Genomic DNA, 72089 nt, shown 5'->3' on the forward strand with positions numbered 1-72089 from the left:
GCCTCAACCCACAGAGCTAGTGTGATTGGCATTCAACAGTGTCTCAGAGGAGTGGCAAGTATTTGTCCAAAGTATCTTGGGTAGAGATACCTTGTCAAGGTGGGACACGATGTGGGTAGATTTGCAGCAGGAGGAGTTGAGACGATCTCTATTAAAGAGCTTCATCAGTGGCAACAACAACATATAGAAGTAGGTGAGCGAGGAGGAGAATGTGGCCCTCGCACCTAAGGGTCCTAGTCAGGGACAGGGGCAGCAAAGGGAGAAGAAAAAGGACTTGTTAAAGGCCAAGTGCTTTAGATGTGGTAAGCTTGATCACTACAATACTCGTGTGTCCTCTCAGGAAGAAGAATAAGGAGGAGAAGCAAACAGCTTCAACAGAGATCGATAGGCTTTCCTCCAGGCTAGAGGAAGACTTCGCCATGTTTACTGACATACCTCCAGGAGTGAGGTGGGGTGACTTGATGTTGTAGCCCCAGAGAAATACAAATGGGCAAGGTCCTTGAGGATTCCACCTCACAGATCATTACTTGGATACAAGGGGCCCACAATATTCAATAACAGGATGGACCAATGATAGTTGATACAGTCAGATGCCAAAATGACAATTGTAGAGACTAGTAACAGTCAGAGGCTAGGGAGCGCAATACAGTGTTGGCAGCAGTGCAATTGACACAGTGCAGAGTCAACAATAGAGAAAATTCTTCAATGGGAGTGCAGATACTAGCAACAATCAGAGACTCGAGTGACAGATGCATTATACTGATCACAATTGATTGAACATTTTGGATGTTTTTCAGTTGCAACAACAACAGATGAGAGGGAGTTGCAGTGCAGGTGTAGTGTTGGCTACAATATGGCATTTTCAATAGCAACATATATACAAGGTATATCAGAGTTGTGCAGTGGTTGGTGGGCAGTATGGCCATACATCAACAACGTGACAGGAGATGATGCAGAGATAGGGTGCTGTTGTAGTGGGTACAGTAGCATTAGAACACATTCCTCTCTAAGAGGGAGTATTAGTTTTTGTAGCATCAGATGTCTTCTGGCCTTGAAATTTTGGGGAGAGGCTAGAATACATGAGATATCCCAAACCCAGAAATCGTTTCACTAAATTCCGCCTAAAAGTGACTTAATTATATTATTACCTATTTTTTTTTAATGTTTCCTAAGTCTAAACTTAGGAAAACTTGTTAATTAATCAATGTTAATTAAGTCAAGGCGAGAATCATCTAGAAACTCACACGGATTGACTCCAAGATGATCCTAGACATCGGTTATGTTTTAATATTGGTTGTTGGTGCTCCAACAGAGGATGATAAGAGGAGATTAATGTGGTAATGGAGAAGACATTTTGAACAGTTCGATTTCATGAGCAGATCTATTTCCATAGTGGCAATAGTTAGCTGCCAGAGAGAGAGCTAGTGAGATTGAAGCAATGAGGGAGGGGCAAAGACAATGAAATTGGAGGAAGGTTTCCAGATCCGGTGAGTGCATTTGCAAAGAGGCAAGAGAGCCACAGAGAGGTTGACATTAGGGCAACACAATAGCCTCTAGAGATAAAGTTGATTTGCTGGGAGAGATTGAATTTTTCAGTTCTAGAGGTCAGGAAGGAGTCCCAAAGTGTCGGAGAAGCATCTTTCTAGTCAACAGAAGGCATAACGATTTCATCAGAGTCCAGTCCAAGGCTAGACGTCCATCCAACTACGCAGAGCAACGCAGAGGCTTAGAGGGCTGAAATTCTGAAGGCAAGTTGTGTCGGGAGATTGCCTGTGGGGTGAGGAAAATTCCTCTCTAGATTTTTGTCAATATTTCTTTGTAGAATTACTAGTTTTGGCATTCAATTGTACTCATATTATTTCACTGCTTCATAATAGTAAAACCCTCAGCTGTTGCACCGGTTTTCCTAGGTTGGGTTTTTCTGGGGACTTTTGTGCAAAAATAATTGTGTTATTTTTATGTGTGTGCTAGCATTTCTTCCAACGTTTATTCTTCTATAGTTTTATTTGTGTAGATTGCAGTGTGATTTATTTAGTATTTGCTGTAGCAAACAATAAATAAATTATTAAAATAAATTAACAACTAGGAGAATAATTTCAAGTTGTTGCAATAGTATTCCAGTTTGGAATTTTCACAAAAGATGTCATGATTTGATTACAACATGTAAATAAAAAAACAACTTAAAAAAATAATATTGGTTTGATTATAAGCACAAAAGCATGAATATAATAAAATAAAATAGATTAAAATATACACAAAGCAATTTAGAATGTAACTATGTTTATGTTACCATGTAATGTTCTATAAGATTTTATGTGAAAGAGGATAAGGGAAAGAAAAATGCCATGTTTTTGATGGCATGCTTAATATTGCGCACATCATACAAAGGATTACATTTAGTTGCAAGAATCCCTATTTTTTTGGTAGAGTTGATTTAGTTTTCTCATTGTTGGCAATCGTTCATCCCCTAGCATAACATGTGTTATAATTGGCATGTACTTGTTGATGTATTGGTCGGTTATTTTAAATGATATTGAATACATACAATATATTGAAGCATATTGAAAGGTGCAAGGACACATATTTGAGTTATGCACATAAGTTGAAGTATGTTGAATGTTGTGTAGGTAGGTTATCAAGGCACACACATGCACAATGTTGAAATGTGTACACATATGATAGAAGTTGACATACATAGCTTTAATTTAACACTCTAAATATTGTGGAATGAAGTATTCACCCTTAATGACCTTTTAGTGTCATGCTAAAAGTGTTTATTCCTAAATACTTAATAGTGCCTTTCAAAGGTACCCATGACAATGTTTCAATTCCTTATTGGTAGGAATATAATGAGCATGAGAAGGGGTACAACGATGGATATATACTATCAATGATGGAGGTTACGAGGGAGATTGTGCCTTGGACCTTATGATAGGCACTGCATGCATTAGTGTTGGGTGTAAGAGTTGCCTTGTTTTGAGAAAATTGACATGAAAATTATTGTTTTTTGAAAATTAGAAAACTACATATTATATACCCATTATTATATTGAAATTGATATGAAAATTATTACTTTTCGAAAATTAAAAAACTACATATCATATACCCATTATTATATTGAGCCATCTAATATTATAACAAATTTTCCTTTAATTATCAATTTAATAACACAAAATTAAAGTTCCATTAATAATAACTATAGAATTAAAATTCCATCCATCCATAAATATACTCAAAATTTTAAATATTAATAATTTAAATTAATTCAAAATTTAATAACACCCTTATTCCATCATTATAAAAAAAATTAAATCATTAATTAAACTTTCATTATAGTTAATATTTATACCCACCAAATTTATAACAAGACAACTTCTATTGCTAAAACATTAACTTACTCACCTTACTCTCACCCTTCCCCATAAGAAGAAGGCAATCCCTCAAACCCTCAGTCAATAAGTCATCCACCAATCAATCAAGAGAGGCTGCCCCATCGGCAATTCAAACTCATTTACAACCAACAGAAAGAAGAACGTTGGCACGAGGAATTTGAGTGAGTACCTCTACCACCACAAACATTTGATGTTAACATCAACTTTTAAACACCGGTCACATGGCAAGATGCACAATGGGAAAGGGAGACCTTTTAATGTGTGGAAAGCCTATTTAAAAGGGTCGTCGTCGAAGAAAATGATTTGCGACAAAGTTGCGGCATATTTCTCTAACAAAGGCTTAGAGGGCAGGGTTTTTATAGCTTGTATTCCGATTCAATTCAAACCTCAGATTCGCATCCAAGCTTTTGTATTTTCAACGATCATGGCGAGCGGGTGGGACGATTCGGGTGCTTTCATCAACAGCAACAACGTTTCGAGTCCCGTGGGGGTCGAACTGGACGGAGCATTATTGGAAACCGCGCAGCAGATCGGGAGCGCCTCGGGCAGCTTGCAGAACGATGCTCTGTTGCTCGGTGACACGAGTGGCCACAACAGCGATGCCGAGCACGGCTTCGCTCGGCCAGAGATGTACTCGAAGTCGCTTGTGGGAACCGTCCAGTTCTACGCGAGGCACGTCTTTCTCTGCTACAAGAATCCCGAGAGCTGGCCGCCTCAGGTGGAGGCCGCTGAGTTTGATCGCTTGCCCAGGCTCCTCGCTGCCGCGCTCAAAGCTCGCAAGAATGAGACTCCAAGAAAGGTTTGCTTCCTTTAATATTTCTTGTATGGATTTATGGAATCTGTTAATAATTTGATTAGCTAGGGTTCTGGTGGCTGGCTGCTGGAACTAAATCAGAGGATTCGTGCTTAGCTTTGATATTTTCCATGACACGGCATACAATCTAAATTTTAGCTAACTGTGTGAAAGAAGATATATATTAGGGCACGCGAGCTAAAATTTTAGTGGAATCTTCATAAGAAGATATTGTTAGCACACGGATGCTAAATTTTCAGTTAAATATATAGAATAAGATGCTTATTAGGGCAATTTTTTCTATAAATGTGTAAAATAAAAGGCTATAGGGGTATGCAACCCGACATTTTAGCATCTTCAAAATAAGATATTACACGAGTATGCAAGATAAATTTTAGCTAAACTTTCAAAGTAAAACGACAATTTTTTTTCAATACACTGGAAAGGTCTTTTAAGCAAAAACTTATTATATTAACTTCTTTTTCTTTATAGATACAGCAGTAAACATGGATGGTGAGAGATTTCTTCCATTCATCAGTTTCTAGGGATACAGTATAAAATTAGGGAAACATACGTAGCATGCTCCCAGGTACTGCAATCACCTTCAAGCTTTAAAAAATAGAACAGTTTCCTTACAATCCATTAAAACCCAAACAAAACAATACAACAAGTTTACATATGTTCATGATGGCAGATTATCATCTCGTTGGAGGTCAACGCTGGTGTTCTGGCTGTCTTACAAATGATCCTCTTTGACTTTTTTTGTTCTTAATGGGGAGATTCTTCGAAAATAAAACTTCGGGGTTAGCTGCACGTAGGTTAACCGTGTTGACATTACAAACTACACTTTGGTTCATCATTAGGTGTGGGGAGATTCTTTATTCATTGGAGCTGTTTGTATAGGAGGAGCATGAATTTTGCCAATAATGCATTCCAGATGACTGGTGTGTATTTTTATTTTCTCCCTATCAAGTGAGCCGAGCCTTAACCTACATGTAGTCTTGGCATTGAGAGCTCAAACTTCCTCCCTGTTCTCATTTAGTTGGAGATTAACTGCATTAATCTAGTTGAAGGCATAGTTGTTAAAATTGGCAACTAGGGCCAAATTCCACCGTGGGACAACTCATTTGATGGAGATGATGATTGCATTGGATTCCTCTTTTGAGAGTTCCAAGATTGATATAAAGATCATCTCATTCAGATAAGCAAAAGTGCAAATTGTTTAGGTCGGCCTCAGCTAAATGTAGGCTCAAGAAGCCCAATGGATGTGTCTCTTCACCCACAACGAAGTGTATAAATAGAAGAGACCTCACACCTCATTTAGACATCATTCACTCACACATTTCTTGTCTCTTCATTAGATTGGTTCATACATCACCCCTCTCTCACACATGTGGTAAGGAGGACGATTTTATGGGCAAAAAATTACAGGCTGAATTTCAGAATTCAGGTGCAGGTTTGACCAGTGTTGATCAAGGGGCATTTCATTGAATTTGACTTTGGTTTTTTGGGTCAAAGGTTTGATTTTCTCAAGCCGCATTGCTGGGCACAAAAATTGAGGAATTTTGCGTTGGTTGACTTGTGTTAACTGCTGTTTGACCACATAAAATTACAAAAGTCTTTTCTCGTTTGACTGAGTTTGATCGAGTTGTTTTGGGCTGAATTTATACTCCTGATCATGCTGAGGTTGACCAAGGAAGATCGAGCTTCTTCAAGGAAGGATTGTTGTTGTTTTGACCAGCGTTGACTTTCTGGTTAGGGTTGAAGTTTGACTGCAGTTGACTGTAGAATTTGACAGGGCTGATTTGACTTTGTATCGGGCTAGTCTAGTTGACTTTTGTACTCTCTCTCTACTGACTATTGAATAATAATAAGAAGATTTGATCATAGGGTTTGCCCCCATTGGGGTTTTCCTTGGCGTCCACCAAATCTAGTGTTCTCCTGTCTTGGCTTGTCTTCTACATTTTTTTTTATGTTCTATCTACATTTATTTTCAAAGTGATTAATGGTTGATGTGATTGCTACTTGAAATAATTAGATATTGTTATTGGGTTGCTAAAGAACATTGAAGTATATTGTGCGAAGCATAGAACATACCATTGTTATCTAAAAATAAGATGGTTTCAGAGCTCAGGTGAAGACAAAGGCCAAGCAAGAGTAAGAAAAAAAGTCATTAAGGGAAAACTGTTGGACAAGAATTTGGAGCTAGCCTCAGTGACTGCTACATCATACTTCAAGTCCGAGGACAAGCTTAAGGACAAATCCGACTATGATGCATGGAAGATGTCTCTGGATTTGACTTTGGAAGAGAATGATGCTATGGACTATGTCAAAGGAAGAGTGGTGCCTCCTTCAAATGCACCCGCTGCTGCAAAAATAAAGTATAAGAAAGGTGAGGTCAAAGAAACGAGAATATTGTTGATTCTATTCACAAGCCTTTGATTGCCTATAATTTTGATTGGGAAACATCGAAGGAGATGTATGACAAGTTGGTTGAGATGTTCAAAGTAAACAATGCAAATCAAGTCCTCTTTCTCAAGAACAAGTTGAAAGACATCAAGATGCATAGGGAGAGTCCATTCAATCCTACTTCATGAGGATTACCGAAATCAAGAATGATCTCCTATCTATTGGAGAAGTTGCCGGCGACAGGCAGCTCACTCTTATTGCACTTGGAGGTCTTACAAGAGAATGGGATGTGTTTAACACCACCATCCTGGACAATGACATGATTCTGGGCTTTGATGAATTATTGGCTAGATGCACTCAAGAAATAAGGATGATGGAAAGAGATAAGCCCTCAAATGGAAATAATCCTACTACTTTCTCTATCCATGCTAAAAGGAAGATGTCCAAAAAGACAAGGTCAAGGGTTTAAGCCGAGATTCAAAGAAGGAAGAAAAGGAAGATGCTTCAATTGCAACAGGTTTGACCACTATGCTAAAGAGTGTCCTCACAAGAAGGATACTCCAATGGATGATGACAACAACAACCACAACAACTACAAAGGTAATGGCAATCAAAGGAACAACAATTTCAACAACAAAGGAAAGAGGAATGCTCCTGTTGCTCGATATGGAAATGGTCGTCTTCCCAAAAGATCAAGAAACTCCAGGCATGAGGAAACTAATGTTGTAGAGAAGCAGAAATAATTTTATCTTATTTCTGCCCTCACAACTGCCTCTCCTCCATATAAATTGGATCATTGGTTCATTTATAGTGGTGCCTCAAGGCCCTCTCAAACTTGGATGTCATGATGATGACAGATGGATTGGCAGGTGGAATTCTCCCTAGTTGAGAGGGAGTGTTAAAATTGGCAACTAGGGTCAAATTCCACCTTGGGACAACTCATTTGATGGAGATGATCACTGCATTGGATTCTTCTTTTCGAGAGGTCCAAGATTGATATAAAGATCATTTCATTCAGATAAGCAAAAGTGTGATTTTGAATTTATGACCTCACATGTGCAAATTGTTCGGGTCGACCTAAGCTAAATGTAGGCTCAAGAAGCCCAATTGATGTGTCTCTTCACCCACAACGAAGTGTATAAATAGAAAAGACCTCACACCTCATTTGGACATCATTCACTTACACATTTCTACAACGCCACACACTCCTGAGCAGAATGGTGTGGCTGAAAGGAAGAATCACTCTATTGTAGAAGCAGTTCGTGCCATGCTTCATGATCAAGGCCTTCCGAAGTTCCTATGGGCTGAAGCTGCAAATACTGTCGTGTATGTTCAAAACTAATGCCCTCATCAAGCATTGCACTCCAAGACTCCTGAAGAAATGTTCACTGGTAAGAAACCCGATGTCTCTCATTTTAGAATTTTTGCAAGTCCTGTATATTTTTATGTGCTGAAAGAGAAAAGAAGCAAATTGGGTGCATCTGGAAAGAAAGGAATCTTTGTGGGCTATAGTGAAAATTCTAAGGAATATAGAATTTATGTGGTTGGTCAAAAGGAAGTTGAGATAAGTCATGATGTCACCTTCAACGAAGATACGTGTTAAAATTGGCAACTAGGGCCAAACTCCATGCGGGTCACCTCATTTATGGCAGCTGATATTTTTCCAAGATTCCTCATGTCCAGAGGTGTAGGATTGATCTAAAGATCATCCGATTCCGACAAGTATTTATGGAGATATGAATTTATTTGTATTTACTTGACAAATTGTCAAGGTCGGCCAACAGTTAAATGTGTGGCACACATGCCCAATGAATCATATAAATGCAAGAGAGGTTGATTCATTTTCTCATCGTCTCATCTCACTCATTCTTCTCTCTCTCCTAAGCTTTGAGTTATACAAGGAGAAACTCACATGTGGGAAGAAGGAGGATGTATTAGGGCAAGGAGGACGCTGAAAGGAGGATGCAGAAGCTACTAAAGGTCTCTTTGACCTGTGTTGACCAGCCGTTGACTCATCAAGGGTGTGGTTTTGGTGTGGTTGCCTCTCCTAGGAAAGCCACAGATTTTGGCACAAAAATCGAGGCAATGTGTCCATAGGTTTGACCAACGTTGATTGCCCTACTTTTGGTCAGCGGGTTGACTTCGGTCAACAACATTTTGATTGTGTTTTTGGGGCTGTTCAAGCGCTGTTTATCTAGGTTGTTCGAGGGCTAATTGACCAAGCATATTGGAGGTCAATTTCAACTCGTTTGACCAAGTTTGACTTTGTTGATCTAGGGTTTGCTGTTGCTGATATAAAATTACAGAATTATGATTATGTACTATTTCTCTCTTCTGAACTATTGAAGATAAAAAAAGATTTGATCAAAGGGTTTCCTCGCATTGGGGTTTGTCCCTGGCTAGCCGCCACATCCTGTGTCTCTTGTCTTGGCTTGTTTTCTGTTGATCGTTTAATGTTCTATCTGCACTTTACTTAATGTATATGTGATTGCTAATCTGTGGCTAATAAGAAAAAAAGAAGTAAACTGCTCTAAGCATAGAACATACCATAATTTAGTAATATGACCCTGGGAAGATCAACAACCTTCCTATTCTAAGGAAGGACAAAGAAGTTGACACCGGAAATCAGGGTGCAAAAGAAGACGAAACGATGCCTGATGTTGATGAATCTATGGATCCTATTGATCCTACTCCTCATGAGCCCTCCTCCAAAAGGAGACCCTCACGGCTTAGGGAGACTCTTGAAGATGCCGAGAGACACATTGCACCAAGGGGGACTTTCTGTGAAAGCAAGAAGCTGAACATGTATGAAGGATATTTGACCGCCATGAACACTATCATTCAAAACGAGCCTTCATCATTCGAAGAAGCCATGAAACATCAAGTATGGAAGGATGCTATGAATGAAGAATACGAGTCAATTATGAAGAACGATGTCTAGGATGTGGTCCCTAGACCCCGGGACAAATCGGTTGTCACCTCTAAGTGGCTCTACCAAATCAAACATGGAGTTGATGGAAGTGCAAACCCTCTCATTCACAAATGTAAGAGGGAGTTGGCTTCTGAATTTGAGATGGACCTGGGATCGATGCACTATTTCCTAGGGTTGGAGGTCTGGCCAAAGCCAAGTGAAATTTTCTTCTCTCAAGGAAAATACGTTGTGAAGATATTGGAAAGATTTGGGATGGTGGACTGCAAGCCTGTGACTGTTGGAAATAATACTGAGAGGGGGGGGGTGAATCAGTATTATCAAGTCAAATGTTTTCTTTTTCAAACCCAGATCATATACGCTACTTCAATTAGATAAAACTGCGTATATACGCAACTACAAAGAAGGAGACCCGCGTATGCAATGCAAACTTATAATTTATTTTATCTTACTGATGTTGATCATCAATCTGTGTATTAGGATCAAATAAACAGTAACCAGAAACAGTAAAACAGATCTGAAGACAATCACACACACAAGAACACAAGATATAAGGTGGAAACTCAATGTGGGTGAAAACTACCTGCTGCAATTCGTCTCTCTCTTCTTTTAATTAGAAACTTTTTTTTACAATGTACTGGTGCAGTCCTTTACTAGTACGCAGGCTGCAACTTGCAGAGAGCTACAACCCTCTCTCATTCTCCAGCTTCTCCTGGAAGGGAGCTACAACCCCCTTAGCTCTTGCACTAGCCAAGATACTAGTACGTAGGTGCTGGTCTACAGAAGGCTACAACCTTCTATTTCTTCCAGGGATCACGTTTCATAAATTTTCAGACTGGATCCACATCAATCAAACATCAAGAATTTCTGCATCAATCAATCACCTCTTCACCAATCAAAGCTGAATCAAAATAAGAACTTCTCTGACAGTTGTACCTAAAACACAGTAACTGTAACCACACACCAATTCTGAACCCAGAACACTGCAGAAATAAACAGAAGCAGCTAGATCACAACTCAAAACATATACGCTACTTCAATAACCTGAAACCTGCGTGCATACGCTCCTGCGTTTGGAGAAACCTGCATATACGTTGTTTTCATTCACTGAACCAGTGTGTATACGCACCTTCGCTTCACTGAACCTGCATACAGATCTATAAAAGATAATTCACTCTTTCAAATATTCAGACACTGATTAACCCAGATTATCAGATTTATAGATCAAGCATGCGCCACATATAATAGATCAAAATCATGCAAAGATATTATCATTCAAGCCAAAAGATTATGACCCATCAATAGAACTTCGCGCTAAGGTTCCTCCTTATTTAGATCCAGATCTGCTCCATAACCCCAATCACCAATATTTCAGATCTAGCACTTATATTCAATTAATTCAGATTGTCCTTTGCCAAATGATCTCCTTCCTCTTTTATAGTCTTAGGCCTTTCACAATACCACGGTCCAAGACCACAATACCTTGGACCCAATACTTGGGGTCAACACTTCTGACGAGATACCATGGTCCAAAACCATAGTTTCAAATACCAAGGACTAACTACCACGGACCAAAAGTAAGTTCTCCAACATATACACGCTTTTCCTTGCATGAAAGTGCATGTATACGCATACGCGCTTTTGTAATGCCTAACCCGCGTGTATGCGCGCATTTGTCTAGGTGAACCTGCGTATATATCTTTTTATTCATTATGAAAGCCTGAACTGGGATCTGGACTTGAGATCTGTCACCAAAGAGAGTTGCCATCAAGGACAACACCTGTGCCATAGCTCCAAACTTGTGCCATAATGCCAACAGTGACTACTCCGATGGAACTTAACTTTAAGAAGTTATGTGGTAGTTCTGTTGGACCTGAATTGGGAAATGCTTTTGAGTATCGTCAACTCATAGGAGCATTGATGTTCTTGGTGAACTCTTGTCTGGACATATGTTTTGCAGTTAACACATTGAACCAATATATGGTTGAGCCTCATCATATACATTGAATTGGTGACCTTCCCCCTGATTCCTAGGAGAAGAAACCCTATTGTCAGACTCGACCAATGAAGCAATAGTTCCCCCCACCCCCCAATGAAGGAGTCCATATCCACAAAGAGAGTTAACACATAATCATCTTCCTTCCCAACTCCAAAACCCAAGATCAAATAGTAGGAATATCATTTATGGGTCCCAATTGAACATAGCCAAAGGATATGGAATCTTCTCATTCTTGTAACTCATCCTATGATCCTTTATTCAAAAGAGGTGGAGAATTCATAGACGACTTGGAGTAGACGTGCTCTTTCTCCACAAGAGATAAATCCTTTGTAGTAGCGATCACAAAAGTTGAAAAACACAGGTGTTGTGATAACATCTTGCTAAATTTGTATCCATATATGGAGACTCGAGCATAGGTGGAATAGAGATATGCCCAAGCAAAATATCATTGTTCTCACAACAAGACCTAATGACCTTATCTGAAATCCTCGAGTGTTCAACAAGCTCCCTAAGATCACCACCCTCCACTTCTCTAGGAGGAGAAATAGTTTTAGGATGTACCATCAAAGCACCTCGACCCAATAGATGCTCTCCAATTTTTTTGCCAAACTCTATTTTGGTATGATTTTTCACATTCTCTGAGAATGTGTCCATAATGGTGGCATGTATTCCAGAATTTGGGTATGACTTGAGTTTCCCATTACAAGTTCAATATACTAAAAAACCTAGACTAATGTCAATTTCAACAAGGAAGATAGAGTTCAAGTGGTCATTATGACCTCTTTGCGAGGATGAATTTACCTAGATTATCCTTGATCTCCTTAACTAAGTTGTCCGACCAATATTTTGCTGGCAAAGTAGGAAGTTTATCCTGTAACAAAGAGGTAGACTTAAATTATTCCATATCATTGAAACAAGGGTATCTTGAGTGATAGATAGTTTTGATATAATAGATAATTTCTCTTCACCTCAAGTGTGTCATCGTTTGACCAAAATATAAACCCTTTCCAGTGTTTAGCAAACATGTAAAAATTGGCCCTTAACCCAACAACGACACACACTCCACTTGAAGGTAGTCATTAAGTCAACCCATGGCAACCCTATGGTAGAGAAAGCTTTCCATTAAAGAAACCCTATCTGTTGCACCTTAACATCTTCTCACACTACATCTTCAAACATCCACCTCGAGACTTAATCACCTTCCTCTTGCGTTTCCTCCAACCCTTGCCAAATTGAAGACTCTCATATTTGCTAAAGTTGTCCTCTAACAGTCTTGACCCAACAAGATTGACCCCACCTTCACCATCTCTCGGCTCCAAATCATGGTAGAAGGTGCTAGAATCTGAATTATAGAATATAGAAATGAACCCCATGGAGTTTAACATATACAATAGTTTATTCCACAATTAGTAAAGGTGTTGCTTGAACGCTCATTAATCCTTTGGTGTACAAATCGTCCACATAAACATCAACAAGAGCTCTTGCTTGAGAAATTGCTGCATACGAATGTACCTTGCTTGAAAGGGCCTCAAATTTGATATCAACATGCAATGTGCCCACTTTATCCAAGTTTTTTTGATAAGTTAAAACCTTAGGGATCATGGCCCGATGGACCTCGAGTGTGGTTATCTTAGGGACATACAAAATGAACGAGAACCAAATATGTCAACGACAAACGAGGAATCATCATAGTCCACGAGTTACAAATCTTGTTCCATGCTTATGCCCTTAACCAAATCCTAGCAAAACACTCGTCGTCGACAATATGTTTCCAACGTTGGTTCCTTTTGTTTTTAACAATAATAGCACATAAGAGTAATTGTCAAGCATTTATGCGTCTGTGAAAATATCTCATATATGGGGAAAAAGCTACTGTAGATTTAGTTGCATTTGAACCAATTTATTTTGTTTACATAAATATTTGTGGCTAAGGTAAAGGTAGATCCATTTCCGGATTAAGTTGGTTTGGTTCCATCACCATCAATAGGAAGTGAATCGAGTAATGTATCTAGTTCCATAACCATGACCATATCGATATTGGGACTCAATTGATTTTGTTCTAGGGCTATTATCATATATTTGAGATATCTTATTATGTATAGTAAAATTGAGGTGTGGGCATGCGATTTCTCCATTCATGGTGGTGGTTTGGGCAACTTATAGAAGGGATTTTGTCAATTATCTGATTCCATTGTGCATTTGCATTATGATTATTGTTTTGGTGAGTTGGGCATAGTGTACCATGTACCTTGTGACCATTTTCATAACTCTTCAAACAATGTGTTTCAACAAATTTGAAGGAATGTAGTTGTGGGAGTGGACCTTAGAGATGCACAAAATTTTCGAGAGTACAAGGTAAACTGTAAAAAATAAATAGTTTTTCAACAAACTCCCTTTAAAAAAATGAATTTACATGTAAATTTGGTTGTGATATTATGTGGAAATGAGATGTTCACTATTCAATAGAATTTGGTGGATGAATTTGTTCACCTCTAAATCAAATTTACCGAATTTTGAACTTCATCATGCAAAGTAACTGAACTTAATGACTTAAGATGCAGCTTGGATTCTAGTGGTTGCTTTTGCTCATCAAAAGGGATACTTTGAAAACTATCAATACTTAAAATCTTCTCATGTGGCTTTGTTTCAAGTACATTGTAGAACCCTAATTGAACATTTTACCGAGAGAACTCCCTTCCTTTTACCATTTAATGCCAGATTGGGTCTAAATCCCTAAATTTATCAATTGATTAGATGGCAGAGTTTAATGAGTATAATTTTGACAATTAACCAGATAGAAGAACTCGAATTGGAATTTAAAAATTTAAATGTAGAAGAATACCTGGAAATCTGTTTGGAGACGTTTCTTGTTACTATAGCTCTCGCTCCTGCTACCAAACCGACTTTTTTTCCTCCCAGCCTATCTAGGATCAACCTATGCACTTCCTAGATCCATAAGACTTCTCTGCGGTGGGCTCTAGTTTGGTCCTCTTCTCCTTGGGTATATAGGAGTATGTAATGCATCCAAAGATATGAAGATGGCCAATATCAGGCTTCTTCCCAAAGAAAGCCTCCTCCGGAGTCATGTGCCCCAAGGCACGTGCAGACTCCTGGCCTGCAACATAGCTGTTTACTTGCAGAACAGGAGTCCGCATCGTGCCTTGGGGCACATGACTCTGGAGGAGGCTTTCTCTGGGAAGAAGCCTGATATTGGTCATCTTCATATCTTTGGATGCATTACATACTCCTATATACCCAAGGAGAAGAGGACCAAACTAGAGCCCACCGCAGAGAAGGGTATCTTTGTGGGCTACAGTGAGACCTCAAAGGCCTTTCAGATTTACATTCCTGCACAGAGGAGAGTTGTTGTCAGATGGGATGTGAAGTTCGAGGAGGACAAGGCCTTTAGGAGGTCACGGGAGTTAGAGTATCTGGATCAGCCAAACCCTCAGCAGCAGTTGAGTCAGTCACAGCGATCCAGTGGGCAGGGATCAGGAGGATCCGGAGGTACATCTATGAGGATGTTAGGTCCGTCAATGAGCAGTGGCTCATCGAGCCAGAGGGGTGGTGCTCCAGGTAGCATGCAGAGCAGTTCACTAGGGAGTCCACTGATGGACAGTTCACGCGGTACCTCAGCTTCTACAGGTTCAGGTGCAGGCAGGAGGACAACAGACATACAGTCAGGAGTTCAGGCTACTGATGATGATGAGGAGGAGGAGTTTCATTCCCCGGTGGGAGAAGTGCGCTCAGGAAAGAGGAAGCCCAAGTGGCTTTAGGACACCTTGAGAGATGCCACATCTGTTGCTGAGCTGAAGAGGCCGGTCAGAGAGAGTAGACCACTTGAGAGGTTTTGTAGCTATATGGCGATGGTTACCAACATCCTTGACTCTGAGCCTTCTAGCTATGAGGAGGCAGCTAGCCAGCAGGTCTGGAGAGAGGCCATGCAGGAGGAGTATTCTTCTATCATGAAGAATGATGTTTGGGAGGTGGTGCCGAGGCCTGAGGGCAAATCCGTGGTTACTTCCAGATGGCTTTACAAGGTAAAGCATGTTGCAGATGGCAGCATTGAGAAATTCAAAGCGAGGTTTGTGGCTAGAGGGTTCTCCCAGGTAGAGGGAGTTGATTATGAGGAGACCTTCGCTCTCGTGGCTCGATATACTTCGATCTGCTCCATTATATCGATAGCAGCAGAGATGGGTTGGAAGATCCACCAGATGGATGTGAAGACCGCATTTCTGAATGGCTTCATACAGGAGGAGGTGTACATTGAGCAGCCACAAGGCTTTGAGGTGCATGGGAAGGAGTCCCATGTGTGCAGACTGAAGAAGGCCCTTTATGGCCTAAAGCAAGCTCCCAGAGCTTGGTACTCCAGTATAGATACATATTTGCAGGAGATGGGTTTCACAAAGAGTGAGGCAGATCCGAACCTTTACTTTATTGTGATTGGTGAGGAGCCTCTCATTCTGGTGTTGTATGTGGATGACTTGATCATTACAGGTGCAGAGAGACTCATAGAGCATTGCAAGAGAGATCTTGCGGCGGAGTTTGAGATGAAGGACATCGGTTTGATGCATTACTTTTTGGGTTTGGAGGTGTGGCAGGAGGAGCGACATTTCTTCCTGGGGCAGGGGAAGTATATTGTGGACATCCTTAGCAGATTCCACATGGAGGATTGTAGACCCATGTCGACACCGATGATCACCAACTGGAAGAAGCGTCATGCTTCGGATTCCAAGTTGGTGGATCCCACATTGTACAGGCAGCTGATTGGTTCCTTGATGTATTTGGTCAACACTAGACCAGATATCTGTTTTGCAGTCAACACGATGAGTCAGTTTATGTGTGAGCCTAGGAAGGTTCACTGGGTGGCTGCAAAACACATTTTGCGGTACTTGCAGGGGACAGTGGATTATGGTCTGGACTACAGGCAGGGAGATGGAGTGAGATTGACAGGATACACTGATTCTGATTGGGCAGGTTGTGCTTCTGATAGGAAGAGCACTTCAGGGTGCTGTTTTGGGTTGGGTTCAGCAGTAGTGTCATGGTTCAGCCGAAAGCAGCAGTCAGTAGCACTGAGTTTAGCGGAAGCAGAGTATATGACAGCCAGTCTAGCTAGTTGTGAGGCTATCTGGCTACGCAAGATGTTGTTTGGCTTATTTGGTCAGCCGTTGAGACCTTCAGTGATTTACTGTGATAATCAGAGTTGCATTAAACTCACGGAGAATCCAGTATTTCATGACAGGTCAAAGCATATCGGGATCAGATATTGTAAAGTTTTGTAGATGTTCTATGCTAAGAGCAATTTCACTTTTCTCACAGCAATCATACAAGTAGATAAGCAAAATGCAGATAGAACATATAAGCAGATCTTACAGAAGACAAATCAGAAACAAGAAAAATGTATGTGTTTGTTTCGGCGGTCAACAGGATGCTTCAACCAGCAAAGTCTCCTTTGGACAGCCAGCCCAGCATGTGTCACAACAACCCTCCAACCAGTAGATGAGTCAACCCAAGTCAGTTCTGCAAAAGTCAACGCTGTCCTGAAAAGTCAACACAGGGGCAGCAAGCTAAAAGTCAACGCAGCAGCAAAACGGTCAACCCTTTGACCTCAATTTTTGTGCCAGGTAGTATGGCCTTCAAAAATCGAACCTCCCACAAGTTTTCAGCTTGTTTGGACCAAGCGTTGACCAAAGTCAGCGCTGGTCAAACTTTTGTGAAACCCTAGCAGCAGAAAAATCCTCTTCGTCCTTCCCACGTGTGGCTGAAATTCGTCCTCCAGGTAGCTCATACTTTTTAGGATGAGAGAGGAAGATGTGAGTTGTGTTGTGTTCAAATTCTCTCCAACTTTTCCTGTATATATATATCCATCAATGAGGGTGTGTGACACATTTGTTGGGCATGTGAGCCTACATTACAAAACTGGCTGACCTTTGCACATATAATTTATTAAGAATAATAAATTCAAAATATAAGTTCTGCTCATCGGATTAAGACTATTTTTATATGGATTTTACACCTCTCAGAAAGAGGAATCCAACAAAAATAATAGCCTCTTAATCTGAGCATCAGAACATGGAGTTTGGACCTAGTTGTCCAAATTTAACATTCCCTCTCAACTAGGGAGAACTCCATCTATTAGTGCAATTAACATCGTGAGTCATCCCGCCGAAACTTGCTTTGCTAGCTTCTTTATTTCAGAACAGAAGTGGGTCAGTCACAAAGACATCATTCCCCGACTGACATAATTAGTCCAGAGGTCCCAGACCTCACAAATCTTGATCCCAGATCAAGTGGTTGGACCATGCCATCCTAGATAGAGAGTACGGCAATCTCTGATGCGTCCATCAGTCTTTGCTAATAGTCTCTAGCTTTTCCACACCTCATTGGCCAAATGAGAGGTACTTCCCATGAGCCCTGAACTCAATGGGTAGGATGCATACGGGGCACAGATTAAATGAGTGGCGAACCAGCTCAATAATCACAAGGGTGGGGCAGAAGCATTATGAGTGCTTATAGCTCCGAGAAGCTATCCCCAAAGCCCCCCAGAGCTCCTAGAGCTCATCGTCCAACAGGACCCACATCATATGGTCTTTCCACGACACCAAGACTCTCACGGAAGGTTAGGAACTTGACCTTCCCCAGGGGCTTAGTGAGAATATCCACGACCTGCTCATCAGTTCCTATATGATCGAGCCTTACGGCGCCTCGCTGTACCATATCCCGGATAAAGTGGTACGTGATATCAATATGCTTGGATCGGTCATGGAACACAGGATTCTCAGTCATACGAATCCAACTCTGATTATCACAGAGTATTACAGTGGTATCTAGCACATGTTGGAACAGCTCACTAAAGAGCTTCCTCAACCAAACTGCTTCACAACAGGCCATACTAGTAGCAATGTATTCGGCCTCCGCGGTGCTCAAAGCCACCGACTTCTGCTTCCTGCTCATCCATGAGATCGAAGCAGAACCAAGATTGAAACAGCATCCAGATGTGCTCTTACGATCCACCACACTGCCAGCCCAATCGACATCAGTATATCCCCGGAGTATCACACTCCCGGCAGTGTATCTCAGCCCATGGTTTATCGTGCCCCGAAGATATCTAAAAGATTCTTGGCACCAACCCAGTGAAAATGATGAGGCTCAACCATCTGTTGACTCAAAGTATTCACTGCAAAACATATGTCCGGACGGGTGTTCACTAAGAACATCAAAGCTCCTATGAGTTGACGATACTCAGTAGGATTGGCCAAGATAGGCCCTGCAGCGCTGCCACTCAACTTCTTAAAGTTGAGTTCCATTGGTGTCGACACGGACTTATCGTCCACCATCCCAAATCTTTCCAGAAGCTTCATAATATACTTTCCTTGAGAAAGGAAAATCTCTCCAGGTCTCTGCCAGACCTCCAAGCCTAGGAAATAGTGCATCAGTCCTAGGTCTTTCATCTCGAACTCAGTAGCAAGCTCCCTCTTACATTGATGAATGAGAGGGTCATCACCTGTCAGGAAGAGGTCGTCCACATACAACACTAGAATGAGAGGCTTTCCTTCAGATCTAGGAAGATCTACTACTTTCTTCAGAGAAGCATCTTCGTCAAAAGTGACATCATGGCTTATCTCTACTTCCCTTTGACCAGGTACATAGACTCTATATGCATTAGAAGTCTCACTGTAGCCCACAAACATTCCTTTCTTCCCAGTAGCATCCAGCTTACTTCTCTTTTCTTTCGGCACATGAAAATAGACAGGACATCCAAAAATTCTAAAATGTGAGACATCAAGTTTCTTACCAGAGAAAACCTCTTCGGGAGTTTTGGAGTCCAAAGCGGAATGAGGGCATCGGTTTTGAATGTACACAACAGTATTTGCAGCTTCTCCCCACAGAAACTTTGGAAGACCCTGGTCACATAGCATGGCACGGGCAGCTTCCACAATAGTCCTATTCTTGCATTCAGCAACACCATTCTGCTCAGGAGTATATGCAGTGGTAGTCTCCCTCTTAATGCCAGCTTCTCTGCAAAAGTCTTTGAACTCATTTGACTCATATCCAGTGCCATTGTGAGTCCTCAAAATCTTGATCTTCTTTCCGGCCATATTTTCCACCAAGGCTTTGAAGGTACGGAACCACATGAAAGCCTCATCCTTCTTCTTCAAGAAGTATATCCAGGTTTTGCGAGAGAAGTCATCAGTAAATGTCATATAGTAAGAACATCCCCCCAGGGATGTTACAGGCAACATACCGGAAAGATCAGAATGGACCAGTTGCAATATCTCAGATGTCTTTGTGACACTTGAGGGGAAAGGTCCCCTTGTATGTTTTCCTTCAGCACAGCCCTTACATACACCTTTATGATTATTTCCAAAATCAGGCATCCCTGTCACCACCTTCCTTGCTTCGGGAAGAGCCTTGTAATGAAGGTGTCCAAATCTTTGGTGCCATAGTTCGGTTTGACGGATAGTATCACAAGTCATAGCTCCCAACGGACTCCCTCCAACCTGGTAGAGTGTACCAACTCTAAAACCAATTGAGATAGCTTCCTTGAAGCTCTTCTTCCACATGAGTACCTTTCCATCAGAGAAAGTTACATTGAATCCTTTGTCTTCCATGGCAGATACAGACACAAGGTTCTTCTTCAATTTGGGTACATAGAGTACATCTTGTAGATGGAGGACTTGTCCTTGAGACAAGTGGAGGGTCACAGTCCGGGTCCCTTTCACAGGATAAGTGGCATTATCCCAAGGATAATTTCTAGATTAGTATCCCTTTCAACCATGTCAGAAAGTGCTTCCTTGAATCCGATGATGTGTCTTGAGGCACCACTATCGATTAGCCAGACATCCATAGTGTCGGGCGGAGATGCAACTGAGAGAGCAGATATTAGAATATGCTCATTTCTTTTATCAACAACATTAGACTCCTCATACCTGGTATTTCTGGTCCTTTTAGAATGTGGATGGTTTCCTTCAAAGTGAGCCTTCCTCTTTCCTTTGGATTTGTCATTTCTTTGATTCCCATTCCTTCGGTTGTTGTTGTTGTCGTCACTATCGGGAGAATTCTTCTGGAAGGGGCATTCTCTAGCATAGTGTCCAGTCCTATGGCAGGTGAAACATTTACCCTTCTTCTTTTGAGTCTTAGTCCTTCCTTTGTCCTTGGAACCACCAGAGTTCTTCTTTCGGGAATGAGCAACATAGGCAGCATTTCTTTCATTATCAAATTCCTTCATCCTTGTTTCTTCTTGCATACATCTAGACAGAAGCTCATCAAAGTTAGGGATGGTATTATTGTTGAGAATGGTTGCCCTTAGGATCTCTGCACTATAAAGACCACGACAACACTTCACTGTACTGCTTCTTTCATTATACTTAAACTGTAATAATCATGTTACTACTGCTTCTGAGATCATATTCATGTCGAGATCACTAGATCTGAATACAATGGAGACTATTGATATGATATATCTCCTTTTTCAGGGATGCCGAGAATCAATGTCATCACCTAAACATACTTCATTAATCTGGTTATGCTGAGACAGTAATATATATGAAATAGATATAATATTCAAGATGACCTTCATTGATCCGAGAGAGTTGATCCGTCACTGCTCCGTTTGAGTATACCGAGACTGTAGCTCTTGATTTGATTGTCACTGCTTAGATTGCAGTAGACACAGTCATCATTGAAATTCTCTTCAACGAGATTATATGCCGAGACTGAGACAGTATCTTCAGGATCACTGTGATCTCTATTAGGCCGTGAATATGATTAGCCCAGATTTCATGCCAAAACTGCATCCTCATCTGAGATCTTCTCTGGTCCATCTATCCGAGATTTGCACCTGCAATTTGAGAATGTATTTAGCCCAGAACTTGCCTCACTGTTGTGTCCTCATCGAAGTCATTACTGTTCCATACAGCGGAGATCATAACTGTATCTAAAACCAAAACAAAGTGCAGTCAAACCCTATTGCGACTCCTTCATTTCTTGCGGATTCATTATTCCTCAACTGCGGCTATAATTGTCACACTTGTATGGCGTATATATATATCCCAAGTTCACGTAGAATGGCAGAGAGGAATGCAAAGTTCTGTTGCGTGAACAGGTCTCGTTGACTATGTTTTATTGAACCATTGACTGCGTTTATATTTCTTCATAAGCTTGTTGCTTACTGCGGCTAGGGCATCACTGCATCTAGGGTATCACCTGTGGCTAGGTATCTACAGCTGGGGCAACGTACATCAATGAGGGCATTACTTTAGTGACCAGCCTATCATTCATGATATCTCTCACCTTCACCAAAATCCCAGACGTGGAGAGGAGGAGACTACTCAAGAATGTGTTTAACAGCAGCAGAGGCATTTGATGGAGGTTCTTGAATCTTCCCTGTCACATGATCTAGGAGATCATGATCTTCTAATTTGAGATCTAATAACATCTTCCAGGCATGGAAGTCATCACTTCCAGTCAGCTTGTCATTCTCCCTGAATTCAAGCTTAGAGGAATCCATTTCCTTCGATGATGATTGCTATAGATAGAGTTTGTCTTCACCTCAGCTCTGATACCATGTAAAGTTTTGTAGATGTTCTATGCTAAGAGCAATTTCACTTTTCTCACAGCAATCATACAAGTAGATAAGCAAAATGCAGATAGAACATATAAGCAGATCTTACAGAAGACAAATCAGAAACAAGAAAAATGTATGTGTTTGTTTCGGCAGTCAATAGGATGCTTCAACCAGCAAAGTCTCCTTTGGACAGCCAGCCCAGCATGTGTCACAACAACCCTCCAAGCAGTAGATGAGTCAACCCAAGTCAGTTCTACAAAAGTCAACGCTGTCCTGAAAAGTCAACACAGGGGCAGCAAGCTAAAAGTCAACGCAACAGCAAAAAGGTCAACCCTTTGACCTCGATTTTTGTGCTAGGTAGTATGGCCTTCAAAAATCGAACCTCCCACAAGTTTTCAGCTTGTTTGGACCAAGCATTGACCAAAGTCAACGCTGGTCAAACTTCTGCGAAACCCCAGCAACAGAAAAATCCTCTTCGTCCTTCCCACGTGTGGCTGAAATTCGTCCTCCAGGTAGGTCGTACTTTTTAGGATGAGAGAGGAAGATGTGAGTTGTGTTGTGTTCAAATTCTCTCCAACTTTTCCTGTATATATATATTCATCAATGAGGGTGTGTGACACATCTGTTGGGCATGTGAGCCTACATTACAAAACTGGCTGACCTTTGCACATATAATTTATTAAGAATAATAAATTCAAAATATAAGTTCTGCTCATCGGATTAAGACTATTTTTATATGGATTTTACACCTCTCAAAAAGAGGAATCCCAAAAAAATATTAGCCTCTTAATCTGAGCATCAGAACATGGAGTTTGGACCTAGTTATCCAAATTTAACAGATATCATTTCATCAGAGACTATGTTCAGAAGGGAGTTGTGAAGCTTGAGTATATTTCCACTGATGAGCAGGTTGGAGATATCCTTACCAAAGCCTTACCACGGGGCAAGCATGTCTACTTCAGGGACAAGATGGGTGTGGCGAGGAACACCTTCCTCGGTAAGAGGGAGTGTTCAAATTTGGTACCGGAGGACAGGTGGTTCCCTTAGGCATGATCTTTGGCCTAGGGAAAAGTGTCCAAAAGAATTTAATTTTTCTCCTAAAGTGACTTTATAATTTTATAAAGTTAAATCTAATTTAAAAGTGACTTTAAGTGATAAAGTTACTAAGTCTAATTTTAAGTAACTTTTATAAAGTCAATGAAAAATTAGAAAGGAAAAGTGACTTTGGAAATAAATGACTAAGTGGGTCTTTATTAAAGTGGGGTGAATTAAAAAATAGAAAGTAAGATTTAAATGAGCATTTAATCTCAGCCATTGATCTAAATCTATTTTAGCCATTGGATTTAGAGATCACCCAAAAGTCACTTGGATCACCCAAAAGTCACTTGGAGTTATATTAAAGGAGGAAAAGGAGGAAAAGGTCATTCATTCTTTCATGAGCAGATTGGGAGAAGGAGAGCAAGAGAGCAAGAGATATTTCTAAGCAGGGAGGAGAAGGAGACAACAACTTAGCACACATTCCAAGGCAGCAGTTGAGCAGATTTGTACAGTTGATTCAGCACATAGTGAAAGGCAGATTTTTGCACAAAAATCGAGGAGCAGTTTGCTGATTTTTCTGCACACAAAACGGAGGCCGTACAACATTTATTGCTGTCCTGTTTTCTGTAATTTCCAGATTGTTGTGAGGCACGGGAAAGGAGATAAGTTGTAAATTTTCTTGCTGATTTTTTGCTGAATAATTCTCACTGTAAAAAGGCAATTTTCAGAATTAAAGAAGAGCTCTCAAACTGGTTTTCCCCAAGAGTTGTAGGGGGTTTTTCCAGGGTCAAGTTGACCAAAAATATTAGTGTTTTAATGTGTTTTAATGGCTGTTTTTGATTGCTGATTTTTAATTCTGCAATTTCCAGCATTCTGAAAAATTTCCAGAATTTGTGTTTTCAGCAATATTTTTTTTTTTTTTTCAGTCTGTTAAATGTATGGTTATGGGAATGGGCATTTAACTACATGGGAGAAATAAAGAGAAACTAAAAACCGGGGTGGGAAAACAGAAATTTCTACAAGGTCTTTTGGCCCCCATCCCCAAAACCCCAAGAACAATTACTTAGGTATCAAATTTCTTTGCACAAATTCGCTCTCTCCTCCTATTTATTGCTCCCCTCTATAACCTCCTTTGTCTTTGCTTCCGTGGCTTCGAATTCCCCCCCACCCTTTAAATGCCTAGACGCCCTCCTTATTTTCCCAAAATCTCACCGCCCTTCCATATAATATTATCAAGACTTTCAAACGGTTGCCACCCTCGCTATAATTTGTAATAGAGTACTGACCCTTTGTTAAGGTTCTTTGAGCTTTTACATCATGCTCACCTTTGATTGTTTAATATATATATATATATATATATATATATATATATTATAGGTTCTTTTAGTTTGCAAAATATATATGTATGTTATAATGTCTTATTCTTAGTTTGTATGTTATGGTTAATATATATATTATAATTTCTTACTTTTGGTTTGTATAACAATTAATATATTATAATCCTTTTGTATATTATATATTGTACTTCCCTTGCTATTTTGTATGATACATTGACTTTACCCTTTTATTTTGTATAATTATATATATTACGATGGTAGTACATATTTTAAGTTTCCCATATATATATATATATATATATATATATATATATATATATATATATATATATTGAGAGTTAGGTATCCACTTAGGACTTTCAATAATTAATTCATTTGACCTTTACATGGAAATTTTCATAATAAGTTAGTATATATACTAGCGCAGTGCATGCGATGCATGCATATGTAGCTATCATATGCATGCTAATAGTCATATTCTATCCATAATCTAAGATGGGGCATTACATATGTAGAATGGTTGCAATCTATGACCCATATCCTGCGAGAAAGCAACAATATGTGCCATAACATCTCTTCCCTCTAGGTAACCTACTCATAATCCTTATGGGGTTTAGGTAGAGGCTTTTAGACTTCTCTGATACATGTCACACAAGGATTGCTTTGAAGATGAGAAGCATTCATGGCAAAATGCATTTTGTGCACATGCAATTTTTGGGCACATAAGAATGACAAAGGTAGACATTGGTTGCACTTGCTTAGGATCCCTTTCAGACAACTCTGGGTTAGCTCCCATTGACTTCAGATAGAGATAGAGCATCATAAACTTTAAAGCATGATTTGGTAGGATTTGCTAGGTGTGCCACTTTCGAGAGTTGGAGACAGAGATGCACCTCTTTTTTTGATGTCCCCTATGCTAGGAGATTAGAGGACGCTATAACTACCTCTATAGGGACTCAGGAGGCTCCCTCTCCACTTTCTTTTGGTACCACGGTTAGATTTGCTTAGACCTCTTCATTAGGGACGTTTTTATTTTGAGCCACAAATCTCAACCCCTGCATGCAATGGCATGCCCTGATGACCAGACTGATTACTTCATACTTTCTTGTGGATCCATTAGATCAAAGCAACAAATGATAGGCAAAGTTCTAGGGTGCACCTGATAGTAGGATGATGAGACCTAGGGTTTCTCCTTAGTCTCCCTCTTTAGGAGACCACTCAATATTATTGAGATCGGTTCTCAGATGTCAGAACATACATTAAGCCAAATGTTGGAGCATTGGAGATATTAGCTCTAGATGGATTTAGAGTAGAGCACAACTTGCTCTTCAGACTACCTCCTAGTTCCAGAGGAGCAACCAAAGATCTATTTAGAATTTCCTTCTTTCAACCTCGGTTGTTAGGAGTAGGCAACCATGCTCCTTGATGGTTCCAGAAGGCTCGAACAGTGAGCTAGTGCCTAGTTCTCCCCCCTTGCGCTCAACCTTCATGCTCAAGACACCTTGACATCATGACCCCCATTGTTCAATCTCTCTCTATCTCTCTCTTGACGGGTTCTTGTGTTGGGTTTTCCACCTTTCCAGTCTTGGACAAGCTTAATGTTTTATATCTTTGTACCTTCGTCATAGTTTTATACATATATATAGGTTTCTTTCCTTGTATTATTTTGGCAATTTGTAGGAGTTTCCATGGCACTCCTACATTGTTTTCATACTAGTTGTACTCTTCAGCCCCCATTGATCTACTTTTGTGTTCATTTGTTGGACATTAATACAATTATCTTATCTTTTCTTATTGATGATATGTTCTCTGCTAGGTTCACTCAAACTCCAAATGTTCAATGCGTCAACTTTACTTGGGAGTCAAATGACTTGCATCTCTTCTTCATTATAATTGAGGACATCTAGAGCATCAAGGGAGTTCCAACTTACAATAGGTTTGTATAATAGAAACCATGCATCTGAATTGATTGGTTGTGGTCAAGCAACAACTATGGATAAAACGCTCCACAATTTCCATCACCTTGTTGAGATGGTCCAAAAACCCATTGAATCATTGGCTTCCTCGCCAAAGCAATGTGAGGTCTAGAAGGGTTGGCTAACCTCACATTCTTTTTAGCTGGTGTCTTTTGTGTCCTCCCTAGTTGTTTGTGGCATAAACATTAGTAATTTGAAATCAGATCCCCTTGTCTCGAACTAGAAAGGCTAAGGGTACTTGATGATCAACCTTCCATAATTGCTATCTTTCTAGGGAATTTAGGTCACACCATGTTGCGTGGCCATCTAAGAAGCTCTTGGGGTTTTCTTCTTCACGTCTTGTTTGTTTCTAAAGAGCTATTGCTTGTTTTATTGTATAATTAATGTACTTAAATTTCTTTTCTTTTCCTTAGAGCCTAACTTTCTACAGTTCATGATAGGGCCTTCATACTTGGGGTTTGTTTTTGGTGGCTTCTTCCAAGATTGAGGCTCAGGGGGGTTGTTTCCCCATTGCCTTATTTCTGTTGTGTTGTGATGTCTTGCTTCCTTTTTGGATTTTCGATCACAAGTTGAGCTGGGTTCTTTTGCTTTTTGGTTTGAAAGTTGGCATGAAGTGTATTTTGGGTTGCTGCTTTTATTCATCAAGGGGGCGTGAGGATCAAGACCCAAGGGGGAGACGACTGTTTCTTATGTGGGGAATCTCACAAAGCCATTGTTGCAATATCATCGTGAAGATTTTCCTGATTGGAAGGATCTGATTTTTGTTCTTTTTAGAAGTGCAATGGATGCTTAATCTCATTTTTTGGATTCTCTAGGTTCTGGTTGATTAACACAATGTTCGGTAATAACACGTCCCTTTGGGTGGGGTGTGCGGCCCACATGTTTCCCACACTCTAGGGGTGGGGGGACAGTTGGAGAAATGTTTCCCCACAACCCCTTTGGGGGAAACTTGGGGAAATGCATGGGTAAATGTTTCCCCAGTGTGTGAGGATGCATTTCCGCAAAAGGGGGGACCTTTGAGTGCCCCCTTCCCCCAAGGGGGGATGCTTGGGCCTCACCTCAGAATTTTTTGTCTGTCAACCCATGAAGATAGAATGTCTTCTCTAACTTACCTTTTGTATCCTTTTAATTAAATTTTTAACGTTACCATTAATTCTTTTAGGATGTTTGAGAGTTGGTTCCAACCTCATTAAAGTTCATATGGAGAAAGTAGAACTTCACATCCCATTTAGTATTCACAAGCTTAACAATTACAAGGATTTGAGGATTGGCAAGATTATAGCATTTCCACTGGATTGCACAATGATGAATTGTTTTGTTTTTTCTTTTTGTAATTTAGGCCTTCATATCTATTGAGCAAAATTATATACAAAAAATTATATTTTTGGTTTGCCACTAGGGAAACTGTACCAGAAATATAAAAGCATATCAGATGCTTTAAAAGAGGAGCTCCTAAAACAAAATAAATCATAACTAGATAGCTAAGCCCATAAGTGAGAGTAACTATAATTACAGGAAAACTATAAATACTATGTGCAGAGCTAGGAAAGCTGTGTTGAGTGCCTAAGAACAAAAAATTGAAGATTTACTTCATTTTTGACTGTTGGGAGACTCCACTTGGATAGGATCTGGGGCCTGGTCCTCCTCCTCTCTACTGTGAAGGTCGAAGTTGGCCAATATTTTGGCAAACTTGTTGAGCTTGTGGTCCATCTTGTTGACCTGTTGTTGTAGGGTGTCCACTGTCAAGACTCAACACAAAAGAGGATTCTTCTTTAGCCTCATTTCTCTTGACAAGAACCTTGCGCATAATGGTCTTTAGCTGCCAATATAAGTCCACGGTTTACATATATTAAGTGTGCCTGGTGCAAGTGTTGCCAGTGTCAGGAACCCACTGGCCAACATCTTCCTCCACCTGAATGGTCGAAGGAAATCATCTTGCTAATTTGAGTTTTTTGCTCAGCATTCTTCATCTCATCCTGGAGTGAAAGGGGAGTTAGGAAACTATATCTCGATGCAATTTCTTCCATGCTCGCCTGAGCATGCTTTCGAGGGTGAGGAGCTCTGCTTCCAAAGCTTTGATAATGAGCGGCAACCCTGCGAGACATGTTGGTAGCAGTGATAGATACTCGGTAGCTGTAGGGGCCACAAGAGGGAGTGTGATTTGCAACATTACAGAGCAGAGAGGGAGAGTAGAGAGAGCTGAGGAAGGTTGATGATATGAAAGGAGCTAGGAGGGTGTTATTGAAATTTGAAGCAGGATACAGAGTTGAGAGATAGATGGACTAGAGGGACACCAAAGCTGGAAAGGGGAAGAAGAAAATTGGCAAGGGAGTATAAGAATTATTGAGGTGGTGAGAAAGACCAACACAGAGTTGCAACAGAATTGTTCTCAACTCTGCTGGATAGAGCAAAAAACCTGGGGTGGGGAAATGGAAACCGCAACAATGAAACTCAAATGAGACAAAGAAACATTATAAAACTCACAAGGGGAGGGAGATGTCACAGTGAAGGTAGCTATAAAGACTCCATGGCAGTGTACATGAACCAATGACTAAATTGCCTGAGCAGGATAGCCACCGGACAGCCCATAATTGAAGTGTAATGAGTGACTATAGCAGGTGCGTTCATGATGAGGTGATGTTGTTGGAGCGGGTGATGGCCATTTCTGCGATGAATTAACTTAGGAGTACTTACCTTTGTCCGCATAATGAATGTTTGACGACAGTTGGAGGGAACACAGGGCATATGGCCTTTAAGCATCTGATTTGGTTGTGGTGATCACCCCACGTGGGGAATGGGATGAATTGCTATTGTTGGGATTTTATTATTATTATTATTTTATAATTTTAGAGTCTGGCACCCCTATGCTATGGACCTCGATGTCCCCTTATCCCCCCTGAATTTTCCTAAAATTGGTGTTGCTCCCACATGCCCCCCTTGTTCCTCTTTTTTCACCTAGGCTTCCTTTGTCTTGGAAACTTGGTGGAACATAGATTAATGATGATGGAGGGGCATCCAAAGTTCTGTGAGCGGGAATTTTTCCCTACTTTTTGACCGGATTTGGAAGTGAGGGGTTTATTTAGAGTTGGGCTCTGTATTAGTGGGTGTGGAGTCCATAATATTAAGTTTATTTTGACACGACATTGGGTGCAGAGTAGTTTACTTTGTTGTGGTTGTCCTTGATTCTGCATTGCATTCCTCTCAGTTGAGAATTGAGTGAAGTTTTAGGGTTTCCTTATTGTTTTTTTCCTTGAGTAGCCTGCCCTAATTTTAGTGGGTATTCTATTGCAAAAAACCCATATTCATGGAAGTCTTTACATTTAAATAGAATTTTCTCATAATCTAACTTCTGAAGATGGGTCCTCTTATCTATGTGTAGTTCTATCAATTCTGGAAGCCCTTGCTCTATAGTTCACATTGATAAAAAATACAAGCACAAGCATATGTACTGGCAATAGGCTAGGTTTTGTCCAAGTATTTCCCTATAGAGTTTGCAGTTGCCTCTAAGGTTTCAGATTCCCAGATGATGGAGGTGCTGCCCAAATGGGGATTGTTGTTGGGACTTACTCATTTGGGTCAAAATACAGAGATTACCTATTGAGATAAAGACCACAGGGGCTCATAAACCATGGTCTAATGCAAAATACACCGCCCTAGTTGCTCTTTAGCTGAAAATGAGAGCCAGAAACAACCTCTTCCAGAAAAGTAGAAGCAGACTTCAGTTTTTAGCTGGGGAGTTCAATGCTTCTGAACCCTACACCTCCATGGTTTCGGTGTTGGGTTGGGCCCCTGTAAATCTTAAATTTTCCAATAGCACTTGCCCTACCTAGAGTAAAACTTTCTTCTTTAGAGCATCTCGAGAAACCTTGAGTTTTGGCATTTCTTCAATATTTATATAAACCTTGACTAGGTTGGATGCGAAGCCTGGGCCCTCTTTGCTGTGGCTGTAGCAAGTTTTTACAAAGCAAGGAGTGGATTGGGACAGTGAACCACCCCATATCCCGGGGGAAACCATGAATGGAGATTAAATCAGTAGTAAGCTCAGAAGATACCAAGTTGAAGTACATCAACATATTGATTTCTCTGAAATAAGATGTTATCAGGATGTGCAAGCTAAAATTTTAGCTCAATCTTTAGGGTTTAAAATAAGATGTTATTATGGTATGCAAGCTAAAATTTTTACTAAATCAGAGACTGAGATCTTATTAGGGAGCTAAAATTTAAAGTTGACATGCCCAAAAGACATGCACAAGTTAAATTTTAGCTAAAGTCAAAGTTAAATTTTTTCTAAATCAGAAACTGCAATCTAAAATTTAGTTAAATATATAAACTAAGATGCTATTGGCACTATGGATGAGCAGACAAATAAACAGTTTATGATAGTTCTAAGTTTACATATGAACAAATTGAGTCAAGTGGTGATCAGTTGTATCTGATTTTGTTATGAATAAAATATATATAGATAATATAAATATAAATAATGGTGATAATTGTAACAATGATTAGTAAATTAGTACTAAAGAGGTATGTCTAAATGGGACATCACCTTCCATGAAGAGGCACCTGCCTAGGGTATATAAGTAGGCCCTCACTCTCATTTGTAACATCATTCTTATCCTTACTTTTAATATATATTCATGTATCTCAATGGAGATCCTTATATTCCAAGTCTTCTGGAGTATTTAACTTGAAGCACAAACTATGTTCATTCTATTTGGTATTAGAGCAGTGCGACCCTCTGGCCGCTCAACCATTGCATAGAGCTAGTCTGATCCAGCCTTTGGCTATCAACCTATCGTCAACCTTGTTTTCGTCATGATTCAAGCTACATAATTTTGGAGATTCTCCATTTCAGCATAGGGCCTTGGCCATTTAACAAAAAAAAGTTAAAAAAGAAGAGAAAAACAAAGGATTATACATACATACATACATACATACATACATACATACATACATACATACATATATATATATATATATATATATATATATATATATATATATATATATATATATATATATATTCATAAAAAAAGAGGAAGTAAAATTTGATTTAAAAAAAATACATTAAAAAAATAAAAGAATAAAAGAATCATATCTAAAAAAATTACATTAAAAAAATCAAAGAATCATTTCTAAAAAAACATAAAAAATTATATGAAAAATTAAATATATAAAAAAAGTGGTGGTACCTGGTTGACTCCTGACCACCAACACACTGCTTTGACCACACCATAGTCACCAGAGAGCCATAGCTCTGCTACTCAGAATTCGAACTTAACATTGGACAACCGTCGGAGCACTGCCGCTACAACTGGTTTGCTCCCCATTCTGCGGATGCCCAAGTCACAAGTCTGTAGCCATTCGATGTAGTCCCAGACACCACCACGTCACTACCCTTCGAGCCGCCTTTTGGTCCTCGAGCTACATTTCACCATCGCCAACAGTCGCTGTAGCCTTCGACCCACTGCTTCACCACCCAATTCATTGCTATCAAATCCCTGCTCCACAAATTCTTCCATATGAGAGTCATTTCCACTCTGCAATGCCGCTGCAGTTGCTGCCATTGACCAGAGCAATCTGCGTGCATCCATTGAAGATCACTAACTACTCCACCACCAAATTCTCTAGCCACCACCTTGTAAGTGCTTGTCTGGTCGTGTAGATCCACTCGCAAGTCTGTAGCCATTTGTTAAAATTGGACAACTAGGTCCAAACTCCATGTTCTGATGCTCAGATTAAGAGGCTAATATTTTTGTTGGATTCCTCTTTCTGAGAGGTGTAAAATCCATATAAAAATAGTCTTAATCCGATGAGCAGAACTTATATTTTGAATTTATTATTCTTAATAAATTATATGTGCAAGGTCAGCCAGTTTTGTAATGTAGGCTCACATGCCCAACAGATGTGTCTCACACCCTCATTGATGGATATATATACAGGAAAAGTTGGAGAGAATTTGAACACTACACAACTCACATCTTCCTCTCTCAACTGACTTGGATTGACTCATCTACTGGTTGGAGGGTTGTTGTGACACATGCTGGGCTGGTTGACCAAAGGAGACTTTGCTGGTTGAAGCATCCTGTTGACCGTCGAAACGAACACATACATTTTTCTTGTTTCTGATTTGTCTTCTGTAAGATCTGCTTATATGTTCTATCTGCATTTTGCTTATCTACTTGTATGATTGCTGTGAGAAAAGTGAAATTGCTCTTAGCATAGAACATCTATAAAACTTAACATGGTATCAGAGCTGAGGTGAAGACAAACTCACTTCAAGTGCTCTCCTCTCCACGTCTTGGGTTTTGGAGAAGGAGATTCACACTAGATTACGCCGGCCTAGTATGATGCCCTAAGGGAGAACGCAGTCATGAAGTCATACGCTATGCAATCATACGCTGGAGTTATGTATACGCTGTGCAAGGAGTTATGTATACGCTGGAAACACATATATAACGCAGAGGAGGTTCTGGCAGTCATATGATGGAGTTATGTATACGCAGGAAATGGATGGTTCTGAGATTTCAGATGGGTTCGAGTTCTTCTCTTTGATGGTTTAGAATTCTAGCTCGCATTCATTACAGGATAAGAGCTCACATGGTCTATATTCTCCTCACTTTGCCTCAAGATTTCTCACGTAGCAACTACAGCCCTATATATAATTCTCTCGCATTGGTACAAAACGCTCAGTCATGCCCTAATTCTCTGCAATGATATTGACACTAATTCTATGTGATGTATTATATTGAATCTCAGTTCAATTCTCTGTAATTAGATGTGAGACTAATCTTGTATTCTAGTATGATTCCTCTGCGTAATGTATTGGTATGGATCTCTGTTCGAATATGGTTTCCTCTGCATATTATAGTCTCAACATAACAGATCTCAGCTCAGTCATATGTGATCCCTTGACGTAGTAGTCCTGACACTGAAATACATGGTTTTGTATCCAATATAGTCATGACTTTGTCTCTAGCTTCACTAATATGTTGTAAGGTATAGCATGTAGCCGCAGTGATAACAAGCACGGAAGAACCGCAGGTAGAGCCGCATGCATAACATGATAGCCGCAGTGATACAGTCAGCCACAGTAATGAAACCATCGTCGAGATCCCTCACAGTCAATGAAGAATGCATACGCAATCAAAAGCATCGGAGCTATGAAGAGCCGCAGTCATATATGAAGCCGCAGTGAGCCGCAGTTATATATGGAAACGTAGTTAACCGCAGTTATATATGGAGACCTGTTCACGCATTCCTCTGCCATTCTATACATATATATGTTATACAGTAAAGGAAGGGTAGCCGCAGATGAGGAATAATGAAGCCGCATCAATGGAGACCTGTTCACGCACAATCGTAGCCAGCGGTTCACTCTCCACTCGCTCCAAGTGTACTCGCTGATATAATCTGAAGCACGCATTTGTATTACAGTGGCACGCTAGAATTACAGTGGCACCCTGATATAATCCGAGACTTCGTTTGAATTACAAACGTACGCGTTTGAATTACAGTGATATAATCTGAGGCACGCATTTGAATTACAGTAGCATAATCTGAGGCACGCATTTGAATTACAGTGACACACTAATGATCTCTGAGACATGCAATTTTGGAAGCTCATGATTCATATATATCTAAGGTTCTAATCTCAGCAGCAAGGTCACTATATTCTCTCTGGCACGAAATTTATGTGGCTCGAATTTTCTCTATCTCTGGCATCGCATCACACTACACTACAGTGGACTCGAATTGTATTCAATATGGCTAGGCTCACATTACAGTTATGAATGTTCGTATGGCAGAGACATATGGTTATAGGACAAAATATGTTACAGTGATATGTGATACAGTTTATCCATGACAGAAATTTCAGATATGATAGTGACCTTAGTGCATAAAAGTGATGACTGTATATGACAGTAACTTGGATGAGATATGTTTAGGAGCAACTATCATCAGATTAGAAGTCAGAGGGCTAAGCTACTACCTTGGGTCTAGGAATCTGGAACTATAGCCTAGCTGCTTTGCTAGGCTGCAAGCCATAGCAAGCAGCTAAGGCTGATATACATATGGTTGTATAATGAAGCAACAGAAGTATAACAGCAGCATGATGTAGCAACAAGGTGTTGTAGCATAGCAGCAGCATGATGATGAAAGAGACAGCATGATGCAGCATGATGGGCACATTAGTAAGGAGCAGCATGATGATGGGAGCAGATGGGAGCAGCTCAGTGACTAGGTGTAGCACAGTGACGGATGCAACATGAGTACAAGCTCCAACACTATGTTGGGTGAAGCCGTCACCTTGGAGAATCAGTTGAAGCAGAATGTCTTCAACTGATCTCATTGTTACAGAAGCTGATCTATGCTTAGATCTAGACAAGTCAAAGTGTTAACTTCTGTTGTAAATGTACTCTCTCTCTCTTTCTCTGCTGAACTTTGAAGATAAAAGAAGAATTGATCAAGGGTTTCCCCACACGTTGTGGGGTTTGTCCCTGGCTCGCGCCACATCTTGTGTCAAATGAGTTCAAAGACTTTAGCAGAGAAGCTGGCATTAAGAGGGAGACTACCACTGCATATACTCCTGAGCAGTATGGTGTTGCTGAACGCAAGAATAGGACTATTGTGGAAGCTGCCCGTGCCATGCTATGTGACCAGGGTCTTCCAAAGTTTCTGTGGGGAGAAGCTGCAAATACTGTTGTGTACATTCAAAACCGATGCCCTCATTCCGCTTTGGACTCCAAAACTCCCGAAGAGGTTTTCTCTGGTAAGAAACCTGATGTCTCACATTTTAGAATTTTTGGATGTCCTGTCTATTTTCATGTGCCGAAAGAAAAGAGAAGTAAGCTGGATGCTACCGGGAAGAAAGGAATGTTTTTGGGCTACAGTGAGACTTCTAAGGCATATAGAGTATATGTACCTGGTCAAAGGGAAATAGAGATAAGCCATGATGTCACCTTTGACGAAGATGCTTCCCTAAAGAAAGTAGTAGATCTTCCTAGATCTGAAGAAAACCATGAAGAAAGACCTGGAAATCTGGAAGAACCCCAGGATGAGACTATGCCTGATGTTGAAGGGCCAATGGACCCTATTGATCCTTCCCCTTCTCTAGGAAAGAGGCCATAATGGCTCAGGGACACCCTCGAAGATGCTGAGGGTCATGCTGCCCTAAGGGAAACATTCCGAGAAAGCAAGAAGCCGTGTAGATACCAAGGGTATCTAGTTGCCATGAGTACTATTATACAATCTGAACCTGGATCTTTTGAGGAAGCCATCAAGCATCAAGTCTGGAAGGATGCTATGCATGAAGAATATGAGGCTATTATGAAGAATGATGTCTGGGATGTGGTCCCGAGACCGAAGGAAAAATCTGTTGTCACCGCTAAATGGCTCTACAAGATTAAACATGGATCTGATGGGAGTGCTGAAAAGTTTAAGGCAAGATTTGTTGCCCGTGGCTTCTCTCAAAAGGAAGGATTTGACTATGACGATATATTTGCACCTGTGGCTCGATATACCACCATCCGATCCATCATAGCCCTTGCTGCTACGCAAGGATGGAGTCTTCATCAGATGGATGTCAAGACCGCTTTTCTGCATGGTGCAATAAAGGAAGAGGTGTATGTAGAACAACCTCTGGGATTTGAAGTTCAAGATCGAGACACTTATGTCTGCAGGTTGAAGAAAGCCCTCTATGGGTTAAAGCAAGCACCCAGAGCTTGGTATGATAGGATGGATAGTTACTTGATGAAGCTGGGCTTCACTCGAAGCAATGTTGATCCAAACCTTTAATGTTGAGGAAGGAAAGCCTCTCATTCTAGTGCTGTATGTGGACGACCTCTTCCTGACAGGTGATGACCCTCTCATTCATCAATGTAAGAGGGAGCTTGCTGCTGAGTTCGAGATGAAAGACCTAGGACTGATGCACTATTTCCTAGGCCTAGAGGTCTGGCAGAGACCTGGAGAGATTTTCCTTTCTCAAGGAAAGTATATTGTGAAGCTTCTGGAAAGATTTGGGATGGTGGACTGTAAGTCCGTGTCGACACCAATGGAACTCAACTTTAAGAAGTTGAGTGGCAGCGCTGCAGGGCCTATCTTGGCCAATCCTACTGAGTATCGTCAACTCATAGGAGCTTTGATGTTCTTAGTGAACACCCGTCCGGACATATGTTTTGCAGTGAATACTTTGAGTCAACAGATGGTTGAGCCTCATCATTTTCACTGGGTTGGTGCCAAGAATCTTTTGAGATATCTTCGGGGCACGATAAACCATGGGCTGAGATACACTGCCGGGAGTGTGATACTCTAGGGATATACTGATGCCGATTGGGCTGGTAGTGTGGTGGATCGTAAGAGCACATCTGGATGCTGTTTCAATCTTGGTTCTACTTCGATCTCATGGATGAGCAGGAAGCAGAAGTCGGTGGCTTTGAGCACTGCGGAGGCCGAATACATTGCTGCTAGTATGGCCTGTTGTGAAGCAGTTTGGTTGAGGAAGCTCTTTAGTGAGCTGTTCCAACATGTGCTAGATACCACCGTAATACTCTGTGATAATCAGAGTGGGATTCGTATGACTGAGAATCCTGTGTTCCACGACCGATCCAAGCATATTGATATCAGGTACCACTTTATCCGGGATATGGTACAGCGAGGCGCCGTAAGGCTCGATCATATAGGAACTGATGAGCAGGTCGCGGATATTCTCACTAAGCCCCTGGGGAAGGTCAAGTTCCTAACCTTCCGTGAGAATCTTTGTGTCATGGAAAGACCCTATGATGTGGGTCCTGTTGGACGATGAGCTCTGGGAGCTCTGGGGGGCTTTGGGGATAGCTTCTCGGAGCTATAAGCACTCATAATGCTTCTGCCCCACCCTTGTGATTATTGAGCTGGTTCGCCACTCATTTAATCTGTGCCCCATATGCATCCTACCCATTGAGTTCAGGGCTCATGGGAAGTACCTCTCATTTGGCCAATGAGGTGTGGAAAAGCTAGAGACTATTAGCAAAGACTGATGGACGCATCAGAGATTTCCGTACTCTCTATCTAGGATGGCATGGTCCAACCACTTGATCTGGGATCAAGATTTGTGAGGTCTGGGACCTCTGGACTGATTATGTCAGTCGGGGAATGATGTCTTTGTGACTGACCCACTTCTGTTCTGAAATAAAGAAGCCAGCAAAGCAAGTTTCGGCGGGATGACTCACGATGTTAATTGCACTAATAGATGGAGTTCTCCCTAGTTGAGAGGGAGTGTTAAAATTGGACAACTAGGTCCAAACTCCATGTTCTAATGCTCAGATTAAGAGGCTAATATTTTTGTTGGATTCCTCTTTCTGAGAGGTGTAAAATCCATATAAAAATAGTCTTAATCCGATGAGCAGAACTTATATTTTGAATTTATTATTCTTAATAAATTATATGTGCAAGGTCAGCCAGTTTTGTAATGTAGGCTCACATGCCCAACAGATGTGTCTCACACCCTCATTGATGGATATATATACAAGAAAAGTTGGAGAGAATTTGAACACTACACAACTCACATCTTCCTCTCTCAACTGACTTGGGTTGACTCATCTACTGGTTGGAGGGTTGTTGTGACACATGTCGGGCTGGCTGACCAAAGGAGACTTTGCTGGTTGAAGCATCCTGTTGACCGCCGAAACGAACACATACATTTTTCTTGTTTCTGATTTGTCTTCTATAAGATCTGCTTATATGTTCTATCTGCATTTTGCTTATCTACTTGTATGATTGCTGTGAGAAAAGTGAAATTGCTCTTAGCATAGAACATCTACAAAACTTAACACCATTCGACGTAGTCCCAGACACTACCACATTGCTACCCTTTGAGCCGCCTTTTGGCCCTCGAGCTACATTTCCCTGTTCCCAACAGTGGCTGTAGCCTTCGACCCACTGCCATCGCCACCCTATTCACTGCTATCAGATCCCTGCTCCACGAATTCTTCCATGTCACAGCCACTTCCACTCTGCAACGCCGCTGAAATTGCTGCCATCGACCAGAGCAATCTGCGTGCATCCATCGAAGATCATTGATTGCGCCACCACCAAACGCTCCAACCACCACCTTGCAAGTGTGCTTGTCTGGTCGTGCAGATCCACCCTAACGTTTTTCAACAACAAAAAAACCGTTGTATTGACGTTTGTTTATCTGCACTAGCCACACCATACATCCATTTATTTATTTATTTTGTTTCGTATAGACATAAATCATCACAGCTACTATACAAGTCAACCATGCATTTTTTTAGACGCCCTACAATCAATTAATCGATTATCGGGCCATACAGTGCATAAGTTGAACACATTAAAGGCATAAAGTGACATTCATTAAAGGTTGTGACGTTTGACCATTCACAATAGATGTCTTGGCTTGGTAATACTTTATGAAGAGGGGGTTAATGAAAGTTAAGAATTTTTGGTAATAAAAGGAAGTTCCATTTGAAAAGAGAAAAGATTTAATTCCATTTATATTTATTGAAAGTACAAGCTAATAAATGGATTATAAAAAGTCAATTGAAAATAAATGAGCATTTTTATTAAAAAGTGAAGCAAATATAATAACTCTTTATAAAGAGAGAATAATATAAGGTGGGAATATAAGTGGGAAGAAAGAGCATAAAAATAACTTTTAGTGGTGAAAGCAAGTAAAATTGAAGAAAAGAAAGCAATCAATATGAGTTCCACAAAACAATCATTATTTTGGACTAAATGTTCGTTTTGTATAACATACATTGAATATCCATGGATTCATAAAAATTGCGAAATATGTTGTCCAACATGTTGAAAATTATTTTATGCAGAAGAATGTCAAGATGATGTCCTGATGCAAATGATAGAATGAGAGGAAAAACTTGCCAAACTAGAACAAAAAATTAATAGAAAAGGAAGAGGAAATTTTGCATCTAAGGGACCATAGCCAAAAATTACTTGTGAAGGTCAAGAAATTCAAGGAAAGAAAGAAATTCAATGAGATTCGATCAGAGAAAGAAGAAAATTTGCGCTTAAATGACATGAATCAAAGGTTATTAAAACAAATCAGAGATCTAAAAGATGAAAATCTTAAAAGTCAAAATGTTGAAAATAAAGTTGATGAATCAGAAACCAAAGAATTTTTACGTCTAAGAAACCATAATCAAAGTCTACTTAATCAAAGTCTACTTAATCAAAGTCTACTAAGTCAAATTAAGAAATTTAAGGATGATAAGAAATCATTAAAAGACAAGTTAGAACAACTTACTCACAAAGAGGTATCAAAATCTCCAGTCATAACAGTCCAAGTGAAAGATAAGGGAATGAACACTGATTCAGTCAATATCACAACTCAAGAAGAGGATATACCAATTGAAGTGAAGATGTACTCAGAAAGTTTCATTTCAAACATCAGAGATTTCAAGTGAAGATTATATAACTACATTAGTGCCCACAATAAATCAGGAAATCACCACACACGTGTTAATGGAAGGTCAAATAAGATTAGCTCCTTATCTACATCTGAATCACAAGAATAAACATCACAATCAATCTACGAATCTGTATCACTCAGAACAAGAACCACAAACTTATCTTCCGAAGACTACTAATGTCAGTACAATTTAGTCTTGTGATAACAATTCACACGAAGTATCCAGTAACCACAAGATTGTCCCTTCTCAGTATGGCAATTTTATTTATCACTCCAAAGGTCATATCAACTTGTATCGACAAAGATGACAGTCCCAAGACGAGAATACATTCGAAACATAAAAAGAGATCAAACCTTTTCATCAACAAAGCTTTGAGGACAAAGCTTTATGAAGAGGAAGACAATGATATGAATAAAAATATATAAATAGTATAAATATAAATAATGATGATAATTGTAATAATGATTAGTTAATTAGTACTGAAGAGGTATGTCTAAATGGGACATTATCTTCCATGAAGAGGCACCTGCCTAGGGTATATAAGAAGACCCTCACTCTCATTTGTAACATCATTCTTATTCTTACTTTTAATATATATTCTTGTATTTCAATGGGGATCTTTACATTCCATGTCTTCTGGAGTATTTAACTTGAAGAACGAACCTTGTTCGTTCTAGTTTTATTACACAACAGGATTTTTCTTGTTCACAGTACAAATGCAGTGAAACTAGGTTTAGTCCAAAGATTTTACAAAGTGGTAACTGGTTCCAGATTCGTGAAGTCAGGCATCACAATCCACATGTGGGCAGGGTCTCTTTATTTTATCTAATTAGCTTTTGTTGGTTGGTGCCTGACTCTTTGATTGAAGTTATCTATGTTTACATTTTTTACATGGCCATTAGTGGTTAATTGTCTCACTGTCAATACTTTGTTGGAGCAGACACACTTTACAATATGCGAGGGGCGGGATGGAACAGATACTTCAAACGGAGATGTTTTGATATTTCCAGATATGATCAGATACAAGTAAGTTATATGCTCCACTTTTCATTTTTATTGTTTTTGGACTTGTTTCTAGGAGTTTTGAGCATGCTCTTATGTAAAATTTGGTTATTGTAGCTTTTCAACTTATTGGTTATGCTATTTCAGTGTTGCTTGCATGATAGTTAAAAATTAAAGGTGAACAGAGACTTGAATCGGCTATTGAGGTTGGAATGTGTAATAGATTAGGGTGCTTCTGGTAGTTACCTGGTGTGTCAGGACTTGGAACTAATCTACTCGTAGCTGTATTAGTATGTCTTTTGGTCAAAACTCACTAATTCATTTTTTATGGCACTATAAATTAGAGTTTCTGGGTTACAACACTTGTTTTTTTCTATAGATTGTGTTTTTATTTTTATTTTGGGCAAATCATTATAGCTTAAACTCAGATTGTTGTCACCTTTATTAAGTACAATTCACTCTATCATCAGTCTGTGTGAAGTTGCTTTTACACATTTCAAGTGAATGGTAATGAAATGTCCAGCATCTTTGTCTTTTAAAGCAACACTTGAGGTTGAGATTTAAGTACTTAAGTCTTACACTCTTCTCTTCTATATTTTAATGAATCACTGGTTTTACTGATGCAGGGGTTTGACACACTTTGATGTTGATACCTTTGTGGAAGAGGTGATTGTCAAAGATACAGAATGGCTTTCAGGAAATCCTGAAATACTCACTGGATCACATATCTTTGTATGTTCACATACTAGTCGAGATCGAAGGTGTGGTGTTTGTGGACCTGCTCTTATCAAGAGATTAAAAGAAGAAATAGAATCTCGAGGCCTTAAAGGTCATGTAGCTGTGAGTCCATGCTCACACGTTGGTGGTCAAAAATATGTTGGGAACCTTATAATATATGGTCCAAATGTTGATGGTGAAGTTACTGGTCACTGGTGAGATGTCTCTTTTAGTCATCTCAATCTCTGTGGTTAAAAATTGTTTTAATTTTTTTGCATTACTGTCTTACTCATGGAGTGCAGTTTCCCTTGAATAGCATTTTTATTATTTCGCTACATCTTTGCACTAGTTGTTTGGACTTATAATTGTACTTGAAGTTTACAGTGTATGGAATTGATTGGAATCATGAACATTTGTCCACTTTTCAGGTATGGCTATGTTACTCCAGATGACGTGCCAATTCTCCTAGATCAGCACATTGGAAAGGGGGAAATAGTAGATCGACTTTAGAGGTCTGCCTTTTGGCTTCTTGCCCCATGGCTCCTTTCTTTTGATAATAACTTTCTAAATATTTTTTTGAACTCTACATATATCTATAAAGTGGGAAATGATAGGAATGTTTTGAGTCCCTTGTTCTGAACGTCTTTCTAAGAGTACACAAGCATGCAGAATTTAGCACTCTATCGCATAATAGTTCTGTTCCGCCAGCGGCCAATTTTCCCGTGTTTGCAATGTTTTTCGAGTATAATTCAAAATGCATCGCATCAACGGTTATCGTATCGGTGGGTCGCAAGTCGGCATTTCGCTATCATCAAAACCAAAGGGGCAGGGCCTTCACTTAAGACATGCATGCGACCCGATGCGTCGGACCTGATGGCGATATAAAGGATTTTTTATAAAATTTCAGGTCCGCGCGGGGGCCATTTTCAATGTATTTTGTGTGTTCTCAATGTATAAAGGAAATACAAAGGAAGCCTTGGTGAGTGCCGATAGCGATGAAGCCCGGTCCCGAAAGGGTCCGGGAAGTGAAATTTATATATTTTCAGGTCCGTCAAAAGCAAATTCTTCATGTTTTTCAGTGTTTTTATGTATTTCCAAGTATAAAGAAAAGAAAAGGATTGGAGGTATTGGCCCAAATCGCTTCGGCATATCGCAATCGAGGAAACCAAGGGTGCTCAACGTTTTCATATATATGCTGATGCGATGAGACCCGGACCCGATGGGTTTCCGGAACAAAATTATTTAATATTTCAAGTCCGAGAGGAGGCATTTTTCATGATTTTGCAGCATTTTTACATGTATTTGCAAATATAAGGAAACAGGGGATCGGCCCGGCTAAGATATGCGATTGTGACCCAAATGGCGGACCCGATAGATGATTGAACCATGCTTGAGGACTTTTAAAGTCCAAATGAAGCAGTGATGGGCAGGAATGAGTAGTTTGGCGGCGTTTCACTGTTTATAACCAAAACAGTCATGCTGAGTTGTTTTAATGTTCAACGACTACAATTAACCAACAGTATGGCCGAGAAGGAAACAGGACACCGCCGATCACTTCAGAGCATTCAATGGTTATGGGTTTCATTGATATCTCACACCACCTGCCCAAGGAGGACTGCAGAGCACCAGAGAGGGTCAAATCCCTCTCCAAACATAGTCAGATTTGTATCAGAGGCCCATTTCAAAGTGTAAATGTCGTTGGTGACCATTTATGATCCCTCCACGCATTGTTTAGCAGAGATATTTTGTAATGTAACACCATATATACCCATAACAAAGATGAATCAGGTTGATGAGTGTTTGATGAATGATAGTGTGTTGTAGCCTTTAACTTCTGGAGACTGTAAATACTATGAGACCTACAACTTCTGGTCTTGATTTCCAACTAATACAAGCTTCTTTTGTTGTCATTTGCTCACTGCTCACTTCTTCTATGTTCCAGGTTGTGCCTACTTGCAATTAGTTGATGTGTTGTAAATGTTTAACATCAGAGGGGCTGTCATCCTGCCTTTGTGTTTTAATTTAGTGGTTCATCGAAATTGTTTGCAGATTGTTGTTGTGTTAACGGGAAAAGTGTCTATTCAGAACGACCCTATCCCACTAAGGTGTGACAGTGACCTTAGAAACAAATAGAGAAAACTACTTTTGTATTCTTCTTTATGAACTATAAACAAAGAGAAATAGGATGAACCAACCTGTGTCTTGCGCTAGTCCTTTGATCCAATCTCTCTCCTCTTTGACAGCTTCCAGCTACCTGCTCCCTTACTTGCCCAGCTTCACCAAGTACCTGCAAGATCACAGAAGAAGGAAAATATACAAAGACATGGGTTTATATTCATAAAAAGCTTAGGATCAGATTTAAGCTAAACATACAAATGTAACAAACATCAATGATACACAAGCATGTAGGAGAAACTCAAATAGTTTTATTGATATAAAAAGAAGATCCAGGAGGAGTTACAACCGATGATTCCTGATCCAGCATCAACCTCCCAGCAAAGAAGCCCCTCTTCACCTCCAACAAAGCATAAATCACCCAATACTCTGATATCTATCTCAAAACCAACAACAATTCTCTGCAATGTACAAAATTCTAGCCTCCGGATCTCTGGGATGAGGGATCCATATATAGATGTATGCAAGGAGTATGAGTCAGCTTATGATTTGACTAGTGTCTTCTCTATCAGTTCTTGCTTCCACTTGGAGACTGAGAACCTCTTACTCATCTTTGGTCGAATTCAGTGAGGCAAGTGTCATTGGAGAAGATTCTGGAAGCTTCCATTGTCTCTCCACCTCGTGGAATGACTCTGCCACTTGTCATTTCCCGCTCAACGCACCCTAGTAGTGCATTTAGGTGCGTTGCAACGCACCTAGCTAGTGGACTTGGGTGCTATGCAACACACTTGGCTAGTGGAGCAGCTGAAATGATCCTGATTTGACTGATTCTGAGCAGTTTCTGGTGGAGAACTTCTGGGAGAAGCTGTAATTTGTTGACCTTGTTCCTTTAGGAGTTAGAACAACACTTTTAGGGAATTAGGAGCCCTTGGTTTATGGACATTTCATGCTTAGAGCTGTAAGAAACAAAAATGTCTATAACAGTTGGCCCCTAAAGTATGAGGTCGTTTATCGGGTGAAATGCTTTATTAGGAGGATCCGAAGTTCTTTCAATGCTGGGAGGAGACCTGTAATAAGATACAATACAATACATTATCTTCATATTGTTTTCATGATCTAGCTGAGGTAGGCATTCCCATACTCAGCTTTATAAATTCATTTTCATGTACATAGGATAAACAATCGTATGATGGTAGACTGATGATTCTGATAGAGCCATCATCCTTTTGGTAGGATGATTATCTGTGCTACAATGTTGTACATTTCAATGTCTTTATTTTCCTGAATATATATCGCAGCCCGTATGGATGAAACTAGATCCGAGGTCTTCAATCTCGTCTGATCTTCACTCGAAGTACAAGTCGATCCATGTGAGAAATGTTTTGAGGTCGAACATGGAAAGACATCGCTTGATTACCAGTCAATGATGTAAACTGTTAACAAGCGCGAGAGGAATCACCGATAATGATAATGACCCTCAAAGTACTGCAGTACAATTCACGTGGTGTGAATAAAGGACTTGGCGTCGAACACCATGCAAAATCTTTCGGTCAAAGGTCATTGATGTATACCTATCGCCGGAAGTGAGAAACTTGCCATTGAGGCATGCAAGCTTCAAAGTACTGAATGGGGTGTTCCTAGATCAACTTCTTAGATAATGAGCTGGTGTCGACAAGAAGCGATCCGTCAAAGGAGGGCCTTAATGAATCCCACATCAATGACACGGAACGGAGCAAATGATTTTGATGGAAGTGAAAATGATCTGATGATATATGGTTTAGGATGGCGGTCATGAAAGAATGAAGTATAATGTATGGTAGTGGATGGGACACAGGTGACTTCTCTGGATGACTTCTCTTGAACATGTCGGCGACACTTATGTGATGGATTGGTAGCATTTACCCCAAATGTGGATGGTATGGTGTGACCATGGTGATGTGACCGGTGAATGAAACAACCCAACCCGACTCGGGCACGGAGTGGAAGTGTCATGTTCAAGAGCGACTTGCTACCAATAAAGATTCTTTGAGTTTTCTTCCCAATTTTTCCCCAGTCATTGCTGACCAGTACCTCTTTATTTTTGTCAAGCTTGAAGAGGATAACATATGCTTGTTCTATAATTTTCCCTTCGAGCAAACCCATCGCTATGTTTTAACGAGCCTAGCGATAGTGAAACTCGTTCTCGTCTAAAGACAAGTTTGTCGCTATTAATCTTTTTAACGAGTCTAACAAAAAATATAACTCGGTCCTTTTCATTTTTAGAGAGTCTGAAAAGGTACGTAAAGGTAACTCCGAAATTCCTTTTTCATCATCTAATCCCTTAAGTCCGAAAAAGTATAAAACAATACAGAAGGGATGAATTTTCAATACTTTTAACGAGCCGAACAAAACAAGCGCTCGATCTTTTTGTGCAATAATCCCTCAGGTCCAAAAAGATTAAAATCTAGAGGAGGGATAGCACTTCCTGTCGCTTTAACGAACTGGAAGGCCAAAACTCGGCAATCTCTTCATATTTTACGAGTCGGTTGAAAAGATCTTAAAGAAGACTCGTCTTTTGAGGAACGAGTGATAAAATGGGTAGCAGCTGATTCCAGGTAAGGTTTGGAATTTTCCAATCACGGTAGTGTCACAAGGATGGCTAGTGAAATCACTCTTCGCAGTTGTTCCTCAAAATGGGTAAACAATCAAATGGAGGTGAATGATCGGCCAATGGAAAAGTGGAGGTGACGGTGCAAACACGACCAAGGCTTTAATGGCTGAAATGCTTCATTCACGGTGGTTATTTACCGGGGAATAGTTCATTTTTTAACGAGCTTAAACGGGGGTGGAAACATTTGCTCATGTCTTATGTTTATTTTTTAACGAGCATGAACTATGTGCTAAAACTGCTTGATTAATCCAGTCATATGATAAGAATGTCTCACATAAAAATGACAACTTTTAGATTTTTGCCCCACATCCTTTCTTTATGCAAGTTAGGTGACGACTAATCCTACGAGTTTAAAGGGTTAGCCTATGGGTTTAAAAGGAGGACCTAAAAAATTAAAAAATAAATAGTCGCCCTTTGCTTGCACTCCAAAAGGTTTGCATGCCCCCAGGTATAAAATATGGTTTCAAGGTTACCCCTCAATTTGTAGACAAAACATTTGTTCCATCAGGAGAGGCCTACCTCTTACAGGTCACCCAAAGATTGCTCTATTCGCGGTGCAAAAAAAACACTTCTTCGGCGATATCTACTGAGATAAACAATGGCGAGCGACGACGTCCGCCAACTCACATAACTTTGACAAGAGAATCTTATTCTAGAATAACCCCTCTTCCACCGACGGATGGGGTACAGACTAGTCATATTCTCCCGCGGAAACCTATCCTATACCCGAAGTTTTCCTGCCGAAGCAGACCAGGATGCATGCCCCCTGGGTTTTAGTCATATCCCTCCGAATTACTCGCGCTCATCGGGAGGACGGACTGGGGATTGAGACATTTCTTGTGTGAAGAGACCATTTAGGGACGGTATATGACTATTTGCTATGCATGATCCGGGAAATGAAAGCTGGTCCACGAGCTTGACCACTCTTCCCTCGTGCGGAAAACACATTACTCTAAAGAGTGAGGAGACGATGGCTCCCATGCAATAAATATAGTCTCGTCCAAGGAGTAGGTTATAATCCAAGGGTCCTTGAACTACCATGACGTTCATGCGAACTGTCTTCCCTCTCAATGTTATGGGCACATCGGGAAGGATCCCTAAAGGTCGACTGGTTCCTTTATCAAAGCCTGTCAGATTTCTCATCTCAGGCGAAAGCGATGGCGAACCAAGCGCTTTCCAAGCAATAGAGGAAAGGATACTCACAGAAGCCCCCTCATCTATTATGGTTCCAGCCATGACCATTCTATATATTTGAACGATAATTCGGAATGGTATGCTTGCTGGCAAACGGGGTCTGCCCAGTTGATTCCAGTCGAAGGAGACAACTAGGTTACTTGGAGGTGGGACTAAGTAGACGGTCGGGTATGGCTCTGACAAACTTCCTTCCTGCGGTAAAGGAATGGCTAGATTTCCCCCATGTTCTTCGGAGTCTGTGTTGATGAAGAGAATTTGGACGGTGTCATCCTTGTTCTCTTCAGTAACTGTATCATCCGAAGATAAAACCTTTGAAGGAAAGACTGGGTCAACTGCTGCCTCGACCTTTTGACTTTCGTCTGGTATGGATTCAGTTGGTTTATCTTCAATGATAGGCGCTTCAGCCGACCACTTGAGCGGGTCAGCTGGATTCTCAACTAGTGACAGACTCGGCAAGAGCTTTTTATATCCAGGAGGGAGTCGTAACGGTGAAACCGGACGATCATACAAAACTCTTTTAGCTTCATCTAAGAAGGGACAATGGTGGAGGGCATGATCGCCTTCGCACAGTTTACAAGGAAATCTAGCTTTCCCTTTTTGTCCTGGGGCTTCACTTTCACTAGTTGACGGTGTGCTTTCAACATGATCACCAGAGGTTGATGACACCGGATTGTGCAAACGAGGAGACCAGTCCCTTAGTATCCGGAGGATGCAAGGACAATCTCTGTGAAAGTGGTCTCCTTTGCAAATGACGCATGGCGATTTAGGCCTGGTCGGTGCTGTGTGTGGATTTTCGTTAGACGACACTCGTTTTCCCACATTCACCTTTGGCTCCTTCTTCTTCTTCTCTTTCTTCTTCTTTTCCTTCTTCTCCTTAGGAACTTGGCTTTTAGTTTTACCAGTTCCATCAAGCGAAGATGAAGGAGGAGAGGAAGAATTAGAGGAAGTAGAAGGTTGGTGGGCAACTCTGGACTCGTCTAATTGCTGATTCCATTGTTCAGGAATAGTGGTGTTCTGAACGACATTGGTTGAGAAGAGCCATACTGGCAAGCCAATTGTCAGTCCTGGAAGCGACAATGTGGCCATATGGGGTGCACCAACATCTCCCCAAGAGGAGAAGGGACTAGGATTTCCACCAAGGGGAATTCCTTGGTTGGTAGGTTCCATTTTCTCAACCCAAGATCAACGTAGGAAAAGGGTATGAATATTCCGTTTAAAATAAATTTTAACACGCTTTGACACAACTTGTTTTTTCAGTTTTTAAGAGTCGAGAAAAAACAAAAGATGACTCTAGTCTCCTTCGATTTTTAATGAGCCTGAAGTGACAAGTGCTCAGATGGACCTTTTCCGTTAAGGAGTCTGAAAAGGAATGAAAGGGACTGCTCTGGAGGTCTAGGTAGAGGGAGTACCAAACCAATCGCAAAACTGCAGAATACTTTTTACGGTATGACAGTCGATCTTCCCGAATGCTGTGTTCGGTGCATTGCGATCAATAGGGCGGCCGACACGGCTTCCTATGGATAAAAGGTCTTAAGCCTATAGGGGTCTCCCAATATATACTCGACGGTACGTGTCGAAATTTTGAATAATATGACACATATTCAACAGAGATTATCCTGATCATACAATTTAAGCGGAACATGTATAATACATAATCTCCTCTATGTTGATCATCAAATTACAGAAGCAGAAACATTCACAGGCGCACATAGAAGCATCAATCAAACTCATTAACACAGTATGTATCCCGGGGAAAGCATCTCGCTAAAAACCCCACACTATCTGTATATTATATTGATTGAATCATGTAACAATACAAATCATAATACTTCTCACGAGTATCTCCACCTGTTACACACAATACAGCTCAGATTTGATCTCCAAATCTCTCCCGCTGCTTGCCTGCCTCCACTGCTCAAACCTGCTCGAGAACTGATGAGAATAGCTTCCCAAACTCGATTTTACACTGCAAAATAGTCACCCACACTATGTTGGACGTGAGCAACAGCTATAATATCATGAAGATACGTGAGCAAACTCATTGGCATACTCAATCCTTTGATTGTGCAAATCATCATGCACAGCTATAGTCACAACTGATAGCAATCTGATCCTCTAACACCTGTCCCTGCTGAACTGAACATGCACTGACATGCAACTGAGTTAACTGATGTATTCTATAGTTGCATTATGATTTAATAACTTGTGAATTAATTAATAACTAATTCACCCAACTCATCTTTAGTCTATTGATCAGTTAGACTAAATACAACCAGTTTAACAAAGCTAAACTGAACACAACTCCATCAACTGTACCTCCAGTCCACTAAACTCAACTCACTTGAGTTCTAACTGAAGTCATGCATGCAAATATTAGTCATCCCATAGGTAACCACGTATTTCCCTTTGGGATCTACATGTACCACATCCGTAGCTCATCCTGAAGTGCTCAAAGAGAATAAGATTAAGTTTATAGTCCAAATATTATTGTGAGATAATAATATTTGACTTTTCTATTTTTGACTTTGATCACTCACTGTGATCACTCACACTGTAATCACTCACACTGTGATCACTCACACTTTCATCAAAAATAGAAGTCCATCTATTTTTCCCAACTTGATCAATCATCCATAGACATGATCCATATGTCTAAAAATAGACATAGTCTAAAAACAGACTTGCACCAAAAATAGCCTGCGGGCCCACTTAGTGAAGGCGACTCTTTTCACTAAGCTCCATCATCTTGTTGCACTCTCAACAAGCATTTCTTGTTGCACACTTTTCAACACTCCCTCTCAACAAGAAAGGCTTCCTCTCAAACCCGATCCTGTAACTCTGGAATGTTCTCCATGCAACACATTTGGCCGGTCCACTTGCTCTGTCATCAAAGTCTCTGACTGCTATTGCCTCTGTCAACTGAAACTCTGCATCTCTGTGCTCTTCAGTATCTGACTGCTCTAGCCTCTGTCACTTTGATCTCTGACTGCATCCGTGCTGCTGCTAGTTCTATCTCCCAGCATTGCATCCGCACTGCACCTCCCAACTGACCTCCCTGTTGGGATAGAAACATCCTCTGATGATGAAGCTCTACCTGCTGCTGACAAGTGCTCCCTCTCTGACATCTGCGCTACTGCAACATCTCCATGCATCTCGCACCATTGCACACCTCTCTGTGCCACCTAACACTGTGCAAAACACTTGTGCCTCTCGCATTGCTACAGCCTGCTAGCTATGCGCTGTCCTGGGATTCCCTGCACTGTCGCTCTCTCTGCCGCTCCATCCGCATCTGTCTCTACCCAATCAGTCAGTTCCTGCTACTACACATCGGGGCTCCCGTAGCAAGGTCTCATCCAAGAGGTTGGGTACCTCAAGGATCTTGCCCCTCCTCCTTGGGACAATCAATCCACATCACCCCACCTCCTACTTGGAGGTATGGATGCATGCGATCCCTCAGCCCACCTGGCTTGAAGTTTCCCCCTACTGGAGGTCTCTAGATGAGTAGATGTCTCTACTCGATCTCCTCTCAGCTTCCCCTGTTGTGGTTCCTCCACAACCTCCTGAAGCTGCTGCACCAATCGTGGCTCCTCCACAATCGTCTGAGACTTCTTCTGGCTCTGCATGTTGAGAGGTAATATACGCTCCCTCTCAACCACCAAGTCTCCATCAGTTGCCTCGTTGCTCAAGGCTTTGCATGCATCTTGAACCTCAAGAGCATACAGGTTCCTGACCCGTGAACCAATCTCATGACAACGAAAGCATCACACCTTCGACTTGTCAACTTTCTTCCCATCATTGGAAGAACAAGATTCAGAAAGAGAAACCTTCTCCTTCCCCTTCTTCACCTTACTCGCTAAGGCACATTTCTCCTCATCCTGCATGGATGAAGAACCGTCTCTGGTGCTCCGTCTAATCTCCTCCTGCATCAAATCCGACCATGGTCGTTCCCAATTTGGCAGTTTCTCCCTTCCATTCACCGAGTCCTGGTATCTATGCCAACTCTTAGGAAGGTCAAGGAGTCCTAGACTGACCATCCTAATCATCAACAGTAACCCCACACTTCCCAGCTCATCTCGACACTGAGTGAACCTCGTGAGATACTGGGGCATACTATCTCCATTCTCGAACTGAATGTTTCTGAGTTTTATCTCTTGCTTTGGAATTAAATTCGAATTCCACCAGCACAAAACTCAACTGCTTCCGATCTAGAATTCGTGAGAATAGTAGATCTGATGATCAATCCTCGCTTGATATCCTGTAAAAATCTCTTCTACAAATCAAGCTGCTCCGATACCATGTAGAACTTCTTCTACAAATCAGCTCGCTCCGATACCATGTAGAAACTTTTTCTACAAATCATCTAGCTCTGATACCATGTAGAAATTTTGAATAATATGACACATATTCAACAAAGATTATCCTGATCATACAATTTAAGCGAAACATGTATAATACATAATCTCCTCTATGTTGATCATCAAATTACAGAAGCAGAAACATTCACAGGCGCACATAGAAGCATCAATCAAACTCATTAACACAGTATGTATCCCGGGGAAAGCATCTCGCTAAAAACCCCACACTATTTGTATATTATATTGATTGAATCATGTAACAATACAAATCATAATACTTCTCACGAGTATCTCCACCTGTTACACACAATACAGCTCAGATTTGATCTCCAAATCTCTCCCGCTGCTTGCCTGCCTCCACTGCTCAAACCTGCTCGAGAACTGATGAGAATAGCTTCCCAAACTCGATTTTACACTGCAAAATAGTCACCCACACTATGTTGGACGTGAGCAACAGCTATAATATCATGAAGATACGTGAGCAAACTCATTGGCATACTCAATCCTTTGATTGTGCAAATCATCATGCACAGCTATAGTCACAACTGATAGCAATCTGATCCTCTAACACCTGTCCCTGCTGAACTGAACATGCACTGACATGCAACTGAGTTAATTGATGTATTCTATAGTTGCATTATGAGTTAATAACTTGTGAATTAATTAATAACTAATTCACCCAACTCATCTTTAGTCTATTGATCAGTTAGACTAAATACAACCAGTTTAACAAAGCTAAACTGAACACAACTCCATCAACTGTACCTCCAGTCCACTAAACTCAACTCACTTGAGTTCTAACTGAAGTCATGCATGCAAATATTAGTAATCTCATAGGTAACCACGTATTTCCCTTTGGGATCTACATGTACCACATCCGTAGCTCATCCTGAAGTGCTCCAAGAGAATAAGATTAAGTTTATAGTCCAAATATTATTGTGAGATAATAATATTTGACTTTTCTATTTTTGACTTTGATCACTCACTGTGATCACTCACACTGTAATCACTCACACTGTGATCACTCACACTTTCATCAAAAATAGAAGTCCATCTATTTTTCCCAACTTGATCAATCATCCATAGACATGATCCATATGTCTAAAAATAGACTTGCGCCAAAAATAGCCTGCGGGCCCACTTAGTGAAGGCGACTCTTTTCACTAAGCTCCATCATCTTGTTGCACTCTCAACAAGCATTTCTTGTTGCACACTTTTCAACAGTATGTGGGAGCACAAGTCCATACTGGCACTTATCGTCTCAAAGTGGAGGAATCACCCAACCATCAGTGAGGACAACAGTTACCAGGCTTTACGACGCCGGAATACGTCTCTAGCCTAGACCTCTAAATGTTGTGCGTTAAGTTCCAAAGCGTTGTTAAGTTCATTGAGTTTATTTTAAGTTGATCTTTCTTATGAAGTTTGCCTTTTGGGATCACCACGAGATGTAGATGTAATTCCTAAAATGCAATCTAAAGATGATAAACAAACTTTTATCTCTTTTCAACAATGAAAATCCTAGCTACTAAGGGAAAAGAAAGACACAATATTTTCGCAAAGAGCAAAGAGCACACTGTAAATGCACTTTTCCTAAATCAAGCCAAACAAACTGTCAATATGCAAATGCACATGCATGTGTTTTGTTTTTCACTTTCTTAATATTGATGCCTAAAAAGAAATTTGTTGTACAAATCTGAATTTGCTTTCAAGTGACAAACACAAACAAGCTTCTTTTCGAAATCAAAAGGTAGAGACGATTACGACACTTTATGGTTTTGAAATAAATACTCGTTTCAACACTAGAAAGTGACAAATTCAAGCCAAAGGAAAAAGTAAAAGCATAATCGACTATCAACAGCAAATAAACTTTCTCCTATGATCAAAATCGACACTTGCGACAGATCTAAATCAAAGGATGACAATACGACTATTGTACTTTTGCAATGGAAAACTGTAAATGACGTAACAAACACACAAAAACATCTACAGTTTCTTTTATACAACTGAGGCGGAATTACAGCAAGGAAAAGGGGTTTTTAAACAGACACATACACTGATCACAGGCTGCAAAAATCAGAGACAAAACTGAAAAAAATGAAGCAAAGAACCTTAGCTGCACAAGGCTAGGCTAATCAGCGCACCTGTTACACAGAGAAACTGGATTGCAACACAGGTTGCCCTCTCAGGAACTGCATTGAAATGCATAAACTCTTCACAGTACCTGTGCTGGGGCAGAAACGAGAATTTTATCCAGGTTCTGGGTCACGGTTTGCAGTTTAATCTATGGTTTTTGGCCGAGTAAAAGCAATCAGTAATGCACAATCAGAGCGTAGATTTAAAAAAGGTCTAAGAGCTATCACAAAGGGCAATCAGATCATTTGTGAATCAGTTGTTCAAATCATAAGTAGATCCAGTGAATGGATTGAAGCAGCAGATTTCTACTTTGCATTTGTTAATGGAAAATGCAGTTCAATTTGCTACTTCTAAGTTTATGAAACAAACGACAGGAGAAACACAAACAAACTAACTAGACAATCATCCCCAGCGGAGTCGCCATTTTTTTAACGGGAAAAGTGTCTATTCAGAACGACCCTATCCCACTAAGGTGTGACAGTGACCTTAGAAACAAACAGAGAAAACTACTTTTGTATTCTTCTTATGAACTATAAACAAAGAGAAATAGGATGAACCAACCTGTGTCTTGCGCTAGTCCTTTGATCCAATCTCTCTCCTCTTTGACAGCTTCCAGCTACCTGCTCCCTTACTTGCCCAGCTTCACCAAGTACCTGCAAGATCACAGAAGAAGGAAACTATACAAAGACATGGGTTTATATTCATAAAAAGCTTAGGATCAGATTTAAGCTAAGCATACAATTGTAACAAACATCAATGATACACAAGCATGTAGGAGAAACTCAAATAGTTTTATTTATATAACAAGAAGATCCAGGAGGAGTTACAACCGATGATTCTTGATCCAGCATCAACCTCCCAGCAAAGAAGCCCCTCTTCACCTCCAACAAAGCATAAATCACCCAATACTCTGATATCTATCTCAAAACCAACAACAATTCTCTGCAATGTACAAAATTCCAGCCTCCGGATCTCTGGGATGAGGGATCCATATATAGATGTATGCAAGGAGTATGAGTCAGCTTATGATTTGACTAGTGTCTTCTCTCTGTCAGTTCTTGCTTCCACTTGGAGACTGAGAGCCTCTTACTCATCCTTTGTCGAATTCAGTGAGGCAAGTGTCATTGGAGAAGATTCTGGAAGCTTCCATTGTCTCTCCACCTCGTGGAATGACTCTTCCACTTGTCATTTCCTGCTCAACGCACCCTGGTAGTGCATTTAGGTGCATTGCAACGCACCTAGCTAGTGGACTTGGGTGCTATGCAATGCACTTGGCTAGTGGAGCAGCTGAAATGATCCTGATTTGACTGATTCTGAGCAGTTTCTGGTGGAGAACTTCTAGGAGAAGCTGTAATTTGTTGACCTTGTTCCTTTAGGAGTTAGAAAAATACTTTTAGGGACTTAGGAGCCCTTGGTTTATAGACATTTCATGCTTAGAGCTGTAAGGCACAAAAATGTCTGTAACATGTTGTTTAAATACCATAGAGTTGTCATCCTATCTGTGTATTGAATAATAGTTTTACAGACCTTCTAACTGATTGCAGCTCGCCATCATAGGGTCCTATGCATCTACTGGTGTAATCAGTCTTCTCCATCATCACCTTTTACCTTAAACTGTGAGTAGTTGGTGGTTAAAGGCCTCGTAGTTTGGGGGTCTTCACCCATGTCTAGGGATAATCATAGTAGGATTGGTTATCTGGCTTGAATGTGCAACATATCTTCCATTTATCCATCATTTTATCCAACATAATTGTTGAATTTGTAATGTTCCTGAGCATCACCAATTTACAACCTAGGTGAGTTTCTTGGGGTGATAACATTAATTGGTGTTGCTACCGAGGAGAGAAGAGAATCAGAGCTCAAGCTTCCCTGGGAAAACGACATAGTTTCAAGCTTTGATGACAGACAAGGTTTGAACATAGACATTGGCTGTAATCATCTGTCTGGGGACTCCATTGGTGGAAGACCATCCTTTGGCGACTCCATAGTGAAGTTCTGGCTCAGTTTGTGAGGCATACTCAAAGAAATCGTCAGAAATCTCCAGCTGAACCATTGCTTGACCCTGAAAGAATTATCAAATAGAAGAAATCATCATAGAAAGGGGCCTCAGGATCAGGTAAGCCTAAAAAATCTGATTTATCTCTGAAAGATGAATTCGTAGCTGGAGAATTTCACCTTGAAGTCTTAGAGCCCAGCACTATTAATAAAGAAATTCCTTCAGAGATTTGTTCAGCCCCTTGTGCAGTTAGTTCCCCTTTGAATCTCATTCCAAAGAAAGCTTCCCATACTATCCAAAATATCCCAATATCTCTGCCATCCATTTCATTATTTCCTACTGCTCCATCTGTTAGTATTCCTCCACATATTCCAAATATGGCAGGACAACAAGCACCCACTAGGATTGAGAGGATTGTTGCTGCTAGATATGGACCTTTGGTATTGCCTGTGCCTCTGAATCCTATGCTTGTAGGAGAATATAAAAAATATATGCCCAAATTTACTAGAACAGAGGGAATGACAGCAAAAGAACATCTTGAAGCTTTTTATAGTTATGCTGATAATTTAGACATAAGTGAGAATGATGTATGGATGAGAGTTTTTGTCCAGAGCCTTGATGGAGAGGATAGGAAGTGGTTTAGAGAATTACTCCAGGGATCTATAACAGATATTGAAGCATTAGATGATGCATTTTTGAAGCAATGGGGAGATAAGAAGGACCTGTTGTATTATCATATTGAGTTTGGAAACTTGAAAAGAGAAAAAGGTGAGTCTTTGCCTGACTTCAATAAAAGATTTAATAAAATGTATAATAAAATACCAGCTGAGGTAAAGCCTACCCCCACCACCGCCAAACTCACATATGCTAATGCTTTTGACCCCGATTTCTACTTATTGTTGAGGGACAGACGATGTGCTACACTGGGTGATATGCAAGAGGCAGCCCTGGAGGTGGAATCCAATATTATGGCAATAGAGAAGTTGAAGAGTCAAGTTGATAGAAGAAGGCTAAGAGGTGAGGCTTCTTCTTCCCCTGCTACAACTTTAGAGCCTAAGTTAGAAAAAATGAATAAGATGATAGAGTCATTGGCTACTAAAATTTCTAAGCTAAAGGTGGAGCAGACTTCAGGGAAAGCAAGGCATCAAAACACATTTGCTCAAAGAAATCGAAACCCATTCAGAAAAGCAAACGAGCAGTTACAAATTATGCAAAGGGGTGAAGAAACAAAAGAAGATCATAAAGTTAAGGCTCCTTTTCAAAATGTAGTCATGGAGGGAGAAAAATTTGAAGAAGATAAGGATGAAATTCACTACATGGAAGATAAAGGCAGCGCTGCGTTTTTAACATTAGCTGAATATGAAGAGTCATTGCTGCAAGAACAAAACAGTTAGGGCTAGGACAGCGGTGTTGTTCTGCAATCTGGTGAGCAGCAGCAAAAATATAATCTGAGATCCAATGCAAAGAATGCCAAAGAAAATGTTGCACAAGAAGATGTTGCCCAAACAGCACCATAGAATACTAGGCAAAGAAGACCAACAGTTGATCCTGTCACCCTCAAAGCCCCTGTTCATGAGGTAAAAACTGTTGATAAATCATTCTCTTCTTTCAGTTTTGAGTCAGAAGTTCAGAAATTGAAAATATCTATGCCTCTGGCTGAGTTGGTGAAGAGTGAATTTTTTAGAAAACCCATCCTTTAAGCTCTTGAACTAGAATCTAGACAAACCTCCATTGACTCTGTCAATTTGCAAGATGACAAGCCTGCTATTGTGCTTAGCCCCATGATTGAGCCTGCTGATAATGGTTCTCCATCTTTCTATGTTTCATTGACCATCCATGATAAAATCCTCCATAATTGCCTGTTATACACAGGAACCAACCACAATCTAATGCCTAAAGTTGTCATGGAAGAGTTAGGCCTTGATATCACTAGACCCTATCATGATTTGTTCTCTTTTGATTCAAGGAAGGTAAAGTGTCTTGGATTAATTAAGGATCTATCCATTACCTTAACCCAGCTGCCCATGAAAAGTATGATGATGGATATAGTGGTGGTCGATGTCCCTCCGAAGTTTGGTATGTTGTTGTCTAAAGGATGGATTAAGAGACTAGGTGGGAAATTACAGAATGATCTATCTTATGCAACTGTCCCAGTGTTTGGAGGAGAAACCAGGAGGCTATATAGAGAAGCACAACTGTCATATATCATTAGTGATGAGAAGAATCCTACAAACCATCCCATATATGCAGTGGACACTGCTTTTGGAGCATGCATTCTCCAAATAGAAGAATCTGAGAAGGCTTCATTGTAGATCAGGAAACCAATAGATCAGGCCGAGCATGATATAGGAAATCAGATTTGGGAGATGTTCTTTGATGGAGCATGTACCAAGGAGACTGTAGGAGCAGGGGTGGTGCTAGTATCTCCACAACAAGAAAGAGTTCAATTGTCTCTAAAGTTGGTTTTTCAGGTTACAAACAACATAGCAGAATATGAAGCACTGTTGTTGGGCCTTCATGTAGCCAAAGACAGAGGAATAAAAAATCTGAAGGTATTTGGAGATGTTGATCTGATAATTCAGCAAGTAAATAAAACATTCCAAGCAAATCATCCGAGGCTGAGAGCATACAGAGATGAGGTATGGAGAGTCAAAGAGTTCTTTGATTTTTTTTGCATTTCATACATTCCTAGAGCCCAAAATTAACTTGCCAACTCCCTTGTTGTTTTAGCTAGTTTGTACATCCCTCCATCGCCTCCCAAATTAGTTTATGAAGTACAAATGAAGTATAGACCCTCCTTGCCTGATAATGTCCACCATTGGAAGGTTTTTGATGACGACGATGAGTTAAATAGGTTCCTTCAAGTCTTTAATGAGTTCTCTGAAATGCAAATTGACCAAAATAATGATGCTTTGTTAGAAGATCCCAAGTCCCAGCTTAGAAATAAGATTGGCAAGAATAGCATAGTCCAGCTTCCCACTAACCATATTCTTAAGGGACTAATTCCTCTTGAAAGATTGTTTGACCACAATGATGTGCCATGCAAAGCTGCCCAAAAAGAAGATCAATCTGCAGTTTGTAAGCATGATATAGGAAGTCTAGGTCAGCCCAAATTTATAAATCTGTCTGCTAATCTATCTGCTGATCAAAATGCCGAACACTGCAAGTTAATGAGGGAATTTGCTGATGTGTTCGCTTGGGAGTACAGTGATCTGAAAACATATGACAAGAATATAATTCAGCATAAAATTCCGCTTGAGAAAGACACTATTCCTTTCAAACAGAAGCTGAGACCGATGAATCCTATGCTCCTTCCTCTGGTTGAGAAAGAAATTAAAAAGTTGTTGGCTGCTAAGATCATAGTGCCTCTCAGATATTCTAAATAGGTGGCCAATCTGGTTGTTGTGAGGAAGAAGAATGGAGAAATCAGACTGTGTGTTGATTTCTGGAATCTAAATAAATGTTCCAAAAAAGATAATTATCCTCTGCCAAAAATGGAGCATTTGTTGCAACAAGTCTCAGGTGCCAAAGTAATGTCTTTTATAGATGGATTTTCAGGCTTTAATCAAATTGTTGTGCACCCAGATGATCAAGAGAAGACTGAATTTACCACTCCTTGGGGCACGTTCATGTATGCCAAAATGCCGTTTGGGCTGATGAATGTTGGAGCCACCTTTCAACGAGCTATGGGTATATCTTTTGTGGGAGAGAAGGAAAAATTTGTGCTAATCTACCTTGATGACATAACAGTTTATTCCAGCAGCCATCATGATCATTTATAGCATTTGAAAAAGGTGTTTTTGAAGTGCAGGAGGTTTGGAATTTCAGTTAATCCCAAGAAATCCCAATTTTCTTTGGAAGAAGGCAAATTGTTGGGGCATGTTGTCTCTGCTACAGGTGTTGAAATTGACCCAGAAAGAGTCAGAGCAATTCAGGCTTTGACTCTCCCAAGATCAAAGAAAGACATATAGTCTTTTCTGGGCAAAATTAATTTTGTAATGAGGTTCATTCCGAATTTTGCAAAGCTGGTTAAGCACGTAACCTCTATGCTAAAAAAGGGAGCAGAGGTAAAACGGATTGATGCAACAAGGAAATCTTTTGATTCCATTAATAAGGCTATTATGGAAGCTCCTACTTTAATAAGCCCTGACTATAGCAAGGAGTTTCACTTGTTTTCATTTGCTTCTAAGGATACCATTGCATCTGTTCTGTTGCAGCAAGATGAAGTAGGTCAAGAGCATCCAATGGCCTTTTTCAGTAAGAATTTGAGAGATGCTGAACTAAGGTATGATATTATTGAAAAGCAGGCATATGCTCTTATCAAATCTTTGAAAGCTTTCAGACTGTATATCTTGCATTCCAATATAGTTGCATACGTGCCTTCTGCTGCAATAAAGGATGTCTTAACACAGCCTGATGCCGATGGTAAAAGAGCGAAATGGATTGCAAAATTGATAGAATTCAACATAGAGCTGAAGCCCACCAAGCTGATAAGAGGTCAGGGGCTTGCCAAGTTATTGGCTGAAGAAAATTGCAGGTCTTTGGACATTGATTTCTTGTTCACTATGGCAGAAAATGGTCAAACAGAAGAGGAAAAAACAGCTGAATCACAGAGAAAGCACTCAGTGGCTGAAAATCTAACTTCTTGTAGCTGGTATGCTGCAATAATTAATTTCCTTTTAAAGCTAAAAGTCCCTTCAGAATTTTCTCAAAGTCAAGCAAGAACATTAAAGCTCAAGGAAACGAAATATTGCATCAATGATAGCTTGCTCTACTGGAGGGATCCATCTGGAGTGCTTTTAAGATGCCTGGACAAAGAACAGTCAATAGAGGTTATGCAGCAATTCCATAACAACATGTGTAGAGGACATCATTATTGAAGAACTACAACCCATAAGATTCTCAGAGCTGGGTATTATTGGCCCTCTTTATTTTCTGATGCATTTGCTTTTGTTAAATCTTGTGACAGGTGCCAAAGATTTGAAGGTAAGCAGCAGTTAAAATCCCTGCCCCTAAAGCCAATAATTGCAAAAAGACCTTTTCAGCAGTGGGGCTTGGATTTCATTGGTGAAATCAACCCACAGTCTAGTGGCCAGCATAGGTGGATATTAGTTGCCACTGATTATTTTACAAAATGGGCTGAGGCAATCCCTACAAGGAAAGTTGATCATAATGTGGTCATGAAATTTTAACAGAAAACATTTTCAGCAGATTTGGTTGCCCACATAAGCTTATAACAGTTAATGTAGTAGCATTCAGGGCAAAAGAGTTGGTGGAAATGTGTGATTCAATTGGCATTAAACTTGTTCATTCCACCTCCTATTACCTTCAAGGGAATGGTCTAGCAGAATCCTCTAATAAAAGTCTGATCAAGATAATTAAGAAGCTGTTAGAGGATAATAAGAAGAATTGGGATGCCAAGCTCAAGTATGCACTTTGGGTGGATAGGGTGACCATCAAGAAATCTACAGGCAGTTCTCCCTTCAAGCTGGTATATGGTATTTATGCTATTTTTTCAATTCAGCTGACCCTCCCTGTAGCAAAGCCTCTCCAAACAGCGCAGGATGAAGAAGATGATGTGGCAAATAGAATCACTGATTTAACAGAGTTGCATCAGATTAGAGAGCAGTTGGTTGAAAAAGCTAAAGCACATCAGAAAAAGATCAAGGAAGTCTTTGACAAGAAGGAAAAAGAAATAATTTGCAGGTTAGGGATTTGGTTCTGAAATGGGATGCATTTAAAGAAAAGAAAGGCAATCATGGGAAATTCGATGCTCTCTGGACAGGCCCTTTCATTGTTTCACAGATTCAAGGGAACAATACCTTCATACTGAAAAGTATGGGAGGAGAGACAGCTTTTGATGGCCCAGTTAATGGGCGATTTTTGAAAAACTATGTGATTTAAGACCTTTGGCCTTAAAGCTATAAATATTGTGCTTTTATCAGTTTTTAGTGTAGCTATAGTAGACTCCATGCCCAATGGAACACTAGGAATTTTGGCTAATTTGTTTGTTGCTGGAAAGGCATTGATCTGCAGGTTCTTGAGACCTCACAGGGAGGATCTCATCCCCAGAAGGAGTCAGTGTTAGCTCTGCTATGCAAAAGGATAAGAAACTAGATTCAAAACACTCTCAAAGGCTACAAGTACACATAAATTCATGCCAAAGGATCCATCTATGTTATTGAAACCCTCAAGTTTTGGTTAGCGGCCTTCCACCGATCAAAATTATCGCAAGAGGAAAATCCCTTAGGAAGGCGGAAATACACTATCGGGAGGCAAAAAACACTCCAAAATAGTCAAAAAATCAAAATCGCAGGCTTAACATTCAAATTCGCAACAACCGTTGGATCTGGCCAATCAACGGTCCAGATCGCATCGGCGGGTCGCAATCGGCAAAGGCAAGCAGCGACAGCAACGCGGGACTCTGACGATCAGCGATCGTCGATGATCGGATAGACGGGTCGCGATGGAGGACTTACAAAGAGGTCAGGGCCTTTATATCTTGCGATATGCGATTGCGATCGCATCGCATCGGCATATCGCTATTGGCGCCTTCAAAGGGTCAGGCCTTTTGCACATACATATTTCCGATGCGATAACTGGACCCGACGGGTATATAGCACTCTATCACATAATATTTCAGTTACGCCAGCGGCCAATTTTCCCGTGTTTGCAATGTTTTTCGAGTATAAGTCAAAATGCATCGCATCAGCAGTTATTGTATCGGCGGGTTGCAAGTCGGCATTTCACTATCGGCAAAACCAAAGGGGCAGGGCCTTCGCTTAAGACATGCATTCGACCCGATGGGTCGGACCTGATGGAAATATAAAGGATTTTTTATAAAATTTCAGGTCCGCGCGGGGGCCATTTTCAATGTATTTTGTGTGTTTTCAATGTATAAAGGAAATACAAAGGAAGCCTTGGTGAGTGCTGATAGAAATGAACCCCGGACCCGAAAGGGTTCGGGAAGTGAAATTTATATATTTTCAAGTCCGTCAAAAGCAAATTCTTCATGTTTTTCAGTGTTTTGATGTATTTCCAAGTATAAAGAAAAGCAAAGGATCAGAGGTATTGGCCCATATCGCATCAGCCCAAATCACTTCGGCATATCGCAATCGGGGAAACCAAGGGTGCTCAACATTTTCATATATGTGCCAATGCAATGAGACCCGGACCCGATGGGTTTTCGGAACAAAGTTATTTAATATTTCAAGTCTGGGAGGAGGCATTTTTCATGATTTTGCAGCGTTTTTGCATGTATTTGCAAATATAAGGAAACAGGGGATCGACCGGCTAAGATATGCAATTACGACCGAAATGGCGGACCCGATAGATGATTAAACCATGCTTGAGGACTTTTAAAGTCCAAATGAAGCAATGATGGGCGGGAATGAGCAGTTTGGCGATGTTTCACTGTTTATAACCAAAACAGTCATGCTGAGCCGTTTTAATGTTCAACGACTGCAATTAACCAACAGTATGGCCAAGAAGGAAACAGGACACTGCCGATCAGTTTACAACATTCAATGGTTATGGGTTTCATTGATATCTCATGCCACCTGCCCAAGGAGGACTGCAGAGCACCAGAGAGGGTCAAATCCATCTCCAAACACAGTCAGATTTGTATCAGAGGCCCATTTCTAAGTGTAAATGTGGTTGGTGACCATTTATGATCCCTACACGCATTGTTTAGCAAAGATATTTTGTAATGTAACACCATATATACCCAGAACAAAGATGAATCAGGTTGATGAGTTTTTGATGAATGATAGTGTGTTGCAGCCTTTAACTTCTGGAGACTGTAAATATTATGAGACCTGCAGCTTCTGGTCTTGATTTCCAACTAATACAAGCTTCTTTTGTTGTCATTTTCTCACTTCTCACTTCTTCTATGTTCCAGGCTATTCCTGCTTGCAATTAGTTGATGTGCTGTAAATGTTTAACATCAGAGGGGTTGTCATCCCGCCTTTGTGTTTTAATTTAGTGGTTCATTGAAATTGTTTGCAGATTGTTGTTGTTTAAATACCAGAGAGCTGTCATTCTGTTTGTGTATTGAATAATAGTTTTACAGACCTTCTAACTGATTGCAGCTCGCCATCACAGGGTCCTGTGCATCTGCTGGTGTAATCAGTCTTCTCCATCATCACCTTTTACGTTAAACTATGAGTAGTTGGTGGTTAAAACCCTCGTAGTTTGGGGGTCTTCACCCATGTCTGGGGATAATCATAGTAGGAGTGGTTATCTGGCTTGAATGTGTATCATATCTTCCATTTATCCATCATTTTATCCAACATAATTGTTGAATTTGTAATGTTCCTGAACATCACCGATTTACAACCTAGGTGAGTTTCTTGGGGTGATAACAAGGTCCTCTTGGAGTTTTGTTATACTAGGATCGTTGTATATCAGAACATCTTTAGCCTGTATATCTATTTGGCTGTTTGCATCATTGGAGGGTATTGCCTCCATTTGAACAGCTACATTACAAAAGTATGCATTTTCTATTTGGGCAACTGCTTCTGTAATGGTTGCATGTTGTTCCTTATTGCTTTTAATGAATATGGGCTCAGTTTGAGTCTCCATGGCCCTTGTATCATGGGATTCAGTTTGGATGGATGCATTCGTTGTTTTCAGGGTTCTTTTTGCAATTTTCCCCCTTTTTAGTGTCCTGATATTTTGTCTAAGTCTCTTCACTAAGCTCTACAACTCTTATTGTTCCTTTCGCAACTTCTTAATTTGGATCTTCTTGTTGTTGGAGGGAATAGCTATTTCGCTCACTATTTCTACTCTTACTGAACTTGGTTGCTCAGTTGGATTTTGCTCTCCAAGGGTTGTGCCTTTTCCCTGGCTAGTTTCCACTCCCTCTGCTTGGCCCTCATCTTCTATATTGACCTGACTAGGGTCGTCTGGAGGGGTAACCCTAGTTCGGTCTGCCTCATCCTGAGTGGCTTCTGTCCCTGTTTCCTATTCACCCATCCTTCCTTCTGATATACTCTTATTGTGGGCAGAGTTCTCTTATGATTGCTCTGCTTCAATATTAAGGTGGAGCAGAATTTGGAGTTGAATGTATTCGCTCATATTGGCTAGAATCTGGGTCAATTCGTCCTCCTGTAATGGGTCCTATGGTGGAATTGTATTGGGGGTTAAGGGAATTTCTGCTTCGTCCTTCTCTTCTTTGCTACTATGCTCTGTTTCCTCCTCCAATTCTGATTCCTGGTTATCTCTTCCCTCCAGTTCTGGTTGTTGGTTGTCACTCCCCTCTAGTTGCAAGGCTTGCTCATTTTCAAGACTAGATAATTCTCGGGGCTGGCTACTGCTACCTGGAAGGTTTTCAGCTATTCTTAGGCTTGTCCTCACTCTAGTGGAGCGTCTACATTTCTGGGGTCTATTTGTTGTGCTAGAGGTTCTTTTCCCTTTTGGGGCAGGTAAGGTTAATCCCCCATCTATAGAAAACACCAATTCTTCCCAACTATTCTATTTATGAGCAAGGCTATAACTTACTATCAATCGAATTAAACAATGGTAGTTCACTACAGTATCTATATGGCGGGATTTTTTTATGCTCTGAGCAGTGTCATGCAACAAAAAATTTAAATATGTTGGCAAATTTACAACACATTTATGTTTTATTACTGCTAGTAATTTGAGGTGGCGTGGTCTTACCACATCCTTCTTCTGTCGTATGTAATGTAGCTCTACACTACTCTAGCCAGTTATGTCCATGGTTCTTCCAGAGATGAAGGTTGGACTCCTTTTCCTTTGACAATCAGGTTTTGTCCCTCATCCCAAAAGGTGGCCATGGAATCTTGAAGTCTCAATTTTTTATGTGTCCATATGGGTCTGACTGCTGGTAGTTTAGATACCTCAGAAATTACTGTGTCTATTACTATTATGCATCTTCCTCTTACTATAGAATGATCATCCTGCAAATTCTGTAAAAATTCAATAGCCACTATTTCATTAGGTTGTTGCAACCATATAAAATATGCTACCCATCTGGCCCTTACTAGGATTTCTCGAGCTGCGTCAGAAACAGTTAGTGTCTGTGGCTCACTGCGTACTGATTGTCCCCCCATATTGTTTGAATTCTACACACTGTTATCTTTACACAGCAATACACAGAGTCAACAATGGAACAACAAACTATGCTCATCGGATATTTTTTTTTTTTTTTTTAACATAGATACGTTAAAACCTACTATTATTGGATATGATGCAGCCCAATACAACCAAATAAAAGACTAACATGTATGCGGAGTATTTTGGAAGTCACCTGCGCCCCCCGAAAAATGATAGGTTTCCCTCAACCATTTGAATGGAGGAACAACGTACTGAAGGCAATCGTACAGTGTAAAAAGGAAAAGATGCACATATTCATGACAAGATCACAAAATTATCGAGTTGCTGAAATCAAGGCTTAAAATGAAAATCATGAATAGATATGGAGATGCTATGGAGTGATGTGAAAAAGCATAGGACAATTAACATAGGTAAGATGATATGCGGTCATCATTCCACTTAAACCATTATGGTTGACTTTTTAAATGATATTTCCTGCATAAAAGGTTCAAAAGGGATTTGGATCATAATCTCATTTGAAATAAGGAAAAGAAATAAGAAAAGGGTTTATAATTATTATTGATGTTGAAAAGTATGACTCCAATACCATCAGCAGAGCTCTATTTCCCATAGGTGTTTATAACCTTGACAAAGTTGCTTGTTCACCCTTTGGAACCATAATCCTCCATGTATGCCTAGGAAAGTGCCTTGTGATGTCAGAATGGAGGCCATTGTGCTGGCTTGGTAACCAGATGGATCACATTGCTGTTCACTGGGAAGGAGTGAAAGGTGGACAGGTCGGCTCGTGATGAGACCTCCTGTTCCAAGGACTTTTATTTTTTTGATGTGTCCATTGGATCATATCCCTGGTGTGGTGGCCATAGTGGGAATGCCACTTCACTGCTTCCTTATGATCATGGTACGCTGGCTCTTGATGAGACCCCCTATCCTTCATCTGACAAATCATAGAATTGTTAGTAATCATATATATATATATATATATATATATATATATATATATATATATATATATATATATATATATATATATATATATATATATATAGATATATATATATATATATTCCTTTCTTTTTCTTTTCTTTTATATAGCACTTCCTATTTATATATAGAGGATGGCTCAACACTCCTTAAGAGTAGGGATGGTGGAAGAAGTTTGAACATATCAATAGAAGAAAATATGCCCTTATTATTATTCAATAATAATAATCAAAGAGAATTATGAGAATTAGGAAGAACCAACATGATACAAGTAGTCAATGAATTTGAGTTCTAGTGAAGATAAGGACAACAAAGTGATATAAATAGTTGTGTCTTTTCCTTTTCCTTATCAATACAAAGCAATCTCATTAAAGATGATAATTTTTCTTTGATTTTCTTATTTCAGTAAGCTCTAATTTTTGTGTCCTTGCATATGTTTGTATCTTTTACTTGAAAGGATCATGAAGAGTGAAACATTATTCACAAAAACTGTTAAACACACATGGACATCACAAAAGATATGAAGGATAAATCATGCAATGCAATTTTTATTATCAATTGATTTACATTTATAGTACAATATCTGACTCTTGGGTTTCAGATCCCAAGGTCTCTTGGACTCCTTTTGTCCATTCGACTTCCACACTAACCCACTTAGGATTAGGTGTCCAACATTCCCCCCCTTAATCCGAAGGGTTATGTATGAGTCCAAGAAGAGACCTGTAATACAAAATGTGCAAAAAATGCATGGCAGCACTAGGCTGAATGTGCTCTATGAAATGTTGGTAAAAAGGGCGGTGGTTTAAGGATGACCACCAACACTGGAATGCTTAGTGCAGTTCCCGGAACTCTTCCAAAACTGGCAAGAAACTGAAGTTTTCTGCTAGAGGAAGTGATCATATTGTTTTAAAGAGGGAAACCTTCAACCATGAAATGGAGGTCTCACCCCGCATAAAAGGTAAAACTTCAACCTGAAAAGGGAAGTCTCAACCTGTGATGGTTTAAGGATGACCAACAACTCTAGAATGCTTAATGCAATTCCTGAACTCTTCCAAAACTGGCAAGAAGATGGTGTCTTCTGCTAGAGGAAGTGTTCTCAATCTGTGATGATTTAAGGATGACCAACAACTCTGTAATTCCTGGAACTCTTCCAAAACTGGCAAGAAGCTGGAGTCTTCTGCTAGAGGAAGTGTCCCAGATTGCCAACTGAAGGCATGTTCAGGCATCTTTGTCTCTGGCTACAACTCTGAAACTGGTGTGGCAGGTTGTGGCTCAGGCTCGCTTGATGTGACTTTGAAGCTTGTAGATGACCATCATTTCCCCCCCTGTCAGGTACAAGGTGAGAAGATGGAGAAAACTCAACTACAAGACTGTTCAATATTCGGGAACAAGTTCTGACATGTGTTTGGAATATCTTCTTGGCTATTGATACCCATTTCCAAGAAGTGATCCATCCAAGATGAATCTTTGTTCTTGCAGGATGTTTGTTTTTGAAGCATCTGTTTGAAGAATGACTGGTTTTATGACAATGCTTACATGGATGAAGATCAAAACAATGATCTTTCAAATGGCCAACTCGGTCACAGTGTTGGAATTTTACAATCTGTTGTTGTTGTTGCTGCGGTGGAAGAGGAGTAGAATCTGGAACAGCTGAAATTGAATTGTCATAAGGAGCAGGTGAACTGTCATGAGGAGCAAGTGAACTGTCATGAATGAATCCAGCACTCTGAAACTGAATGGGCTTTGAGTAGTCTGGAATATGAAAGGACAAGTCCTTGTCATATCCAAGACCAGTTTTGTGCTTGTTGTGGACAAGCTGTTCCCAAGGTCTGATGATGGGCTTGGGAAGTGCATACTGAGTTTCTGCATCTGCATATACAACTGCTGCTTTATTTGAATGAACTGTAACATTATTAACATGGTGCTGATGGGTGGTTGTCTCAATGTTCTGAACAGAAACAGGTTCAGAATGGTGTCTATTTTGATGTAGCTCTTCTTGCTGTAGCTGTGATTCAAGCTGCAAAAAATCGATCTTTTCCTGTGCATTTTGTAAACATGTCTGAATTTCTGAAAGAGAGGCTTTGTTAATTTTGACTGTGCTGTTAGCAGTGGACATGATTAGAGTTCTCAATAACTCTAATATTCTTTCAAGCTTAGCCATTTTTCTACACCTTAAAAAACCTCCAAATCCCACAGAAAAATGTAAGCTGCTAAATATCTTCAAGTTGCACAAGAGAGCCCTATAGCTTAAAGGGAAAAATCAACCAGAGATATCTTGAAACTGTCAAAATTGTACAAATATCACCAGACTTTCAGAGATTTTGTTCTTTAAATTCAGCAAATGTTAGGAAAAACAGTGGCTGTAGATAAGTGTAACCACAGAAAATACAAGTTTGTAGCCTTGGGGCTAGATCATTCTTTATGGAAGTCACTGTAGAAAATACAAAGTTGACCTATGCAGGTCACGAACCAACTTTAGAAAGATTGCTTTAGGCCTGGAAGTTACAAGGCTATTGGAGGAGTACACCTGGTATAGGCTCCTTCTATTAAGAAATTGAACAAGTTGATTGCATACGCCACTGAAATAAACTCAATCTTCTGTATAGGCAGTCTGCTACAGAATTATGGCAGAATACTCAAATCAATCAGCTTGCAATACTGTGTACAAGAATACTCTCCAGCAAGGTACCTTACCAACGTACATATGAATAAGACTTAACTCTTTGACCACATACAAAATTCCAACTCTACTATATTCTTGTTGACAACACAAGCATCATACATTATTCCCACTCAGCACCTAATACATGACTCGGGTTTGTACATGATATAAGGCTCACAATCATTGTACTATTGTAAACAAATTTCTTCAAATCATTTGAGAACAGGATTGATAATAATTTCGAAGAAGGAAGAATATGACTGAATTATGTCAGATGTCAGCGCCAGTACAATCTGAAGCAGAGAACTATTCACGTGGTTGTAATGGATGCAGCGGGCTTCTTCCAATTGAACCAACCACACAATGAATTCACCCACACTTTTTAACCTAGATCTAGATCTGGCTTCTCAGATTTCACCGGGTCTTTCTGTGCATCACACAATAGGTTCTGGGTTCTTTCGATGCGCTCTGCCACTGAAACACAACACATAAATTTTAAGTGATATCACCACCTACGTTGGACAGCTACAAGCAGCGGTTGTCAACTTCTCCTGAGAAGAGCTTTATCAAAAGCATCACTGTAAAATACATATATCCCAGCTCAAATTATAGTTGCGGCTTGTGAGTGAAAGGATCTTTTATCTATGTTACCAGAAAATTCTCATTTCGATCCAACAACTACAGTGATAAATAGAAAAAAACAATGCCAGATGCGTGATTTTCCACATGGTTTCTATCGATATTGAAACCCTTCAGAATTGCTCACGTACACTTCAAACCTTTAAAAGAACGCTAAAGAAACGCCCTAGAAACATCCCATGCAAAGAAATTCCAACTCAATCTCTTGAATGCCCTTTTTTTTTTTAATGACAGGATCAGAATCAATATCACGGGAGATTACTGTGTCATTTTCAAGCGAGTTGTTGCTAGGAGCTATTACATTACCAGTGTTGCGAACGGCTTTAGTTTTTTTTTTTTTCAAAGAAATATATCTTTCCTCATTGTAATAGCAAGGGTTGGCCTAGGTTCTATCATCGTACAAATGTTGACGCTTAAACCAGTGGTCTAAAAATGTTCACCAAACAAAATTCTTGAACAAAACTTCAGTAAACAAAGAAATACTCGGAATTTTAGTCCCACAAAGGCCAAATCTGAGTGGCAATAAATCTTACTCTTGTTCGTGAACATACCAAAATGTCCAAATACACATACGGCATAAACAACACCTCTTCCACCTAATAACAGACGAGGAACACACTAACTGGTTTTGTCGGTCTTTGCAGCAGCTGATGCAGCTTGTCCACGTAAACGACCAGTTCTTCTTGCAGCAATAAAACTCACGACGGCGCCAGCTCAACTGTCAGGCCAGGTCATGAGGCTTTTGGATTGATAACTGTTATGCTGCAACAGGGTCTTCGCGCCATTTCTATTTTCATAGTTTATTTTCCTCGTTAGTAATGTGATGCTTTGAAAAGGATCAACACTCCCAAAGCAGACTACCTCAGTTGCTTTCTCAAACAGCATTTCCACCGTGAACAATATCGCTTACAGCGTAGGCACAGACGTACGAAATCCCAAACGCTTCAACACTGACTTGGTTCTCGGCCTCCCTGTTTCGAATAACCCCTGCGTTCACAATGACAGCCCCTCTGATTCGATTAATAATACTCGGCATGGACAACAGCGTAAATAAGAATAATTACTAGATGGGAAACACGATATAGATCGACAGAACCAATGGTCAGCCTAATAACATCGATAGCATCACCGAAGCAAGCTCTGAGCATTGAACTGTCTGTACTTCACAAGGAACTGTGTTTCCAAAGTTCTTCATAGCCATCTATTAATGGAATAACAGACATGCGCACACCAGGTGTAATATCGCCCCGCTGCCTCTAGACTAGTTGTTCTTCATAGCCAATACAGTATGGCATAGGTATACTCCATATCACTTGCTCATCGTCCAAACTATTGTCTAAAAAATCATAAATTGTATGCACAACTTCCTAAAATTTCGATATGAAGGCCAGATAAAACATTGAATCACTCAACAAAATAGATTCAATCACGCACAATGCGTATCACTTGATGGTAAAGTTTTTTTTGAGTGCTGCGAGAAGACATGTACACAGGAGAGAGAATGAAAAGGTTTACAAAGACACTCGTCCTCTGATTTCTAGTTCCACAGTTAATTCGAGGCACAAGATTTTCTAGCAGAATAATATCATCCCATGAATAATATCTACATTCATCATAATCTAGTCAACAAGAATAAAAACGAAGGAGCGTTACGTCAATAAAGACTGTCAAAATTCCAGGAGTGCAGGTCACAGA

The 72089-nt window shown here is 40.2% G+C and overlaps 1 protein-coding gene across 1 annotated transcript; it reads left to right on the forward strand.

The window, feature by feature from the left end:
- The first annotated feature begins 3704 nt into the window (after positions 1–3704).
- LOC149184114 (altered inheritance of mitochondria protein 32-like) lies at positions 3705–42099 on the forward strand. Its single transcript, XM_089415231.1, has 4 exons — positions 3705–4191; positions 40811–40896; positions 41499–41804; positions 42018–42099. Exons 1-4 carry the CDS (start codon positions 3817–3819, stop codon positions 42097–42099), a joined length of 849 nt encoding a protein of 282 aa, XP_089271357.1. The 5' UTR covers positions 3705–3816.
- Positions 42100–72089: the final 29990 nt, after the last annotated feature.

The sequence above is a fragment of the Pinus tabuliformis genome, chromosome 3_2, assembly GCF_031772625.1.
Source record: "Pinus tabuliformis cultivar Carrire ecotype Pingquan chromosome 3_2, CPIR1, whole genome shotgun sequence".
Taxonomy (NCBI): domain Eukaryota; kingdom Viridiplantae; phylum Streptophyta; class Pinopsida; order Pinales; family Pinaceae; genus Pinus; species Pinus tabuliformis.

Excerpts from the sequence above, each read along its gene's own strand:
- LOC149184114 (XM_089415231.1), top strand. The coding sequence starts at position 3,817 with ATGGCGAGCGGGTGGGACGATTCGGGTGCTTTCATCAACAGCAACAAC. Across the intron at positions 40,897-41,498 it reads CCAGATATGATCAGATACAA|GGGTTTGACACACTTTGATG; the intron begins GTAAGTTATATG and ends TTACTGATGCAG. Across the intron at positions 41,805-42,017 it reads GGTGAAGTTACTGGTCACTG|GTATGGCTATGTTACTCCAG; the intron begins GTGAGATGTCTC and ends TCCACTTTTCAG.